The sequence below is a fragment of the Citrus clementina genome, unplaced genomic scaffold (assembly GCF_000493195.1).
Source record: "Citrus clementina cultivar Clemenules unplaced genomic scaffold, Citrus_clementina_v1.0 scaffold_5, whole genome shotgun sequence".
Lineage (NCBI taxonomy): Eukaryota > Viridiplantae > Streptophyta > Magnoliopsida > Sapindales > Rutaceae > Citrus > Citrus x clementina.
In genome coordinates this window covers 37,413,920-37,484,266 of record NW_006262201.1, presented here as the reverse complement: position 1 = coordinate 37,484,266, position 70,347 = coordinate 37,413,920, and the positions used below count along the sequence as shown (strand labels likewise).

The window sequence follows — 70,347 nt, the reverse complement described above, 5'->3', positions numbered from 1 at the left end:
TTTATCAATGGAGATCGCTCGAAAAGAAATTACTTAATGGTCAAAAGACTATCTTTGAGTGGGACCACGATATTATGAATTTATAATGCCCCACTTCACACGGAATGTAATAAGTAAAATGGATTTATACACCAACAAAGTGTTGGCTCCACTAGTAATGGAGTCCCCTTAAGTGATTTGACTGGGTTTGTTTCCCAGTTTAAGTCGCAGGGAAGTCGCCTTTGTTGAGAGAACCTCTCTCGGTTCGAGCGAGGACTTCTACTCTGGATTGTGTTACGAGCTTAAAGGTGCCTCCCACAGTTGGGGCCCTCCCCCAAAATACCTCGTGGTCAAACAAAAAAAAATAAAAAATAGTGAAATGCAAAAGGGATTTTGAGGCAAAAAACAGAAAGAAAGAAAAAAATAATGCATGGTATCCCAAATACACAACTTTAATTGAAATTTAAGATCTTTCACCCTCACTCTCTCTGAATATCTCAATCTGAATGCTTCTTTTCATTAAGTCACCCCCCATGAACATGATTGTCACGAGCATAAAAATTTTCACGCGTGATAGAAGAAAAAAAAAAATGAGAGTTCCACGAGTCGAACAAAATCTTTTCTTTTATATCGTAAGGTCCCCACAAAGATCGTCGAATCAAAGTCACATGAACTTAAAGACCTTGCGTTTTCGCATATTTAGTAAGCAATTATAATGTGAAGCAACTGTACACATACACACATATAAATACGCGCGCGCGCCCACACACACACACATATATATATATGTGTGTGTATTGGCATGAGAAAATAATATTTCAAGTGGGTTTATATAAATTATATTACTTTCGAAAATAAAAATAAAAAATAAAAATCAAGGGTTATTTGTTTTTTATCTACCTGAATTTTAATTATTTTTAGATATTTAAAATTTTTACTTTGTTTATTTTTTGTAAGTTGTGTCTGACTGCAAAATATTTAGTTTTGGTATGAATAGAAAAAGTTAAATATTCTTACTTTCATCTCAACGACAAAACATCTGAATAGAACTTCAATGTTCTCTCTGATTAATATCTCTAGTAAGTACATGTGTTTCCAACTATATAAATTATTCTTTTATTATTTTTTATTTATCCATTTTATTTGTTCTTTATGTATTTAACTATAAACTTGTTTTTAATTGTGAATGAGAATCTTAAATATTATTTAATACAGTAATTTTCATCCAAATGATTAGAATTCTTAGTTGGTTTATGCAATTAACAAGAAAAAATATCATATAATATACTAAAAATAACATTATAAGTATCATATATTAATATTAAAAAAATACATTTGTTATATATATATATATATATATATATATATATATATTATTTTTCATGCTTTGTTAAGGTGCACATTATCAAATTCTTTTAACTAATCAAATAATTTATTTATAACTTGTCATATATTTAACAAATAAATATGAATATTGTTAATATTTGTGGGGTTATATATGTCAAGATATCATATTGCAGATGTTTTCTTCTAAAAATCAAACAACTTAACATCTACATTCAGATATTGTAAAAAGAAAAATAAATGTGTTGTTTGGATATATGCATTCAAACCTATTCAAACTTTAGTCAAATTCAAACCCACTTAAATTTCAAATAGAAAAAATAAACATTACCTAAATTCCTCCCACATAAATACTAAGATTACCTCGTGTATTACCTCAAAAAACTTTATTAACTAAATTAACAAGCACATAAAAATTTCACTGAAAGTAGTTGTGAAAAAAAATTGTATCTTAAATGATGTATTATGACCGAATAACTATCATTTATTAATTATTATTTTTAAGACTGGTATTTTTATCATCATAAATCTACTTATACATACAATTAAAAATCTATTGAAAATTATATAGGGGCATAGCTTAGATTTCTATCCGACTCATAATTAAGGGACGTATCTATCCTCAACTCACAAATAATTTATAATTAGGAGTATTTATAGCTACATAATAACAGAGACCGGAACCCACTTTCTCAACTTTTATTGAGAGGGTGGATTATCACTAGGCTCTATCATTTGTATTGATTTATTTTTAAACTTTATCATTTCATTATGGTAAACATTAATGCTTGATATCAATATATCATTTGTATTGATTTATTTTTAAACTTTATCATTTCACTATGGTAAATATTAATGCTTGATGTCGTATAATTTGGGAAACTTGTATGTGCGTAGCATGACATTTTGAATTTAATTAAGTGCTCGTAACATCTTAACAAATGGCTTTATCGTGGATTTGTTAATATCACAGCTATAAGCAACACTCATGCAAAACGCTGTAAAATTGGCCCCTTGGGGCACTTCACAATGGGTTACGCAAGTAAGCCCAAATTAAATATTCAATAGAGTGGAGCTTTTAACACCCCTCTAAAATTCTTTTAACACCACTTTTGAATTTTTTTTTTCCTTAATTTCACCATTTAGTTTATAAAACAGTAGTTATATATTAGAATCAACCATCTTACCATAAAAATTTTACTTTAAAAAGAATATTTCTTTCTAACATTTTATTTATAAAATGCACAAAAATCTTAAATTATTTTTTTCCTGTTATTTAGTTTCTATCTTCAAAATCTTAAATTCTTGTAAGTTTCATAAAAATAAATATTTTTGTAATTGAAATTTAATATATGTGTGTCTGTGTGTGTATTAAAAGAATGAAATTTGTTTGCCTTAGTTATTTAAGTAATTTCAATTGAAGAGAGGTTTTATAAAATCTTAAGGGGTTGGTGTAAAAGGCCTACTCTATTTAATAAAATTGAGATTCTTCAATCCATTTCACTTTTTGAGTACACACCTTCTCAAATCCCGAACAGTGAATCCACACTTTCTCAAGTCCTTTACCCATGAAAGGGCTTTTGTTTGTGTTAGTCCTCCTTGGGCCTGAAATGGCCCTAAAGAATCTGTCGAAGCCCAATAAAGAGAAGTGGCGGCTAAGAAAGCGAGTATATAAAGAATTACTACTCACGAGAGTAGGGACAAAAAACTCGACCTAATCCAACGACAAACTCGATTGTCAGAAAAAGAGAGAGGTAGGTAAGAGCGGGAGATCCTCTGTCTACGTCAACGGCTTCATATCTCGTCCTATTGGCCACTCTACTGTCTAAATCGCAACCGGATAGATAAGCTTCTACTCTCTTAAAACTTCAAAGGTAGGATTTTCCTGTCCATTTTCCTGCGTGTTCTCAGCAACCAAACAGATTTTTATTTACATCTTCGTCATTTTTTTTTTCAATTTTGGCACGAATCTGATCGTGAATTCATACAGAGTTGAAAGTGAATTAATGGCTTCGTCGGTATTTCACGCGCCTTGTGGCGCTCCTTCGATCAAGCAATTGGAATGTCAGAAGTACGTCGGATTAAGACCATCGGTGACGTTAAGGTTCAATTGCGTCAAAACGAAAACCGTAACGGCACGTCGTTTGGTTGTTACAGCAAGCAAATCGCACGATGGAGCGTCGAAGAAGCTTGGAATCAGTGACGCTGAGTGTGAGGCGGCTGTTGTGGCGGGAAATATTCCAGAAGCGCCTCCCGTGCCACCAAAGCCTGCCGCGCCAGCTGGAACTCCTGTAGTTCCTTCTCTTGTGAGTGAGCCTCTATTCTCTATTCTATCTCGTAATCGTGTAATTAATTATGCGTTTAATTTGTCAAGTGAGTTCTTCAATTGTCATGACATCACTAAGCTTCAAATTTTTTTTTTTTTTGGGTCAATGATAAAGTTGATAAAGTATGCACGATTTAGTATACTTAATTTTGGTTCGCTTATGTTAAATTACCATGCATTGCTTTTGTGTAAGCTTCTGTAACTAATAATGTTGTTTTATGTCAGCCACTTAGTCGGCGGCCTCGCCGTAATAGGAAGTCCCCCGCAATGAGAGCATCCTTCCAGGAAACAAATCTTTCACCGGCAAATTTTGTATATCCACTTTTTATTCATGAAGGTTGCTTCTGTCATGAATATTTCTTCTGTAGCTATAAATTCAAATTGTGAGCAGCAGCACACGCACGTGAGTTGTTAATAGGATAAATCAACTGAAAATTTTGCAGGAGAGGAGGACACGCCTATTGGGGCCATGCCCGGTTGTTATAGACTTGGTTGGAGACATGGACTTGTTCAAGAGGTGATTCAGCTGTCACTATTCTGCCTATCATTTTCAACAAAGAGAATTTGGATTTACATTCACTGCCTAAGGCAGTAATGATTAAGCACTCTACTGTCTTTAAAATTTATATGTTGTTTCTTTGCTAGACGAGGAACTTTTAGAGTTTACGTTTCCCGTTGCTTGCAAAAAATTGTTTAGCAGACTGTATAGGAGCATCTTTTCTGTTTTACTCTTGCAATGTTCATGTGCAGAATGCTAATAGAATTGCTTAATTGCATTTGACAAAGCATTGTTTGCTGCAGGTGGCGAAAGCACGGGATGTTGGTGTGAATAGTGTTGTGCTCTTCCCCAAAGTTCCAGATGCTTTGAAGGTTTATATTCTCTTTCTACATTTCTCTTCTTTAAACCAGGGCTTCTATAATATAATTGGTTTTTTGCATTTCAGTCTCCCACAGGAGATGAAGCATACAATGATAATGGTCTGGTGCCTCGTACAATACGGCTGCTCAAGGATAGATACCCTGATCTTGTAAGTCAAAATTATTTACTTGTAAGTCAAAATCATTTATGCTTCTGGAAGTAGTTATGTTTCTGATTAGGATTCTCTATGTATGGAATTGTGGCAATTTTTTTGACTAATATTTCTTTCTTTAGGTAATTTACACTGATGTTGCTTTAGATCCATATTCCTCTGATGGGCATGATGGTATTGTCAGAGAAGACGGTAAGTCTGTATCCTTATTGTTGCTACTATGTTTGAAAATAGAAATGCGGAAGCAGCGGAAGTATCTCCTTTGAAATGTTTTTCTTTTCAACTCTTTATTGGGCTAAAGAAATCAGCTTTAAGCATGTGCATGTGCACACACGTGTGTGGGAAAGAGAACCTTTGCCCATGTTTCTCGGCTACTTTTATTGGTCAAATTATGAAGTTTTCATGATTGCAGACACACAGTAACTCATTGCCGTATTTCTGCAATGTACTGCAGGAGTCATTATGAATGATGAAACAGTGCATCAATTATGTAAACAAGCTGTGTCCCAGGTAATTTCTGTTGATTTTCCACCATTAAAATTTATGGCATCTCTATTTAGTTTCTAAAAATATCTGTGATCTCCGGAGGCTTCAGAAGAGTTATTGCCTTTTTAAGTGTTGATGCAGTCATTTGTTCAGACCATATTGTTGTACAGTCTGATTTTCCACCATTAAAATTTATGGCATCTCTATTTAGTTTCTAAAAACATCTGTGATCTCCGGAGGCTTCAGAAGAGTTATTGCCTTTTTAAGTGTTGATGCAGTCATTTGTTCAGACCATATTGAGGAATACTTCACACAACTTAATGTTTGTTGTTATTTACATGTAATGAAAAGGTGTTTTGATTGGTTCTAGTTGGCTATTTCTCTTCTCACCAGCTGCCCAATATTAACCTTGTAGGATGTTTCTAGTATTCACTGCCATATTTTTGTTTCTGACTTACCTGACTAGTGCTTGACTGTATTGGCGTTGTTACTTCTATAAATAGGCCCGTGCTGGAGCAGATGTTGTGAGTCCCAGCGATATGATGGATGGTCGTGTAGGAGCAATTCGAGCAGCTCTTGATGCTGAAGGTTTTCAGCATGTTTCTATCATGTCCTATACAGCCAAGTAATTTTACCATATGATTTTTCTTTTACCTCATAATGTTCTGCTTCCTGTTACATATTGCAATGTTAATGGATATTTCCTTTTCAGTGGACCACATGCACAGACTCTGATTGTATGTTGTTCATAATTTCTCATTGTGTCATGGTCACTTGATTGTATGTTGTAATTGTAGCACATAGCACCTGATTTGGTGTAGAGAGCATAATTTGGTTGAGTCTGTCATTAATCAGAAGTGCATTTATAACAATATTGTTTCATTGGGTACACGAACTGCACTCTGTGTTCGTCTGTTTTTTATGGTTATATTTGGCCATCTTGGTGCAATACAAATACAAGTATGCAATCTTTTGTCACTAATCTAATGCGCCAATTTCTATTGTCATGCAAACAGATATGCAAGTTCATTTTATGGTCCATTTCGGGAAGCACTAGATTCAAATCCACGTTTTGGAGATAAAAAGACGTATGTGATTAGAGTTATTGAATTATATGGTAAATTTGTTATTCGGCATTTCTGGCGCTTACTTTTGCATATTATTTTGGCTTCATAACCAAAAGTTATCAGATGAATCCAGCAAATTACAGAGAGGCTCTAGTTGAAGCCCAAGCAGACGAATCAGAAGGAGCTGACATCCTTTTGGTTAGTATTGCTGTTTTTGTTTCTGATTGAATTATTTTCATGTCTGAACCTCCTTTCATGCTGAAGTTTTCTGTCCTTGGTTCACAGGTGAAACCGGGTCTTCCTTATTTGGATGTCATTAGGCTTCTCAGGGATAAATATCCTCTGCCGATTGCTGCATATCAGGTGCTCTTTTATCTGGCCTGAGCTTACTTGGTTTCAGTATTGTTTTATCTTAGAATTTATCCATACCATCTTTATGTTGAGAACTGGCATACCGTTGGATAAAAATGACAGTTATTGGAGTATTTTCTGGACAACAATCCAACGTTACTTTTTCCAGCTGCTAACTGAACAAAAATATATTGTTTTACTTCAATTTCCTCCCACCTCTCTCTGACTTTGCTATCTTCACGGTACCAGGTATCTGGTGAATACTCAATGATCAAGGCTGGTGGTGCTCTCAAAATGATTGATGAGCAGAGGGTGATGATGGAGTCCTTGATGTGCCTTCGACGGGCTGGTGCTGATATCATCCTCACATATTTTGCTCTACAAGCTGCTAGATGTTTATGTGGTGAGAAGAGGTGAGAACTGTCAGAGTAATAAGGCGTTGTTAGTTTTGATAAAGCTCTAGAAGCCCTATCCTTTTTAGTACTTAACACTGAAAAATGAATTTGAAATTTTGAAGGAAATTTTCAAAATTTGTTTGCAGTGTGCTCGCTGAATAGATGAAATAAATAATGTGCTTAAATTTATGTTTGCGTCAAGGCAGAATTTCTATTTTTCTTCCTTAGACAGGAGTTGATGAATATGATGAAATATCATGTTTCCTAGACATTAAATGTACGAGTTTCCCATGTGCATGTGAGAGAGGAGAGATTAAACCGAGATGCCATTCAACTATCTGCAATGGGCAAATGAAAGTGATACAGGTAGTAATGTCGAAACAAAATTGTATCAAGCAAGATGAATTTGGAGTCTGGCCATCATTCTGTTAAGTTTAGTAGCTAGATTAGGCATTCTCACAAATAAGATTCTTAAGTTGTAGTTGCTTCAGTCATTTCGGGTGGTCTATGTTTTACCAAATTGAAAATCTCATCGCTGCCTTCTGTCTACAGAACCAGTTCTTTTCTAGTATTTACAATAAAATAGTGAGAGCACACCCTCTGCCTTGATTTTGTGTTCAGGACTTTTTCTCCAGAATCTTATGGACAGAATAATTCCCCTTAATATAATTAAATAAAAGCAAGCTACAAACATGTAGAACATTTAGTAGGTTTACAACTTAAAACTAATGGTACCAGTAGAGGATCCTCTACTTCATCATTTACACTCTTGCCCCTTGCATGTCCTCCCCTAAACCCCGAGTACACCAAAAAACTAGGGTCTTTAACCTGTCTGCGGTAGATTATGCCCTTTAACTGCCAAGTGCACCAAAAATAAGGGAGCACAAGTTAGTATAATTCTTGCTCTTTGATTAAATACTTCCTGCTCTATTGGCTTAAGCTACAGCCAATTGTTCCAGCCTTGTCCATACTCATTTAGAAATCTTTCTGCAATAGTTGCATGAACTGCAGCACCTACAGGTAGAACATCTTCATCTATCATAAAATAGGGTGAATGTCCTGTATGTATTGAACCCAAGGTCTCGTTTTTTATTCCGATGTAGTAGAAGGCTGCAGGAACCACCTCTGAGTAAAAAGAGAAGTCCTCTGCCCCCATCATTGGTGGAACCACCCTATAATTCATAGGACCTAACAAATCAATGGCCACTTTCTTCACATGCTCATACATGTCTTCATCATTCACGGTGGGGGGATAGACTGTATTACCCTTGTCGAAGAAATCCACTGTTGCCGAGCACCTAAAAACCCTAGCCTGCTCGACAATAACCTGTTTCAGATTGTCCTAGTTGTGTTAGCTCATATTGTTCAAGGTATTGCGAATGGGTTCATTTAAAAAAAAAGAAAGAAAAAAAGAACCTCCTCTATTCTTTGTAGTAGTTGGTAGAAACTAGTGTTAGAGAAAGCTCTTAAGGTACCACCAATGACCACAGCATCGGGTATCATGTCGAGATGATCTCCGCCGTTGAAATAGGTCACAGACACAACCTGTATGTTGAGACATTAACAATAGCAGTTAAGAATGTCAATGAAGTCCAAAAGAGGGATTGAGAGCAAAATGGGTTGTAATTATCCACAAAGAAAGACTCACCTGAGAGTCCAAAGGATTTGCTTCTCTTGAGACAAGGCCTTGTAAGCTAATCACAGCTGCTGAGGCTGCCAAAACAGGGTCAACTGAGCGGTGTGGGTTCGCGGCACCACCCTTTTTTCCGCTAATTACAGCATGGAAAAAGCCACAGCCGGCTAGCAAAGGACCTGGCCTGGAACCAATGACACCGGTAGGATGCTCGTGGGACACGTGAACGGCGAATATTGCCTCGACATCTTCTAGAGCCCCATCAGCCATCATCCTTTTTGCACCATTGCCAGCTTCCTCCGCTGGCTGGAATATCAAGATTACAGTTCCCTGTCATAACAAAATGTTAACTTGTTAAAAAATAAGTCTTTTATTTTGATTGGCACTTGAAAAAGTTTTTGAGTTCTCTTTTCATTAGATTCTTGAAGTTGGATGTCTGTTTTCATCTCATTTTATAACTGGTTAAAAGGTATATGTAATAAGATTCTAAGTTGCTTAAGAAAAGCTTAAGCTGATTAAACTTTATTTTCTCATTGGGCAAGTTATAGATTTCCAACTCACTGAAGAGCGATTGATCCATACACAAAACGATATCTTATGATAAAAGAACTTAAACAAAGCCGGGGCATTTACGGAAAGGAGGGAGAGAGAAGTGATGCAATCAATGAAAAGAACTTCAAATTTTCTATAGAATTAAAATAATATATGTTTGAAATAATAACGGTTAGGTAGACCAAGCATGCGTGCAACTATATTTTAAAATAAATCCAGATAAGCATATTTATTTTTAAATAGAAACCCAAAAAAAAGGTTAATGCTACAGCAGCTAACTTAAACAAATACGTGGCAGAATATAAAAAAAAAATTAAAAAAAAAAAAGAAACACTATACATCTGAACCTAACAAATTTTCATTAAAGAAACCTGTTTTAATTTGATGAAGAAAATTTCCAACCTGTTAGCTAGCTCCCTATCCAATTTTTAATCATAGCCATTAAATAAAAATAAACTAATAAATCTGCTCAAGTAAGATCATTAGACCACAGCACCTCTACCTAAGTTCCCCCAAGTGTTTATTGCCTTTTCTATTTAAAGTATTATCCTGGCTCCACTTTTTTTTTTTTTAATCAGTTTTACTTTCTGAATTGAAGACGTTATCAAACATGCATTCATCTTTATTTCAAAAAATGAATCTAGCATAAGTTAATGCATGCTAGTCCACAAGACAGACCATGTGTGAGCAGTGTGGCTGCTGGTTCATTCATGTTGATAAGGAGAAGGCCATTTTGTGGGATACATTAAGCTAATATCAAAGATTTGTTAAAAAAATAGTACAAAGCGTAACAGCATATATTGAAAGTGCCTTGCAAAGCCAAAGCAAAGTAGATTGTAGTTTTACAAGCACATGCACAGAAAGCCCATGACCCATCAGACGCCTAACATTTTTAATGTCACACACAAATCAACAATGTATCTTTTAAGCCTATCCCTGTAATTTTTTTTTTAAATAGTTAATGTGACACCCCATTGAAACAAAATAACATGGTTGACTTCTGTACCAAAAGGAAATGAACAGACAAAAATTGCAAAAGCAAAAGCAAAAGCAAAGAACATCTTTGCCTCTTATACAAGTGATTAAGTTCAAGGAAGAGATAACATGATAGCACGTTAGCAGTTATACCACCTTACATTATCCATGACTATTGGGTATGAGTGTTCCAAATTCTCGTGTTTCTTTTTTTTCAAAGTCTTGTTCAAAGTAAATAAAAGGACGGTGGACTGATATGCGCAAAAAAGGGTTGAAAAATATTAGGTTTTTAACTTTTTTTTTTAAAAAAAAATTAATACCCCCCATCATCAATGCGATTATAGCTTGCCCATTAGGGAAGGCAATTGACAAAGACAAGACGTGTCGGTAGCAAAGCAAAAGGCCTGTTATGTGAAGGCCACATGCGGCTAAAAATGAAAATTAATTATGAGGCCCATTATTATTTCCCCCACGGACATTTTGAGAAGCAATTTCTGCCCATACAAATTACAGTTCTTGAACAAAAAGCAAAGCCACCGTCCTACACACACACACACATTATTCTTCTTCAATTGCCTATAACAGTTACGTTAATGCCACCACCCTAGTTTCATTTCATAAAGTGCAATAATTCATCTCCAAATTGGACATCCATGCAGAGAGAAAACCAATGTGCAAAAAGCTTCTGAAGTACTAAACAAAAATGATGTTAAAAAAAAAAAAAACCATCAATTCAAACAAAGAAGGGCATTTATCTTCTTCTTTTTTTAATAATTTTTTTTTTCTTTTCAAACCTTTAAAAGATGTTCGCGGCTCTTCAAGATCTTGGCCGCACCGATGAGCATGGCAACGTGCGCATCGTGTCCACAGGCATGCATTTTGCCAGCCACTTTGCTTTTGTATTCCCACTCGACGGCTTCCTGTTACATCATTCCCACATTCAACACAATCAGTGGCATGCCAACTAATATTTGTATATTTGTTCATAAGAAGCTTAAAATCAAGGAATATTCTGCTGAGACAATTCTGACTTCAGGTGCTTTTTTTTGCCCCTCTGTCTTGATTCACATGATTTTTAAGTACAAGTATAAGTACATTTTGAGATCTGATCTACTCTGACGGATAAATTATGGATATCCATAAGATAACGTAAATGAATACAAACAATTAGTAAAACGACAAGTTTTATGAAAATAAGAGGTTGTTGTTTCAGTAACAAAAAAGGATCAAAAAATATTATGAATAATTTTATTTATAAATAAATGAAAAGTTTTTATTTTTATTTTTGTTAATTCGGGGAAGTAGTTGAAAATACAAATTCACAATAAATGGAACTAAAATAACAGGAAGCAGATACAAAATAATAATAATGAAAATAACATGACGTGAATTAAGGTTTTGGGAAAAAAAAAAAAAAAGAGAAGAAGGAGAAGAGAAATTATTTCAACAATTTCTCAAAAATTAAAAATATTCACATTTCCAAATTTGAGGCGTTCCCAAATCAATTTCCACCCACCAGTATATCCAATTACATGCATGCATGATGCAAGCTCATACATATATGTATATGACACATGCATGAATAAACTAATATGTTCTTCGGGAACTAAACATAAAACTAATTATTTTTTTTTAAAAAAAAAACCTGAATCGGAAGTGCATCCATGTCAGCTCTGAGGGCAACAAACGGCGGTCCGCCTGTCCCGACCCATGCCCGGATACCTGTTTTGGCCAACGGGTATTTGTATCCAATCTCCATCCGATCCAACTCGGCCCTCAAGAGCCTGCTGGTTTCAAATTCTTGAAAAGCAAGCTCCGGATTCTGATGAATCGTTCTCCTCACACTCCTCAGCCAATCCACCGTCTCCGGCCGCCGCGCCAGCTCCATCACCTCCTTCGAGCACGCCCTGCTCCACACTCCGCAGCTCGAAAACGACTTCCGTGACGTCGACGATCGGTTCTTGACGCTGCCGCCGTCGGGTTTCAAAGCCGGCGTTGTTGCTGCTGTTGTTGATGAGCCCAACGAGTTTATGTCAAAGAAAGCGTAGTCGTTGTTCGCCGGCGTTAAGGATTCAACTTGCAGGAGAATAATAATAATTAAATTGAAGCTCAAGATTTTAAACGCCACAGAGAGTTTTTGAAGCTTCATGTTTGCAGAGAAAGTGATGAGAGTGAAAAAAAACAAATGGAGAAGGAACACACCCAGAGAGAGAGAGAAATAATAAGATTTAAGAAGATGGGGGAATTTTGAGCACGTGGTGATAAAGGGAGTAGGCGGAAATAGTCACGTGGACGAATATGTATGCAGGAGGACTAATCAAAAGCGAAAAAGAAGTTGTCCTTGTAGTAGTAGTAGTAGTAGTAGTTCAGCAGGGCGTCGAATCGCATCAGTTAGTGTGGGGCCCACCACTTTCAGTAGCCGTTTTTAATAAGACAGATTGACACTCTGATTTTGTTTAATTCATTTCTTTTTATTTCTTTCTTTTTTATTATATTAATTAAACAAAATCAATAAAGATAACTGGCATTATTATTATTATTATTTCTTTTAACGAATTACGTGGACCGAGGTGATAATAAGGCAAGAGAGGAGGGAAATTTATATAATGTTTTTTTATATATTATATGTGTAATTAAATTTAATATAATTATTATTTATATAATAATTTTTAAAATAAATATATATATATTATAATATTATTTACATAGGGTAAAAGTTTGTTTAGTCCATATATTATGAGTTTAGTGTCCATTTAGTTCTTATATTTTTAAAAACACCTCAAAATATCCCTGCTACTAAATATTGACACTCATGCCATTATTTTTTTATTATTTTTAACTTATTTTTATAATATTACACTTTTACAATAATATTTCTTTTTTGGATATTAATAAAAAATTAAATTATCAAATTAAACTCAAAAATAAAATAAAAACAAAAAAGGTATATATTAATTTTTGTGGAAGCTCACGTATGTCTAAAAAATTAATATCGTAAAAAATTACATTATTAATTTTTTTAGAAAAATTAATATCTTAAAAAATTACATTATTAATTTTTTTAGAAAAATTAATATTTTAACTCAAGAGTGTGTTCCACAAAAATTAATATATATATATTTTATTTTATTTTATTTTTTGGTGTTAAACTGGTAATTTATTTTTTTTCTTTTTAATAATGTCTAAAAAAATTATTATAATAGGGTAATATTATAAAAATAAGTTAAAAGGAACAAAAGATAATGGTAAAAGTGTAAATAATTTAATGGTAGGGATAGTTTGAAGTATTTTTAAAAATATAAAGACTAAACGGATACTGACTTTAAAATATAAGGACTAAACAAACTTTTATCCTATTTACATATTATATAAATAATATAATATTCTAAATTTTTTTCGAGACAAAGCCATCGTTAATAATTGATGTGATGACGATCATAGAGCACTGAGAATTTGAAGCGTGCAAGATTAAGCAATCAGCTTTTATCGTCTGGGTGTATATAAAAGGTTGGCAATTGTGGTTTTTTTTTTTTTTTTTTTGTTGGAGAGAAAGGAAATCAAGAGATTGCATGCATTAACTTATATATATTTCTATAAATTAATATTATTTTTAATGTAGAGACAGAATCGTGATTGTCGGATTTAGACTTATGCAATTCGCTTTTATTAAATATATTATTTAGAGGATTATTTCAACATGGTTGGGATGTGTCACAGTTAAGGTCTAGCTCAGGAAATTTTTTATTATTAAAAAAATTTGAATCCACAACAAACATCCGACCCTCAAATTCTAACCTTAATAATAAGGTAAGAAATTGCTCACCAGTAAGTTAAAAGTTGATTGGACATATTAATTGTTTTTATAAATTTTTTTAATGACATTTTCAGACCATGAAGGCGCATATGCTTTTTTTTTTTTTTTTTTTTTTGTACATGTTTTATGGATCTAACTTTGTCTTAAAAAAATGAGGATTTCACCCATTTTAGAAAATGAAGTGGATGACATCATTAATTGCGATTGTTTTGGATTAAGAGAAAGCAAAGGGAAAACTAATTCCATGCAGAAAATGAAAAAAAAAGAAATGATAGAGAAACAATTAACAAAATTTCTACAACAAAATGTGAATTATGTGATGTGAGATTTGAACGACCAGTGGACCAGTATGTTTGGAAGTGCAGGGCCAGAGCCACGGGGACCTCACAATCGAAATGCAACTCAGTTTCTAAAAATATAAAATTTCTTTAATTAAAAAAAAATAGAAATTTTCTTTTTGTAACTATTGAAAGCTCTTCTACGATTTTGTAAATAATCACTTAACCTTCCCAAAATTCTAAAATTAGATGCAGATTTCTTCTGAAAATTCATAAAATTTTGTTCATTTCTTTTTTTTTTTTGCATGACAGCTAACTTGATCACCTTCTTTTTCTTCAATTTTTCCAGCTTTGGATAAAACTTTATCCATCAACGATATTACTTTTCAACAATTCAATGCCAGAGATTTATGGCCGCATAAACTGCGTCAGAATAAAAATGTACAAATTCTGCAACTTTCTTTTCAGTATTTTCGCCGTGTTGTTCTGGGCATTTTGACAAATTGACTCACGTTTTTCAAACTTTAATTTTCCATCGGAATCGTGACCTTCAATGCTTTTGACTCGCATCCCACTTTGAATGGGAACGAGAAAAGTACATCGCAGCCCAATAAATAGTTGAATTAATCCTAATTTTGGTCTTTTATTCCCAATTTAATGATCAGTCATACACTTTTCTCTCCCTCTTTTTTTTTTTTATTTTTTTGGTATTGTTAGGTCCTAAAAGTGGGTCTAAATTTACTGCTGAACTAACCTTTTAAAAATATAAATTTGATAGTTATTCGATGGTAATATAAAACTAATTAAATATTAACTATATATTCCTATCTACACATATGTAGGCAGAAGATTATGAAGAGTTGAGCATATATCAATTCAGATATTAGATCCAAACTACTAATAACTAAATCCTAACTTGAGCCTAATTATTGTAGCATTCATCTATTAAATACTGTAATATTAGTTTTATCAATTATAAAACTTGTTATCTATTAGATTCAATAACATAAATAGTTGGAACTCAATTATTGAGGTTCCTAACATTATTATTCTTTTCTATGCTGCGTGACAATCATTTCATTCTTTTATAGTCTAGCTGCAATACAATATTAAAGCTCTATTTGATATAACTTTTCAAATAGAGTTTATTCAAATAGAGATTTTACTAATACAATATTTATTAGTCGAGCTTTTACTAAAAAAAAATTAGTTGCTTGATTGTCAGTTAAAACTTTTATTAAATATTATAGAATTAATTTAACAAAAAAGTTTTGAAAGTTACATTATGAAAGAGATGAAATAAGAATACGAAATAAATAATAGGCATTTTAGAAAATCTCTTCGATCTCTACTCCTAAATTTGAGCTTTCGTAGAGACAAAATAGCTTATTAATTTCTTAAAAACTTTATTGAAAATAAAATCAAACAATAACAAAAATTTTGAAAATAGTTTTTGTAATTAAATAAGTATTTATATCCATTAGATAAGCGATATTACCATGTTTGAATTAAATAAACATTTACATTTTACAATGTATAAATTGTTTTAGCCATTTAGCGCAGATGTCTGCATTTAAAAGAAAAAAATTATATGGACTATGAAATGTGAAAGGCCAAAAATCGTCAACTTTGAGATTTATTAAATTATGATACATATTGAAATAAAATAATTTATTATATGGACTATTAATTTATGGCTGTATTAACAAGACTAGAAACAAATCTTATGAACAATATATAGTACAAAATTTTAATAATAAAATATTAACGGCCAAATGAGTTCGCCTGTTTTTAGCATAAATGATTTTTTTTAATTATGTGGGGGCATGCATGGTCATAATACAGCAGAAATATTGTTAGACATGTTCAGTTTGGATATTTTTAGTTTTTAGATGAATGAGAACAAAAAAATAGTAAGTGGGCAACAAAAATTTGCAGACTCCAAAAAATTTAAAAACGAAACAAAACAAAGGCCACCGCTACCATTATTTTATGCATGTGAAGCGTTTTTCTTTATTTATTTATTTATTTGTCTTCAAAGGACAAGTTTAAATGGGCATCTTAAATAAAATAAATGTTTTTTGAATTGTTTATTTGAGAAGCAGAGTTATTTTTCTTATTTTTTATTATTTTTTTTTTTTTGGCAATGCCAAAGCAAAACTGTGTGCTGTATGGAAATATTCTTTGTTATTTACTTCAACTTTCTTGCATTATGTTTAGAAGATGCCAAGATTTTGGCTTTGGATTATACCTTTGTTATGGATTGTTTGTTGAGTCAAGCCAGAGGACTGTCTATTTTTGTCATCTATTCCTTTAAATGGTTATATAATTTATCAAGAAATGAGATCCCATGTTTGCTTAAATTAAAGACGTGTGATAATCACTTTATATATAGGTTAGGCTGTTTAGCCATTATTGGAAGTTAAGCCTAAAGCTTAAGTAATTACCCAAAAAACTCAAAAATGGGATAACCCAAAAGCTTAAGTTATCAGTGTTTATTTCCACAAGTAGTAGCAAAAGCAGAAAAATCATGAGAAAGTTACTTGACTTCACGTTTTTATAATATTGTTGTTAGATTTAAACAAATCACGAAAAGCTATAATTTTTCCTAATTAAGCTAATGCACTGGTATGGTGAAACAAACTCATTCCAACTTTATTCCTTTTTTATTTAATCTCAATTATTTTAAGAGAAAAATTTATTAAAAAGAAGCCCAAAGATGCATTACATCTCATCCTTTCAAAAAAGATATCATGGGGGAATGATTATATCATCATCAAAGAATTAAAAAACTAATTCAAAGTAGTAGCAACTTTTTTTTTGTCAAAATAGTTTTGATATTATCCACTTGGAGGATGTTTGTCAAAATGGGTGGAACTTTACGTCTCATATCAAATCATGTTTGTTTATCTCTTGTCGTGCGATTGATAAACTTCTAGGTCAAGATTTGTGATTTATTTCAATCTTACCATTTAGATCATTTAATTTATAATTATTGTTTTTGGATCAAACAGTAATTCCATCTAGTAAACACATAAGTAACAGCATGGTATTAGCTCAAACAGCAGTAGAAAAATAAAAAAAATGAAACATATTTTATTTATTGATATTAAATTACCCTATATAATATTAGTTCTCTCCACTTAATTAATAAGTATCATGACCGCCATTAATCTCTTGATCAGATTTATTCAACTCCTTTACTTCATAATTTTAAAGTGAATGATTCGAGTTTTTCTTAATAGTTATGGAACTTTAAGAAAAATGGTTCGAAGTCTTCTTAATAACCGTGAGGTTTATTATTAAGCTATACTTCAATGAGCTTCAGTTGCATTGGACTTTGATATATTAAGTTGATTGTACATTTAAGAGGTCTTTGATTTTGAATTGTAGATGGTATAAAAATAAAAAAAAAATGAATACAATGAACTCTCATCTATTTTAATTAAAATCTACTATTTCCCATGAAAAATTAACTCCCGTACTAAGAAATTAAAACACTTTTGCATAATCGAATGAGTAATTATCTACCACACATGCGTGCTATCATCATCTTTTAACTGTTCACAAAGAAAATGTAGCAAGCAACCCCAAAGCAATTATTGATGTGTTTGAGTCTCATTATTTGTGGATAAACATAGGTTTTAATGTCAATTCAATTTTGAGTTTTCCGCTACCTCAAGTCATGTTATATGAATTCAGCTTCTTTAAATTTGGCTTATCAACTTTTTTCTGATTGATTTGAGTCCATTTCTTTGCCGTCAATTTGTAGCTTAATTAAAGCAATTAATTGGGGTTGTTATAACTAATAATAGCGTCCGTTAAGGCGTCAACCTTATTATGATAATTTCATCGACCGTTATAAATGCAAGAAGAGTCGAGCTACGTACAGATCCATTTGGTAGTACATACTATTAATTTTTTTTTTTATAGAAAATTTACAAAAAAAAAAAAAAAACTTGGTCAATCCGTAAAAAAATATCGTAACTTAAAATTTTCTCACTTTTTGTAGTAAGAAATAAAGTATTTGGGACGAAAACATCCTTGAATATGATGACATGCTAACTGTGGTGGTATACATGAGCGATCGATTATGTAGTGGATGCTTGCCATCATTCTTGGGGTATTATCGTCCAAAACGATTATTTGAAGAAAATGAAGCCGCATACGATATTCTTATTAGTGTTTAGTTTTATCTTTTAAGGTTCCGTGTACCTTTAGAGAGCATCATTTTGAAAAACCAACATGAATCACTCGATTGATTTTATGCCTTGTACAGCAACATTATAATAAAGTAACATACGTTTAATTTGTAACCAACACAATGGCCCCAATAGATATTGAAGTTTACAATAATGAATTTTGTCAATAACTTTCATATTCACCATATAATTTCCAACAAATTCGAAAAAGTAATAGAGAATAGAGATTGCTTTTGAGGACCAGCGTTACCGAAAAAGACAAATAGTTTGCCGAGATGAATGTGAAATGAAGAATCAAAGGAGCAATTGATAGTGAGTTTTCGACTCGACTTAGAATAGCCAAATAACAATAACGACAAGTTGATGAAGAAGGTCATTATCAAAGATTATAAACCACTTGAAAAAGAAAAAAAAAGAAAAAGAGCAGTGAATTGTGTGATATTTAGCGTTTGAAACCAAGACTTTTAAATACTAGTACCAATACGATAAAGTCGGCATATGATATGATAGATACATCACCTAGGTTTGTAAGAAAAACATTTAAGTATTATTATTATTATTATTATTTTATATACATATAGACACACACACACAATTTAATAAGGAGATTCTTTATTCTAAAAGTTAAAATGTACTAAAATATAAACAGACGTGCATTTTATTATATATATGTGTGTACTGAAATTGACTGATTATAACGGCAATATTGGATAGCCATAAATAAAATTTTCAATTCATTTAATTAATATAAAATGCTTATGTATTGATCGCTTAATGTGAGCAATACTTATTAAAAAGATTTAAATTTTGTTATGCACTAACTATTCCATGCTCAGCTAAAGCTACAAATGACTTTTTATGAGGTGAATTGATAAAGATTTAACCAACTAATTTTTTTATTTTTTATATATGATTATGTTTAGAATATAAGGAGATGAACATTTTCTTTTCTATAGTCTATAGCTTTTGAGTTTTTAAAGTGTTAACCATTCCATTATCTGGCTAATGTTAGAATTTTAACTGAATGGGAGTAACCGAGCAAGTGGTAACAAAAATTCCTTATTAAAAGTAAAATAAAATAAAATAAACTAAATTGTAGGAGAATGTATCAATCTTTTTTATTTATTTTGAAAAAAAAAATTGTAATAAAAATTCCTTATCAATCTTTTTGTAGGAGAATGTATCAATCTTACATCAAAAGATATCTTGAAAAAGAGCATGATTGATACTTTTTTAAATCGTTTTTTTTTTAATGAAAAACAATTTAATAAAATTACTCATTTCTTTTTTTTAAAAAAAGAAAAAACAAAGTCTATCTGTTTCAAAAAAAATAAAATTTAAAAGCAGTGGAAATCCTATAATTGATGGTGGCAGCACTACGGTTGGGCCTTTTCTTTCTTTTTCCTCCTAAAGAGGAAAATGACTCATCAATACTCAATAATCAGCGAAGGGGTATCTCTTTCTTGGACAAAACTACGTTACAGACTCTGTATGTAACAGCTCAATGGAAATTAGTCTTGTATCAGCTAAGTTCCAACAACTTTTCCTCTCTCCTGCAACGCGTGGATGCTCCTCATTTGCTGCGTTACATACAGAATCTGTAACGTAGCAAGGTCCCTCTTTCTTTATTCCAATCTCCAAACAACAAAGTACTGTTGACCGGGTCAGAACCCTAATAAAAAATTGCTTTTAAATTGCAACGAGAATCGTTTTGAATTTTACCAAAATTGCCGAACATGCTTAACATTATTGGCCACGTTTCATTGACACTTAGCGCCCCTAAATTATTACCAATACAGTGAGGTCCTAAGACTACACAAGTAGCGATTGCTTAAAGCCTTTGAAAATGACACTGCTCAAATACCATACGTTTCTCCAGTACAAAGACAGGAACTCAAAATTGGGGGATTATGAAAAATACTTCACCTTTCTCTTGTACGAGCCCCCATGGCCTGTTATGGAAAATAAACTCTAGTATAGTTCTATTTAGTATTTAGGTGCTGTAGAAGTTATAATTGTTGTGGAATAAAAATTATAATTATAAAATAAAAATTGATAGTTTTCAATAAGTATAATTTTAAAATAATAATTTAAAAAATTAATAAAAATATAATAAAATTTTCATCGTCGCAGTGTATAATTAAATCAATTTAACTTTTAAATTACACTAACTAACATTTACTAAATACTTTAATATTATATCTTTTAAAAATACATCTATTCAAACTCAATCCTATACAAGACTTTTTGTCTCCTCCCGTAAATCACTAACAAAAAAGTCTTCTAATAAAATAGCACATTCTTAATAATAACTATTTTGTGCGTTTGTTTAATGGATAAAACTGTGGTGCAACTGTGGTACCGTGCCACAATTACACCCAATCGTTGTATTTTTACTTATTTAAGTGGACCCTACTCATTTAAGTGGATTCAACGGCTGATGCCACTGTTGCACTGTAGTCTTACCCTTGTTTAATATACTGCATTATATAATATTATTAGTTGTAGTATATTATAATATATCACTGCTAAGTGTTTGACATTATTGTCATGTTGTGTTACCTATTAGAAAATGCCCATCAACTAGGCGTAGGGGCAAGGCTGCGTTGGTGCTGAAATGTTCACTGATTTTGTATTGAATACTGCTTCTGAGTGGCGTCGAATCAGCTTCCCGTTTGCAGAGGAGTAAATTCTTTTCACCGCCAGTGAGTTTTTCAATCAGACTCAAGACGAGAAGACCGGAAATTAAAGAGGGGAAGGAAGAAGTCCTGCAATCTCTAGAAGAAACAGCCATTAGTCAATATTCAGTTTGAGTGGAGTGGAGACATCGTCGGTCATCTGTCTATCAGTCGTGAGTCAATTTCCAAATTTCAAAAACGTGTAAATTCTTTTTTGCTTTGAACGATAACAGTACACCTCGATTTGCGTTCAACTGTTGATATTAAAGACGAGCAGTTGTATTATGTCGTGGAGAAAGTGACAGGACGCAAATCAAAAGCCAGAGCTTCGTCAACGTGGAAATTTCATCCACTCCTGTTTTTTCACTTCCTGATCTGATCCATTCCTGTTCTTGATTTTTTTGTGTGTTTGAAATATGTTTACGGAAAAGCCGTTGTTACTGTTTAGCCCGTGTTGTACTGGCCTTTCAAATAATGTCCATCTGATCTGATCCACACCTCACGCAATTGAGTATTGGCGGAGGATTCATGTCATTTATGATCCGATTAATATCTTAGTTCCTTTTTTTTTTTTCTTTCTAGATGTATTGACTCGTGTCGTGACGTGTATTAAATGTATGGTTAAAATTTATTTTTTAATTAATTATTTTCCCCCGGCCGGCCTCTTAAACGATGTCGTTTTTCTCTGTTGAATTTTCTATCCCGCTAATTTCCCGGTGGTGCCAAAGATGATGAAATTAAAGTTAAAAAAAAAAAAAAAATTCAGTCTCGAAGGCCATTAACGGTTGATTTCTTCATGTTCTATTTGCACAAGGGTCAAATTTTTGGTTTTTTTCAGTAATGAAATAATATTTTTCCAGGTTTATATACGGTGATTTCTTCCTTGTACGCTTCTGATACAAGCTTTCTATTAATTTTCTGAGCTCATTGCTAAGTCAAATCACAAGACCTTATTCCTAGTGATTCATTCTTCTTTTTCTTTTTTCGTTAGTTGTGGCCTAGAATATAGATGAGTTGAATTTAAGCCTTTGATCTGGGACCGCACCATGAGCCTAATCCAATTGGAGAAGTAGAGGAGAAGAACGAAGAAATATGCAGGGAAACGCCATTAGTTATAGGTGTTTGTTTAATAGAGCTTATCTAGTAATTATTAGTATTTATTTAATCTCATAACCTCTTATTAAATTTTTTATTGTGGTTTGTTTGTTTTGTTAGTAGAATTTTTAAAGATTGAATAAATTATTTTAACTCTACTTGCAAAAATTTATGTTTTGGACTTTTGGAAATACGGTTGGAAAGTTTTCTTAAAATATTAAAATATCTAAAATATTATTTGTTTATTTCACGATCTTATTTCATTCATTTATTAACATAATTTTAAATAACTTGCCTATTAAAGTAATTTTATAATTTTTAATAAAAATTCTCATTAACAACCAAATAACTAAATCTTTTGGGTAAAATTCTATTATAAAATTTTTACCAATAAAAGCTCTATTTAAATAGGTTGCCAAACCAAACCTAAAAAAGTATTGTTTAAGAGGTTGAGAAGAGAGTGAAAAAATAATTTATGAAAGAGTAAATTCGGACTACACATTTTATGAAGTATCACGTGTCAACAAGTTTGAAAAAGTTCATATATAGATCAAATTATAAGAGTATATGAATTTTTTAAAGAAGTGATCAATATATACTTTTAATTGGTTTGAGTTTCCACTTAGATACTATATTATTTAGGGTAATTATCCATCGACCACCTATTTTTTCGTACTTTTTAAAAAATACATAATTCTTGGTTTTTTTTACTAAATTCCACTTAAAATTATATTATTTTGCATCTGTCCACTTCCGTTTGCAAACTGTTAAGAGAACTAACAGAATATTATATAAATGACCTTTTTACCCCCAAATGTAAAAGAGAAACTTTTCACCGACCACATTTTTTTTTGCTGAACTCCACTTGAAGTTATATTATTTTATACCTATCTACTTATGTCGTCAAACAACGTTGTTGTGAAATGACAATTTTACCCTTATGATGTCAACAAAATTCTAATAGTGTTATAACGGAAGTGGATCAGTGAAAAAAATGTTAACTTCAGGTGGAGAGTTGCAAAAAAAAAAAAAAGATTTGTGTATTTTTAAAAAAACTAAAAAAAAGTGGTCGGTGGATAATTATCCTATTATTTATTAACTATTTTCTTATTAAAAATCATGAAAAAGTAGACATTTCCTCGATTAATCTAGTGGGTGGAGTTAATTTAATGACAATGAAAATAAAAATTTAAGTTGTGTCATAAGAGACCGAATGTAAAACAATTCATACTCATACTAATGAGGTTCAAACCTAAAAATTAAATCTTCGAAAAGCCGCTCTTTATCATGAAAGTTAAATATTAACCTCATGATTGTAGTGTATAGAAGTTAAGTTATAATGAATTATGCTTGGAAATGAATCAAATAGGACAAATTAAAAAAAAAAAAAAAAGGACGCAAAATAGTACCACTCTAAATCGGAGTGAATTGGATTTGTGCCAAAATTTGTACAGTTTTGGGCTTTTCTTGAAGCGATCCAACTCAAGACCCAAGTTCAGTGGTACAAGCGTTTCAATCTAGGTTTCATTTTTCATTTTCACCAACGCAAATTTAAGTTCGATTCGATTCAGACAATCTGTAAATATCATAATCAATCTGATATCCCGTTACATTTAATATAAAAGGATATATATATATATATATATATATATATAACCACCACCCGTTTAATTCATTCGATCGATCATGAAATCGTTCTATTAAATATATAATAGACTTATATTTTTAAATTTTTTTGTTATATTTCCTAAAAAAATTTCTTATATATATATTTTCTAACTAACTTGAAAAATGGGAAATAAAATCTTCGGTGTCATGCGTGATACTCCAGCAGTTTGCCAAGTATCGGCACAAAATATGATTTTGATCGTCAACGCAAATCATGAGTGCACAATTAATAATAATTACTGCATTAATAGGTTTTGATTTTATTTTTGAGTGATGATAGATATTTTTTCAATTTGTTTATAAGATTTAAGTAAATTAGTTATATTATTTCATCAACTAATTTATATATATCACATCATTTGAAATAATTTTTTTAAGATAAAAATTTAGGATTGTAGCACTACTCTTTATTTTTTTCATTTAGCAATATAATAAATAATTTAATAATGATTACTGACTTAGCAACATTCTACAAAAAAAAAAAAAATTATTGATTGTGTTTGTTTGGGATTATGATCCTCTCTTTTCATATTTTGTGTTCATAATCTAGTGGCATATGTAATTTTATAAATTTTAAGATAGTATTAAAAATATAAATTTTAATAATGAATATATAATTAAATACAATGCTCAAATTTTAACCACTTATTTTATTTATATGCCACATATCTCTAGATAATAAAGTAAAAAGAGGCAATGAGAGAAGAAAGAATAAGGAGATGATTTTAATAATTTTTTATATCTTTTTTATTTTCTTAAAACAAAATAAAATAACATGTTTGTTGCATGGCAATCCCTAAGTTACGTTTAATGTAACATACAATATGAAAAATCTTATCTGTTCAAAGTTCTAAAATCTAATCCAATGGTTAGTGTTTAATTTGTCCAAAAGCTGTAAAGGACGGAAACCGGCTGAATTGGTGTGCCCATTTGACAATCTTCTCTTCCTCTCCAGTCTCCACTAACATTTTCTTGCTCCTTTATTGCCTTCTGCAGCATCTTTTCCTGCTTTTTAACACAAAAAAATTTCAAATCCGACAAGAACTCATTGTTCATTACAAATCACCAAGAATTAGACTTTTCTTGCTCGTTTTCTTCGAAGCACTCTTTCGATAACATAAAAAACAACCCTTTCTCTGAGGTGGAGACATCGGAGAAGAAGGTGAATCCATCCATGAACTCGAAGAACTCAACGACGAAGAAAATGAGTTGGATTTCGACTTCAACTTCGATTTCGAGGAAACAACGACAATAGGAACAGAAGCAAAAACAGACCCACACCTGGAATTTTCTTTAAAATCGATTTTTTAATCTGGGTTCTATTTGGACTCAAAGAAATTGGCAAAGGAGGAGAGGAATCACAACTAGAAACTGATTTTGCAGTCTCCAAGCCGAGTTTCCCATATGGGTTTTATTTGGAATAAAAAAAACTCTTAACTTTGAAGTTGGATTTGAATGATGATGATGAAGAGATTGTGTGTGTTTTTCGGTGTGACGATGATGATTATCATTGATGTGGGTTTTGGGTTTGGCAGTAGCTGGAAAAGATTTGAGCCTGCAAAATTGGGATTCTAACTTAATGAGAACTGGGAAGGATTGAGTCGTCGGAGAAACCAGAAAAGTTGACGGCAGAGACAACCGCCTGTAGAAGGGTGTTGCCTGTGTTGACTTTTTTTGATGACCGACTTCCAACCGCTTAAATCAGTTTTATTTTATTATTGTTATGTTTATCTGGCATATAATTATTGGTCAACTAATCATGTCATCAGCTGTATGTTACGTTTAACGTAACTTAGAGGGATCCTGCTTGCATTGTGTATAACTTTAATGGGATTCTAAGTTTGAATTGTAAGAGGAGGAGGAACTACTTCAATGGCTGTGGTTGAGACACGAGAATAATGGCGCGAGCGGTGGACGTAAACTTAATTAAAGCAAGCTCCGGCATGCATTAAATGGCATGCATCAAAATCTTAAGATGAAAGTCAACCAGTGCAGTGTTTCAATTAACGGTGTACGTAGTGGTAACAGATTCCCGCCCCATCATAGATAGATAGATAGATAAAGACATATTTACATCTAAATTTAAATTATTTGTGATATTTATTCCTTCAAATTTGGAAACGCCCCTTTAAACTAACATAAGTTGATGTGTTCTTTTAATTTCTATATCGCTCTTTATCAATTTAAGTTAGTTTACAAACTGTAAATATACATGTCCTTAATTAATTAAGTTAATTGTCTAATTTATGTTTTTTTGTTAATAATTTTAACATAAATACAAGTTATTTGTATATTGAATTTTCTTACAAGGTTTTATTCTATAACAAAAATAATTTTCATTTTAGTCCATTTTCATCGCACTATAGATCATTTATTAATTTTATACATAAGACAATGCATCCTCTCATTGGTAATACATAAAATAAGTTTTATCTAACCTTCAACTATCATATTAACCAACTGGTTTGCGTTTTTTAATTTCTACGCCAAGAAAATATGAAAACAAACAAAATAAAAAGATAAAAATATATAAATTAGGTAATTAACTCAAGTTATTAAGTACAATATTGTTATAAGTTATAACACAAAAAACATTTCATTTTCACTGTTTGGTTATAAGGTGAATACAAAACACCTTCTTCAAACGGCAGCGTTTCAGCTTCATAATGGCTTAAATGAAGACACGTGAGTGGCACGACTGTTGTGATGCTCTAAACGACACCAGGCTCTAGTGTTTTGGCTTCATCTGAGTTGAGCAACTCACACGAGCTAGAATGCGATTGTATAAGTGAAGCCAAGTTCATTATAACGGCTTATTGCACACGTGTCAGATAACTGTACATTCTGGGCTGTTAAATTTGTTATGAAGGCCGGTATTTGAGCTGAAAGTTTGGGGGGAAGCTGTTAGAAACAAGAGAGAGAGAGAGATTATGAGAGAAGTTGTAGTGAGGAAGAAAAATCTTGTTCACTGATGCATTGTTCTTGTAATCGCTGTAAAAATCATCTTGAATCATTCAATAAAAGCTTGCTCGATGGATTCACCAGTGGATGTAAGCCATTCAAAGGTTGAACCACGTTAATCTACTGTGTGTTTTGTTTTACTTGCTCACTGTTTTTGTTCATAATTCTTTGAATAGATCAATGCAGGGTTCATTGAGTTCATCTGATCTATTTGATCTGGTATATGCAACTTGATTGATCTTGATAAAGGTTCTTGGGGGAGAGGCTGGTTTTGTTGAGTGACTAATACAAATCAACCTCTACATTTACTGACGTTTATGGTTCGTAAAATAACTTAAATTGATTAGGGACACACAATATAGACTTTTTATTATAAACTAACATAATATATCAACTTTTGCCAATGTAAAGAAATTTAAGTGTGATGTTTTAAAATTTAAAGGAGATAAGTGTCATTCGAGTTTAGGGGCAAATATTTCAGACTAACATTATGAAAGGAATCTGTAGTTTTCTAGTATACGTAATTATTGGATTCTTCAATTTTTATTTCTCGAACAATAGGGGCATTAGGGTACGTTTGGTGGCATTATAAAGTTGGAGGATTGGATTAATTTTTTGTTTCTTTTAAATTAGTCCAATCCATTATTTGATGCTGTAAAGATAAGTGAAGATTACTTATTTTGGATCACACCATTTAATTCTGATTCTGAGTCACATTTCTAATTTTCTATGAAGAAAAATGAAGAATTTTTATTCGATGGGATGGTAAGAATAACTAGGATAAACTTTTTTTTAATGTAAAAATAATCATACAGTAACTACAGCACAAAATATTTATAAATATTATTATATAAAATTATCATATTGATATTTAAATACTATTTGGTTTAATTTTTTATTTTACCTAGCTAATATTATAAATGCTAGAGTTTAATAATAATAATAATAATAATAATAATAATAATAATAATAATAATAATAATATATTTCATTTTCTTCTAAATTAATTTAGTACAATAATATAATATACCAAACACAAAATAATATTAATTATAATTCAATCCAATCTTATTTTTACCAATTTTACATATAATTTAATTTAATCCAATCACATCTCACCCTTCCGAAGCGAGCCATAAGGCTAGCCAATGCGGCAGTGCTGAAATCAGCGATCAAGCTCAATTTTATAGGCACCATTTTCACTTCGTCAGGTGAGGGCTCCTCTAACCTTCGGAGATCGCAAGTAGGCTTCCCACCAACAATCCCGACACCCCGGTCGAGCTCGTGATGGTTCGCCTCTTGGCCGGGCATGGCGTCTTCAATTGGTTGGTTTGAACCGAAGATAATGGACTGGTTGAAATGCTGTACAGTGCGGGACCCACTCGCAAGTACCTTGTCAAGGATGCAGATGGAGGATCAGTTGCCCCCTCTGTTCTTGTTGCATCGTGATAATGTTTTCATGGAGAGCTGGTACGTCACTTTTTGGAAAAAAAAATTTATAAAAAGAGGGTTCTAAAGGAGAAGAGCTAGAGGGACACCAAACAGGGGTGTGACACCCTATATATATCCGAATACAAAATAGAATTTAATCCTAAAGAGATAGAATAAAAAAAATGCACTCCAACAGGCAAACACAAAACATGTGTAGCAAGGAAATCAACTGCCAAATTTACTTCGCGGTAGATGTGATCAATTCGAATACTTCAATCCCTCCTCATGAGCTCCTTAATCATCTAAATTACAGTCGAAAGGTCATTGACATTAGCATTATTCTCCTTTATAAGCTGCACCACACTATAGTTATCTATTCCAACTTGGATACGCCTATAGCCAAGATCTCATGCCATTCTTAATCCATGCAAAACACCCCAGAGTTCAGTCTTTATAGCCGAACACACTCCAAGATTTGTGCTGAAACCATGAATTAACTTTTTGGCAAAATTTAATTAGCTATTTTGTCTCTAAATTTTGGATTTTGTCATATGGCAAATTGGGATGACAAAAAAGACCGCATGAAGGTCTGAACAAGGATTTAGAAAAAAAAGTCCAAATCAGGCCTAAGCTCTCTATTTTCTTAAAAAAATAAATTTATAAATTAGAATAATAAATTTTGATTTGAAAGATCATTAAAAAAAAGTTTGAATCCCTAATTTATATATCAATAATGAATCAAAATACTTAAAATTATAATAATAAACTCTCTTTTAAATATTAATTACTTAAGAAAATTCGTGAATTAGAGAATCTAGTACAAAAAAAATACATATATAAACTTTTATTTACTTCATTTTGTTTATTTATTTTTTATTCTTGAAATATTTATTTTTTAATTCATTATTGATCGTAACAACTTTATTATTGTTAATTCATTTTAAGTTTATAATAATTTTAAAAAATTTTAAAAAAGTAAAAGCTCAAATCCAGCCCAAAGCCCAACTCTTATATTTTTATTCTAATGGGCTTGGGCCTGGGCTTGAAAAAGCTCAACCCAAGTCCTTAAATTGCCAACCCTAATGCCAAGCCTACTTTTTTTTTTTTTTTTGGCATGACTAATTTCAGCAAAATGTTTAGTGTCGAGGTTTTGGGAATTTTTTCCGTAAAAATATTTTTTCTTCCATTAATTTTTACGGTTTCAATTACATATGTAATTATTTAGTAAAACAACACATGTAATTGCAAGATTGAATTACAATTGCTGTAAATTTCAGTTGGCTAATTTTTATCCCGCCTTGCAAGAAAAAATATTGGATCAAAATATATGGATGTCCAATCTTTGATTGTACTTTTCTAATTAATAGTATAGTAGAATTCCTTCCCAACAGAGATGGCCTAAATGATTGTTAGGAGTTGTGTCAGAAATATTTGCATACGCACGAAAGTGATTTTGGGGATTGGTGAATCAAAAAGTTTCAAGGGTAAATGTTTGTGAAAAATGGGGTGCTTGAAAGTTGAAACATTTCCTCATCGAGTAATCAGTTCAGTGGTAGTAAAACATGCACTATTAGGCTTACGTTTTGGATCATTGTACTCCGGTAGCATTTATGGAATGACAGCATTTGATTACCATACCAAGGAAGTGATCAAAGGCATTCGTCGAGCCACGCTGCTTCGATCGTGGAGAAGGTTCTTGATGCCTACCAAGGATTTGAAGGACTGAAATTGTTGGTTCATGTGGGTGGTGGAATACTGGAATTGTTGTTTCTCTTGGTTTCATCACTTCTATGGATCCTCATGTCAAGGCCATTAATTTGACCTTCCTCGTGTTTTAGCTAATTCACCTTCATATCCAGGTACTCCATGGCTTCTTTTATTTGCTTACTAGATGAGAATAAACAAAAAACTTCAGTAATGCATTGAATTGTCGATGGAATTCATTGTCATCAATGATACTATGATTGACTGAGGACTCGTTGTAATGTCATCAAAATTAATCCTGAGGACTAGTTGCAATTTTCGTGAAGGTAGGCCTCAAATTTTAGTGTTAACTCCAGTTGGATGAAAATGTCTCGTTGTTTAGTTGGTGTGTCATTTTGTTCTGTGATCAACTCGGGAAAAAAAAAGATTATTTCACAACATGGGTTTAGATTTCATTACTTTTCCTTAACTGCTCGGTCATCGACGGCGCGACGTGCTACTAGGTTATGATAAGATGAGGATGAGCTAAGTGCTGGCCGCGGTGCGTATAATTTTGAAAGGATATGTGAGATTGTGAGAGAGTGACTTAGGATTTAATTTGTGAATTGTAAGTTTGTGGGATTGTAGGCTTTAGACTGTGATTAAGTATAAATTATATTAAAGTCTTTAAATTAACTAATATTTATATTGTTTGTTTAAATATTTTAATATTTGTTGTTTACACCCATTTTTAATATTTTATAATTTATGTTTTATTATTTATTCACTAATAATTTTAGAAAAATAAAATAAAAATTAAAAATTAAATGGGAAAATGTGGAGGAATTGGGATTACATCTCATCCTTATTCTTGTCCTTTTTCGGAATAAAAAATTAGGTAAAAAAATATTTCCACACCTTTCCTATTTAAGAAATTGAGTATAAAATCATCCTTAATCCCTCCTTAAATAGAAAAAATCCCGAAGAGCCACTGCCACGCGTGGATTTTTGTCATCTTTAATCCCACAAAAGAGCAAACTCTTGAACTTCTTAATAAAAGTGTCATTGTCTTTAAGATCATGTTATGCATGATTTTGCTCTTATATGTGTATGTATATGTTATTACTTTTTGTAGCTGATATAGCTAAAGCAAAAAGCTACTTCGTTTATGCTAAGATTGAGTCCAATGTTGTAATTCTGCTTTGTTGCATGAAACAAAATCTCACTTCCAATGCTTTTGCCTCTAGGAGAATAATAAGATTTTGATTTGAGGGGTAAAATGAAAAAAAAATATATTATAAATTTAAGTAGGTCATATCATGAAATTTGTAAAATTGAAGATGCCAACATGGGACGCGATGGATAAATTATAAAATTTAGTAGGGTTAAATTTTGTAAAACAATGAGGCCAAAAGTAAAATTCACATAAAATAAGTAAATTTCAGACCACGTCAGCTAAAGAGAACGTGTCAATCTAGTAACCATAATATAGAAAAAAAAAGAAAAAAGCCCATTGTAGGGTCCACAATAAATTAATAAAAATGAAAGCCTTCCGATTATTTCGGTTTCCTTGTATTTCCTTCGAAGAATAACCGCCTCTTCGCGACCATGGCTTCAGGTACTATTATTTCCACCAAATTTACAATTTCTGCCATTGGAAACATCAATTGACCGTCGAATTCAAATCTTGATCTTTCAGATTTCGCCATGACAATTCCTGCTGAGCTGGAATCTTCTCTGCGGTTAAAGACCGTACACCACTTCGTCACGCAACGGCCTTGGCTCGGTAGAGTTAATTATTACAGCTAGCGTACTTTGTTATCTTTAATTCTCTTCGTTAATTAAAATTATCAAATTCTATTTGGCTTTGTTTGGTAGCAGGGGAATTAGATTAGTGGAATTGGACCTCTTTCTCTCTAATTCATTTCCCGAATTCAATGCTGCGAAACGCTGCCTTTGTTCTTATAATTATTTTTTTATTCGTGTGATTCACTGTCAGATCTTTATGGAATTAATGTGAGGCCTGTAGCACCGTTTGGAAGCGTGAGTAGAAAACCGTATGTTGATACGGCGCTTATACACCGTTGCTTGCCGGATGAGCTGCTTTTCGAGGTATTACTGTTACATGTTATACAAGTTTATTGAAATTTAGTTATGGAATTATTTTTTCAAAGAGATAAAATGAGCTATTTTGATTGAATTTATTTTGATATGTAGTTGTAGCAGAATTTTTTTTTTTTTTTTAGTTTCATTGATGAGAAGTTGTATGCTCGGATGAATAGAAACCGAGGCTGAAGTATCTGTTCCATATATTTGATTTGTAGTGTCCGAAACTGAATATTTTTGGCATTGTAATGCAAATTGAGTGCTTTTGGCATCCCCCTTAGTGCTTTCAAACCGTGAAAAGCTCTTTTGGAGATATGTAGAAGCACTTGGAGAGCTTTTTGAAGAAGCATATGATAGGTGCTTTTCTAGCAGACACATCACACATTTTGGACGAGGAAAGAATATCTGGTGAAGCGCTTGATAGGTGTTTTCTGATGGAGTTCTGATGGAGTTCTTAAAGTGATTTTACCGAAAACTCATTTACTCAAAAGGAATTTTCATAGAAGTCCTTCCATGCTTAATCTGACTTGCTTCTTTTACTCCTATTATGTTTTCTTTATTTGATGGCTAGGGTGAAATTTTTTTGGTTATCTTAAGTTAATATATAACAATAATATATTCATGTGCAGGTCTTTGCGCGAATGAGTCCATATGACTTAGGAAAGGCATCTTGTGTCTGTCGGAAATGGAAGTACACAATTCGTAACCCTGTGTTTTGGCGTAATGCATGCTTAAAGGCTTGGCAGGTAAGCTTGGAATTGATTATGAATGTATTTTCTAGTTTATGATATGTAAATCATTCAAGCTTGAAACTGGGGTATCCTTTGTGAAGCTATCCGGAGTGGTGGAAAATTATAAGATTTTACAGTCAAGGTACGAGGGTTCTTGGAGGAAAATGTGGCTTTTAAGACCTAGGATCCGCATTGATGGTAAGATGTGCTGCAGTTTTTTGTTTTAGTTTTGATAAAAATGTAAGACTAAAGTCCAGCAGCTTGATTTTTATTTAATTAAGGTTACTACTTTCCACCTGATATATCCTGAAACTAATGCAGATTTCAATCCTCAGGTCTTTATGTGAGTAGGAACACCTATATCCGAGCCGGAGTTGCTGAGTGGAAGATTACCAACCCTGTCCACATAGTATGTTTTTCTATTCTGTATTGATAAACATGTACTTCTCTCCAAAAACAATTTGAATTACTTTCACTGTAAAGTGTGGTCTCTTTGGTATATTTTTCTAAGCATTACAAAACTAAGTTTAGAAAGGCATAATACATGAAAGGTTTAATCTCAAGGGGGAAGCAAAATCTATCCAAGTTTTTGTTTAATAGCATTCTATTCTATATTGAACTGTTCATTTAAGATCAAAGCCCAATTTGGCTTCTTGCAATTTTCGTTAACGTTATTTGTTGGGTAGGTTATGTAAATAGTAATGTGCTACTGTATGAATGTCAAAACAATGAACTATAAAACACATGAGATGTGCAGGTAATATGTCATAACTAAATGTGAAATGTTTGTGAAGGAATGGCCGTAAAAGATTTGCAGGGATAATGGCCTCAGATAGTTCTCTGATTAAAGTGGTGCTAGAAGAAATTAAATTATTGAGAGAAAAGAGTAAATTTCTGTGCATTATTTACTTTTTTGTCAATGCCTTTTCAGGTCTGCTACTACCGATACATGAGATTTTTCCCTTCTGGCAGATTTATTTACAAGGTTATTATCTTAAGCCAGTATCACTCTGAATTGTCGAAATAATCCTGTGTTTCTCCACTGACTGCTGTCTTTTTGTTTCTTTATTGCAATTGTCAGAATTCTTCTCAAAAGATCAAAGATGTGGCAAAAATCATGAACTTTCGTGCAGCTAAAGCAGACTGTGTATTTACCGGCCATTATACATTGTCAGAGGACAAGGTTAGGCCATTGTTTTTTGCCATATTATTACCCAGAAATTCTGCTTGCTGAGTTTGAAATACATAATTTTTCCAAATCATATCGCCGTTGCTCAATATGTATCGTGAAAGTTCTTGTGGGATCTTGTTGCAGGTGGAAGCTGCTGTTCTGTACCCTGGTTTGCGTCCAACTGTGCTAAGAATCCGCTTAAGGTACAATTACTGTTTCTTTAGGGCATTAGTTCTGAAGTTTGATAACAAAAACTTGGCCAACTCATTCATTTCTTCGTTTTTTCTTTATTATTGTTCTTACTGTTTCTTTCTTTTGGTGTGGGGGGAAGATGTGCACCCATTTATTTTCAAATGTGATTATCTGATGACATTTTCCTAAGTTAACTTCCTTTAATATTCACATGAATATAATGCATGAACTTAAAAGGGTATAAAAACTAAAAAGTCCTTAAAATTTCAGGCTCAGTCCACCTAAAAGGAAAAAAAGGTTATGCTGTTTTAGGAAGCCTGTTGTTACAGAACCAGAAGAATATATGTATTTTTGCATGCTGTAAAATTGTGGGTATTTTATATTGTGCCCAATTTAGAAGCTTCTTTAGTTACTCACTTCACTGACCTCCATTTTCTCATAGATTACGGGGTACAACAGCTGGGGCTAACAACCGGATGGATTTGCTATCGCTTGTTACCAGTGGTATGAATGATAATGAGCTCAATGGCCGTGATGAGGACATTCTTGGAGTGGTTGAAGGGTGGCAGGATGATGAAACTCACAACCCTGATGTGCCTGCTGTCTCACACAAGAGGGGTCTAACACCTTTTGTCTTTGTACCATTTGAAGAGGTATGTGACTTATTTTACTTTGGATCATTTGGTAATATTTTTTCTGGAGTTAACAAAAAGTTGCTGCTGCTGCTTTTTGTTAAGCATTAATTTGCAAATATTCAATCATAATTTGTTTTCTTAAGGGCAGTTGTATGCCCAGGCTTTTAATTCACCTTCAGTGTGGGTGTGAGCCTCAAGGCATGAAAAGTCTGTGCTTAAATTTACATTTTACATGTCAAGTATGTGTGCACAGTCGGTCACGAATTACTATAAGACATGAGTTGGGTCAGGGTGGTGGTTCAGTGTGTGAAAGGGGTTGATATCTTGATGTGATTTGGGTGGGATTCCTGCATGGAAGGGAAATTTGTTGAAGTCCTGGGTTGAGAAATGAGACCAACGGTCCAACACGCTACACCTGAGATTTTGCAACTAAGTCAAGAATTATAAGCATATTTGAACCATAACGAAGTCAGTGAATAGCTGTTCCTCTGAGATTTTCTGCTTGATAGGGAAAAGTGTAAATTAACTATAGTATAAATCAGACTACCATTTATCGAACTTTCATCATTAATGTTGGTCCCTTGTTTCTTTTTTATATAGGTTGAAACATCAGTTTTGAACCTACCCGTGGAAAAGATGGATTATTATGTACCTGGCTGATACTTGAAGCATCGGAGTATTGCATTGCTGTAAATATTAAATGTATCCACCCAGCAGCTGGAATTATTGTATCACTGTATCATATTTTACCAATGTGAGCCCAAAAAAAAAAAAAAATGCAGTTGTTCAAGAAGCTTTTTGACTTTGAAACTCCTGTAATGGAACATGACCGATCTGTGAGTGTAGTTGTGCTCTATCTTGTTTGCCTTGCTGCTGGCGATACTTTTGCTATGGAATATATTGTATTTAATCCATTTTATGTATAAGTTCGTTCAATGGTCACTACTCACTACTTGCCGAGATTACCATGATTAAGGGAATGCCGCGCAAGGAAAACAGAAGCCGTGAATTCGTATTTAAACGTGCCAATCAATGACCCCCAAAAAGACCAGTGGCCCTTTTCTTTCAAATCCAATCCAAAATTTGTAACACATGCATTTTTAAAAAAGATTATATCTGATCTGCATAAGATCAAAGGAATTTGGTAATTATTCACATATGGACGATAAGGTATATATGACTTCAAAAGCTTAGCGTAAGCCTGCCATGGAAGGCAAAACAAGCCAAATTGGGTGTGGCAAAAGTTTGAGAGCAAATGGCAACCCAACATAAATTATGATATCACAGGGATGTGCACTTTTTTAAATACAGTGAGTGCATATTATTTGCAATAGGCAAAGGAAAATGGCTATTCTGTATCTGCAATAATTATAGGCCTCAATAGTGTGAGCCTGAGAGATAAGAGAACAGAACCTTCACTTGGATCACAAACAATTACACAGGCACCTGAAAAGTTAAAGATGGCGACATTTATATGCTAGATCTGGGATCTTCTGAGTATATGATAGAATTCCAGGTTGGATTCCGAGGAAGATAAGTGTCCTGTAAAAATAAAATAATAATAATTAAAAAAAAAAAGGAAAAAGAAAGCGAACAGACATTAGCTCAACCGAGCAGTGGGTGCAGTGATGAAGCTTGATTTTCAAAGTAATGATTCATAGTAATGAAACAATTCAGCTTATGAAATAATAATAATGATGATGATGATGACATGCAGTGTTCTGTTACCCAAATGATTATGTAAGTTCATTCTACTTCCAGGCAATTAAAGCACACAAATATGCAGGCAACTCAAAATGTGAAGGATTTTGAGGCTTAATACTAGACACAAATCACTACCCCAAGATCATCAACTTGCATGAGCAGATACACTCAAGGTAAACCTAGCTGCTTAATCCACTAAAGCATAATAGGAGAAGAAAAATTCAGGCAACCATATTACTTGGATACACATGGGACTTACACAATGGTGGCTTCCAACGAGTAAAATACAATGACATATGGAAAATTTATAACATGACAATTCAGGACATGTTCATCAAGCTCGGCTTAGAACATCCAAAAAACCATTTATGGGCATGCACTCTCTTTAAAGAAGAGGAAAGCAAAATTTTGAGAAAGTAAGAATCAAATTTATGATATCCAGCTTCAATGTCTGTCCTAAAGTTTCCGTTCTAATTGATGATAAGTAGGTATAAGAACCACTCCACTTTATAAGTCGAAAAATTCACCATTCATTCTATATTCAGGATTTGCACAATCAGTCCACCAATCATACCAGCAAAGTCATAATACTAAAATGATTTGGGAACTGAAAAGATTGGTGTAAAATGCTATCAAAAGCATTTTATTCCTTTCTAAATACAAACATTTGTTTATTGTGGAGCAAATTCCTTGAAATAATTCAAACCTTGTTGCATAGTTAATAAAAATGAACCTGAGTAACAGAGCTATTCAACACAATGGATACAGAGCCCCAAATTTCAAACAAGAATCAAGCCTAAAGAGAGTTGTATAATTCATCCTCTAAGAATCAGAACGATCAAAGAAATGGTAAACGAAAAAGTAGAAATATAAAATTCAATCAGACCACAATCAATTTTAAACAAAAATTCATTCGTAATCAAGTAACCCCACCAACAAATTAAAAAAAAAAAAAACCATGAAGAAAAGGAAGAAATGAAAAGAGACCCGGGAAGGAAAAGAGAGAAAAGAAGAAGCTTACAGAGACGTAAGAGCAAGTGGGGATGATGGACATGGAGTGAGATTTGGCATGATTGAAGGCAGCACGACAGAGATGAGAAGCCAAGCCTAAGCCTCTTTTTGAACTTGGCACGTATGTGTGAACCAAGTCCATCACTTTTCCATTTTCTCTTACCACATATTCAACGTAAGCTTCTTTGTCTTCCGTTTCGAACCTCCGCTTGCTCTCGTTCCACACGATCTTTGGTATCTCCTTCTCTGATTTCGTTGCCATCTCCCCTCTCATCTCCTTTCACTCGCGCGTTGCTTGAAATTTATAAGCGATTTTTATTTTTTTACAATTTATTACATTTAGGTCCTTAAATTTTTATTTTTTCATGAAATATGATAACCTTTTGTCATTTACGTTAAAAGGGTCCCTGAAGTGACGTCATGTGATTGCTTTGATCCATGGAGCCACGGAGGTGATTGCGAACTGTTATGTATAATGTTTTCTTTTTGTTTTGTTTTTAAGTGATAATATGAATGCAAATGTAAGATTGTGATACTGTATTCGGAATTTATAACTGCACAATATGTAGCATATGTGAAGTTTATGTCCTTGTGTCGTAGATTTAAGAATTAACAATCATCGTTACCAGAATGGCGGAGAAAGCTTAATACAACTGGCACTTATTTAAAAAGGCTACACAGTACCGACCGGGATCATTTACATCAAAGCTCCAAGTGCAACAAATACTCAAATCATTAGTGAGTTTGAGGCGCTTTCAATTTTCAACAACACAGCGACTCTTAACATTCCTCACATGCAAAAGGTCGATGGTCCATGTATCATTATTAACAAAATCAGTACTTCATTGGAATGGATATTCCTTTTGACTCTGTAGCTACTCAAGTTGCATCATATCTCTTCATACTGACTGAACAATTGCCCTTTTGAACAAAAGAATGTGAGGTAAATGCATTTTATGGACATTACTGATGTCAGAGAAGCTGCAATCTGAGCAGCTGATCTGCTCTTTTTCAATACAAACCTGTGGGTCTATGCTTAATGCTTCACTGTGTAGTGCGTAGACATCATTTGAAATGTATATTCTGCTTTCACTAATCCAAAGGAAAACCAAGCCTGTGACAACAGAGTATAATTCCATAATACTTAAAGGAATCCATCATGTACACGAGTTTATCAACTAAACTAAACAAATCCAAAAAAAATCAACTCATACAGCTTCAATTTTAATCAGACTGGATAAACGTTACAAGATAACTGTTTTGACCTTTTCTTTTATTCTGCCCGAGATTGGCCTGCTCGAGATGAGAGGATGATTCCCACGATGAGACCATAAAGAGCGAGAGCTTCGGCAAAGATGAGAATAAGAATCATTCCCACAAACAACTTAGGCTGCTGTGCGTTAGCCCTGAAAATAATACCAAGAGAGGATTTTTAGAGCAAATACGCGTCAGTATGTTAAAAACAATCAACTTAATACAAATCATACAGCATACAGCTGAAAACACCAATCCAACTGCTCTACTGCTATTGAATCACAACCAAGGAGGGGCTGGTATTTGAAAACAAACATAAACCAACGTTTCACCCTAACAAGAAAAAGATAAATCACACAAAATTACATGCAGTCAAGCAATGGATGAATAGCCAAGCCAAATGAAAAAAGAAAGAAATTTCCAAGCATGTCCACCTAGGTTAGTCCCACCCAAGGGCTCAAAAAGAGAAAATTTGAAAAAAATAATAATTTGTAGCACTTTTTAAAGTGAAAATGCTATCTCATAATTCTGCATCTCGTTACATGGAAAGAATTATCCAAACATAACATCGACGTTTAGCAACTACCCCAGCAATCTAAAAACAACCTTTGGGAATTAAATCCCTTTGAAAGCAATTCATCTCTTCTTATCCAAGTTTAAATCAGGCATATCCACATAGTTTCTCAATAAGAAATTACTTTTCCATGCAGAAAGAATGGTGTAGAAGAGGGAGCTGGGGGTATCTTACTCTTCCTGCTTCATTCAAAATTCAAAAGCTATACTACTATGATAGCATGAGTTGCACACTGACACATGCATGGATGATTCAGAAATTGGTCATACTAACAGTGGTTGCTTTCTAGCTAACAAAAATGGAAGAAAATGAGGTCCTGAATTCAATGACAAAATGAAACATGGCTCTTATTTGTAGAGAAGTAAAAGCATGAAGTGTTTCAAATAAACAGACAAAAGTCCACCCTTTTTGTTAAACACACAATGCTTAAAGCCCCCTCAAAACCATAGATGCATAATGATAATTCAACAACAATACAGGATAAATAAATCATTAAGTAACATGATTGAATTCATATTTCTATAATCTCATGACCTGACCATGCCATCAACAATTTAAAACAAAAAAAAAAAAAGTACCAGCACAAGGACTACTTCTTACCTAACTCCCGCATCACCAACAATTCCAATAGCCATCCCAGCAGAGAGTCCAGCAAGACCACAAGCAAGCCCCGAAGACAAATGTGCATACCCATCAAACAAATAATAAGACTTAGCTTTAGGGTTGATCCCAGTACTAATAATAACAGCAATAATCAACCCATAAATACCCAAAACTCCAGCCATAACCACTGGAACAATCGATTTCATAACAAGCTCCGGCCTCATGACACCCATTGAAGCCACTCCAACCCCACTCTTTGCTGTCCCATAGGCAGCACCCATACCTACAATAAGAAAATGCAGCCTTTTGTTACAACAATAAACTCTTCTACATGATTTTCAGATAATTTTTTTTTCCAATTATAGACAAGCATACGAGTGCACAAGTTTAATTTTCCCGCCTTTACAAATCCAAAAATAAAATAAAACAAAGGATTTTCAAAAGTAATTGCATATTTATGCAAAAAAAAAAAATTAAATACAATCAAAAAGTCAAAATCTATCGAATATTAGATTTCAATGAGATAATTGTACGAGCAACTGAGAGTCAAATTAGGTCTGCAATGAATAAAGTCTCGTGAAGCCTGATATGATATTTAGCTATTTCTGTTGATTTTCTCGGGACGAGGATATGACAAGGGGACAAGAAAACGAAGAGTAGGAGAAATTACAGGAGAAGACGAGAGCGGCCGCTGCTCCAAGGAAGCCGAAGAAGGGAGCAGTTTCGTCGCCGGAGAAAGTCGATGACATGGCGATGATGATTTTGCCTGTTTGCTACGAAGATCTGAGTAGTCGTAATCGCAAGTTTTAAGTAATTCCCGGATAGCACAGAATTCTGCTCCCGATTAGCTTTGATTACTTTGTCTCTCGTGAGAGATGTGGAAATGCGCGAAGATGAGATCGATCGGGGTCTCGGAGCTAGAGGTGGCAAAAATACCCGCCCGGTCCGGACCCGGACCGTACCCGGGTGTTGCGGGCCGGGTAATACCCGGCCCGGGTATGAAGCCGGGTCGGTCTTGGGCATCACTTCATAAACCCGGAACCCGGATTTTATTAAAAAAATTATAAAATATATATTATTTTAAATATTTTATATTTATTTGACTTATTTATTATACATATATAAAGTTTTAAACACTTAAAGTTTATATTTTCATGTCAAATTTTATTGAAATAAATTTAAAAATTATAAAATTATCAAAAAATAAAAAATATATACACATAAAATATTAAAAAATATAAAATCCGGGTACCCGGATTAAAACCCGGCCCGGACCCGGACCCGGACCGGTTGCATCCGGGCAGGGTCCGGTCATGGCAATACCCGGACCCGGCCCGGGGTTTTGCCATCTCTACTCGGAGCTGGCTACAAATTAATGATTGATGGTTGATATAATTTAAGAGGATCATGATCGCGATCGCGATCACGGGGCGTTTGTAGTCATGTGTTTTTACGGTAATACCCTCATCTTTAATGAGTTTGAGTCACGGGTAGGGATGGTAAAAATGGATAATTTTTAAAAACCTCCGGTTTGGGCTTGTTGCAAGTAGATGGCGAAAATTTATTTATTTGTAAAAAATCTCCTACTATCAGTTAACTTTAACATTGACCGTTAGTTAACTGTGCAAAGATAATATTACCCTTAATAACAGTTTGTAAACGAAAATAATTAAAAAAAAAATTAAAATTGTTGGGGCGAAAAGCACAAACCCTATTTTTTGATAATTTTATCCTTGTCAATTCTAAAGATTTATAATATTATAGGTAAAGATTATAACTATTTCATTTTCAAGTTTTTAATTTTATCTTTTTTGTAGGAACTTTAAGAAAATATCAATAATTTAAAGAGAATTTTTCAAATTTTTAATTTTATCTTTCTTGTAGGAACTTTAAGAAAATATCAATAATTTAAAGAGGGTAAAATAGCCAATAATTTTAATTTTTTTTTAGTTATTTCCATCTACAAACTGTTGTTAAGGGTAATATTGTCTTTGCACAGTCAACTAACGGTCAATGTTAAAGTTAACTGACAGTAGGGGGTTTTTTACAAATAAATAAATTATCGCCATCTACTTGCAACAAGTCCAAACCTCAGGGAAGGTTTTTAAAAATTACCCTGGCAAAAATCCCTACGAGACGGTATCTCAGGGATTTTTTTCATTTAGAGAGGGTATGAGGATAATTTCATACCTAATTTTTTATTCGGGGAGGAAATTGGAATGAGGTACAATCTCCATCCCCTATCAATTTTCCCATTTTAATTTTTTTTAATTTTTTAAAATTATTAATAAATAAATTATAAAATTATAAGTATTGGTAAAAATAAAAAATATCAAAATATTTATATTATTAAATTTTTACGCCTAATTAACTAATTAAAGTCTTAAATTTTTATTTAGGACATTAAAAAGACCGGACATATTCTATTAGCCCAAAACTTTTATTTTAATTTTAATATTCATTAAATATTTTAAACTTAAATCTATTTTTTATTTATTTTTAGATGTTATAATTGTCTATAGCAAATCACAATTTTAATATCTAATCTAATCTAATATTTGCTCTTGATTTGCTTCTACTTAACTATTATGTTGTAAAGGGAATAGTCCACATTTATAAAGTGCCCACGCCACCATTAAAAAGTTAATTTTGAATCTAAATTTAATTTTATTTGTAACAATTTTGTATTAGGCTATTAATTTGTTCATGATAGTTTGTATCCCTTGCATGCTGCGTTACTTACTAATTTAATGTATGTGACTTTTGTAATGGATATTAATATAATATATATTTCGAACTTTACTTCTATTTAAATTTTTTTATTTTAATATGATTAATTCAAAATCAAAAACAAAAAAAATATATTAGTTATTCGGAGATCGGGGACTATCGGAGATCTTTTGTTATTATTCGAGGAGAAAATGAAGATTCTCTTAAATAATTTTAACGATGATGGAGAGAGGACGAAGACATACGTAAAATATCATGAATAAATACAAAAAAATTGATCCCCTGCTCTCCCCATTGCCATCCCTAATCACGAGTCGTGCGGTGGCTCACCAGGCAAAACTGTAAAGGCCCAGGCAATTCATCTGAGTTCTGACGTGGTATAATGGCTTGTGTTGACTGGACATAGTACTCGGCTTTTTCTTTTTCGAAGTTCGTGTGTGAAACTGAGGCCCAGCATCAGTACACGTACTTTTTCTTGAAGGAATATTCTCTTTTAAATTTTACTAGCTTAATTTTTGCCTAATTTGGTATTCAATTTAATAATATTACAACAAAAAGTTTGTGAATGGAACTCAATCGATTTCAACAGTTATATGCAGATAATGTGTTTGCCACTAGCTCTTTTCTTTGTCTACTCTTTTACTTGGTGGTTTTTCAGTAATCATGAGGCCATTTCTAATTCTCATGAAACTTCTTAATGTATTGGAGGACAAATACAAAAAAAAAAAAAAAAAAAACCAAAGAAAATGAAGCAAAATTAATATTTAAAGCCATCAAAATTAATACAGAAAACAACCTCATTATAACAATGATAGATTAAATTGAAGTTAGTTATCATACAAAAGAACCAAAAATAAATAAATAAATAAATTAATAATGAACTGAACAAGCCAAAATTATTGAATTTTGTGTTGAATTGCTAAGATTTATTGCAAGGTAATTTTGTAAGCAATTAGATCCTTTCTTATTATAAAGGTATGATGGTCAAGTTAAAACTTATGTTGAATCAACGTCAACAATTAAAAATAGTCCATAGATCTAAGTGACAATCCAAGTTTTGAAATATGAATGATTTAATTTATTTATTGTAAAAACTAAAAACTTGTTTGAGTTATTGACAAATAATTAATACACTTCTATAAATGATCCTAAGGGATTTATAATTATACAAAATATGAGGGTCAAAATATTACTACCTTAAGAATTTATTTTTGTAAAAATACTCTTAGTGTAGTACAACCTACCATCTAGATCTAAAACAAGTTGAATTTATAATAAATCACTTATAAGTTTATATTATCACCTAGTAGTGGGGTGTTTCTCTATTTATCATCTTTAATATAATATTATCAAGACTTATTATAGCTATATTGGTAACTTTTTAGTATGGTTAGAATCTGTTTGTAAAGTATTACTCCAGCAATTTTTTAATTTCTTTTTTTTTCCCAAATTAAGCCTTTCCAACGTGTTGAATACTTTTTAATGACATTTATGTACCAATTTGACCCAAGTTTATGTCTTTATTTAATATTTGTAATGGTAGATGAGATCAACGAACTTGGGAACATTTTAATCTGAAAATCAAATCAAATCACATCGAAATATGATTATTTATAAGATGTCGGTTGTGTTTTTGTGGCAATCATGCAGCAGCAGAAATATAAAAAGGTACCAAAATTAATATGTAATGGATAAATGAAAGTGTAAGTGGGAATTTACATCACCAAGATAATTAACTTTCATAAATCTAAGCGAAGTGTCATTATCTCTGCCCTTTTCTTAATCATTCTCTATTGCCTATGCTTCGCTTGGCTAAATTAATCTCTTGATCTAGGACTTAATATAAGCTTGTAACCATATTTATTTTAATTTAATAATTTGAAATCAACTTAGCGGCTGCCTACATAAAATATCAACGAAATATTGGTCGATCAACAATTGGAGAAATAACATACAGACCCCTGAGTTTTAATGATTTCTTAAGGAAGAACATCATTTTACTGTTCATGTCGAACTTCAAATAGATATTCTAGTATTCTACTAACAGGGCTTTTAACAAAACGGGTGTTGGTTTTTTGATTATCAATTATAAACTTTTAGCGGTAACTATATAATTATTTATAGGTTTTTGAAAATAAAATTTATTAAATTTAAACAAAGTTCATCTAAAAAATCTAACTCGTTAAAAAATATTAAACAAACTATATTGTAAATTATAAACTTCTATATTTGTGGGTGCTACTTTGACTAAGCTGTTTTAGTTAAGGTAGTACAATATCTTGGGTTGAACCCATTGACATTAGTGAGAAGGAAGTTGGACTGCTATTGCCTAAATAATAATGAAAAAATCAATATTTATTCTTTTTACAACAAATAAATTTTTAAATTATTCATAAGCTACATATCTTTGACAATTGGTTTCATTGTAAAAATGTCATGCTAAAAAGAGGGTAAGCAGTAAGTTACGTACTACCATAATGCCATATCGAAATTCAATATCGAAAGATCAATTAAAACTAACTAGAAAATATAATCTCACGCCTTCAACAATTTATTAAACAGTTAAATGAAATAATTAGTCATTTAAGATTTTACGATAAGAGAATTATTTACTTTGATAAAGTAAAAGATAAGTAAAGATATTAAAAAATATATATTTTAATATTATATGATAAAATATGTTGCATTAGAATATATATATTTTTTCTCTTAACTTATCATTTACTTTGATAAAATAAAAGATGATATTGTAAAGTTACTCATTGGGATATTTTTTTAAATTTTACCTTTATATCAATTGATCAACAAAAAGTTAAAGCCTTTATTACCATTATTATTATTATTTTTAACGCATCCTTCATCAGACTTTGCGTTCGTGTCCCTAAAGTGAGCCTTTTTTAACTTTGTATGAAAAGTTGCGTCAAGTATCTTCAACAGCAAGTACCCTTTCTTCTATAAAAAAAAACAGCAAGTGCCCTTTCTGTCTGGACTGAGACAATCTGCAAGGCAACTAAACGAAAACAATGGCCGATTCTCGCGTAGAAACGATCTCACGATTAGCTCAATGGAGAATCGATAACTTCGGGCCTTGCTCTTACAAAAAATCCGACCCATTTAAGATCGGTATCTGGAACTGGTAACTTGTTCATTCAGCTTACCAATTTTATTATATCATATAACAGAATCTTTAAATTTGGATTAACTTTTATTAGCATGCATACAGTTTGAAGTTGTTTACTGGGTATATTGGATTATTGAATGTTTGGGTTTTGATCAGGCACTTATCCGTCGAGAAGAATCGGTATCTGTACGTACGTTTGTTTCCGGAGCCGTCTCGTTTGTCGAAAGAACAGCCGCCGTTTGCAAGATTCATTATTCGTGTCTCCAATGGCGGCGTCAATCGGAGACTTTATATCTCTCAAGGTTTCAAATTCTCATTCTCTGGCTTTAATGTTAATTCAAATGTGTATGTTGTTATAGTGTATTTACATAACTGACTGACTTGTGACAGCGCATGTTAGTTTGTATTTAATGATTTGAAAAAGAAATCAACTTATTATGAGAATACATAACTTGACCAGGTATTTATGTTTTCTTTTTTTAATCTTTTTTGTAACAATAAATTATGTGTTGGGAACCACAACATTTGGCTAACTGTTTGTTTTCTTGATTTTTCGTAGCCATCAAAACAGATGGTGATGAGGCATAGGGTGGTATAGTATGGCCATGAATATTGAGCCTGGAATGTTAATGTTACTGCTAATTTAAGAAATAAATGGAAGTAAAGCATGTCCTTCAGGAACAAATTGAGTTCAATTCAATATAGGCTCACCCTCTTGATTGTTGGTGGATGTCCTTATCTAGTTTTATGAAAAGATCATAGTAAATTTTCTTTTCTCCTAGATTAGGTCACTTGTGTATTGAACCTATTTTAATCTTCTAAAAACTACTGAAAGATAGCAAGTTTATGCTGTTTCCTCTTAAATTTTACTTTAATAGACAGTTCTCAAATTTTTTGTAATCATAGAATAGGTTTCATGTGGTTTCCCACCACACAAGTTCCTTTTTCTCCATGTTTACTTCATCTGAATTAGGTGATGCAGATAGTTGGCACTTACTGCAGTTCAAGCTGTGGAAACTGTGAAATGATCATCCGTGCTATTGATCCAAATATATTCATAATGATGTAATAAGCGATTTACTTTTGTTCTATTGGACCTAAGCTGATGAGTGTACAATCTGACACGATGTCAGCACTTATTTTATTAACCACTTGTCATTTTTTTTCCCGAAAGGCTTATTATTATTTTTTAATTTTATCCTGCTCACTTCCATAGTTAACAAGGGTGTATTTGTGATGTATATTGTGTCTTCAAACTATTAGTAATAGATAATTATAACATTGTACACTTCATCCTGCAGTTAATGAGCGATTGCTTCGGACGTGTGAAGACTTTGTCTGGTATGTCGATTGCACCATTCATGGCCGCTTCATTGTTGATGTTGAGTTTCTGGAGCTGAAGATCTACCCCCTGAATGTGAGTTCTTTCAGAACCACTCTAGATGAAGTGATGTTGGTGTGCTCTAGTAATTTGTGTATTTGATGCAACATGGGACATAAGTAATGCTGTTTGCTCTTTTTCAGTGTCATGTGTCTCTAAACCTTTGATTTGAACACCCTTAAGGGATCCATAAATTGTTCTTTTGCTGTTAAAACTTAGGGTGGTGATGCCAGTTCTGTATGGCCCAGTGATGGAATGATGCAGTCTGTTTCAGCCCAAAGCACACTTCGATGCCTCGCTCGCATGCTTGATGAGGGCATCCTTGCAGATACTGTTATCCATACTGCTGACGGCACTCTAAAAGCTCACAAGGCAGTTCTCTCTGCAAGTTCTCCAGTTTTCCAGAGCATGTTCCATCATGACCTCAAGGAAAAAGAGTCTTCAACAATCTACATAGAAGACATGTCAGTCGAATCTTGCATGGCCCTTCTTAGTTACTTGTACGGAACCATAAAACAAGAAGATTTCTGGAAACACAGGCTGGCTTTGCTGGGGGCAGCAAACAAGTACGACATTGCAGACTTAAAAGATGCTTGTGAGGAAAGCCTTTTGGAAGATATCAATTCGGGGAATGTCCTTGAGAGGCTGCAAGAGGCCTGGCTATATCAGTTGAGCAAGTTGAAGAAAGGATGCTTGACGTACTTGTTTGATTTTGGCAAGATATATGATGTTAGAGATGAAATCAATAACTTCTTCAGGCAAGCAGACCGAGAACTGATGCTGGAGATGTTTCAGGAGGTTCTCACGGTCTGGAAACCGGTATAATTTTCCGATCGAGATCCCCTAATTCAGATTTGCTTGCTGTTGAAATAGTTTTTGTATAGTAGTTAGATCTTTTGTCATATACAAATATCTACATGTAATGAATCTGTTACTAAATTAGATGGTGTGATTATCATTGTGTTGCACATGATGTAAAAACTTTGCCGTATGTTTTGAGAAGTGTGTGGTTGAAGCTGATGGGAGGTTTCCTCTGTGAAATTTAATGCAGAAATTAGGAGACCAAAATGGATTTGTTGTTCTGATGGAAACTTAGCTATATTAAGTACCTGCTTCAAGATTAATTGAAAGTGTCACCCTATAAGCATTAGCTGGATCCCACAGTTATCATAAATTACCCATTTAACCGCATAAAGCCTAATCAAGTCAGTGTAAAATCATATAAATAGTGAATGGTCTACACTCTACACTATCGAAGTTGTTTGTTTCCGACTTTGTTAATCCATTGCGTAGCGAGACAACTAAAAATTAACTATATAAACTTTTGAAATCAAGAATTAATGATACTTCAACGCATGGGATTGAAAATATTAAGGTATCATTTGTAAACATACTAATGAATAATTTTAACATTTAGCTTCTTAGAGCTAATCTTAAAAATATTTTGTATAATGAAAGCTCGAGAGCTCAAAGTTATTTTTCTGTAACCTGGGAAAATAAAGTATTCGGGAAAAGACAAGCAAAACATGTTTAAAAGCTGAAAAATAATTTCCATGCTTTTTAAATGCTTTGTTTTTTAAAACTTTTTTTTTTTTAAAATAACTTTATTTGTTTACATTTCTTAAATAGTATGTTTATTATTATTATTATTTTACATTTTTTTTAATCCACTATGAAAACTTTGAATATTATATATGGATGCGTAACATTAAATAAGTCGTTCAATTAAGTCCTTTCTTTGAGTGCATCTAGAGGTCCTCCGAGCAATGAGGTACCAGTGTTTGCTAGGCCCCGAGTTCCTCCAGCTACCAATGCCCCACAACCACCTGTTGGACCACCACCAACAATGGCGTCAGATCGGGGCCCTCCTCAGGCACCGAGCATGCGTTCTGTTATGGAAAGTTCAACTCTTAGTGCTCTAGAAGGTGCTCCCCTGCAGCAGATGTCACCATTTTCTGCTGCTGCTCAAGGCATAACACCAACCCCCGGTTTGGTCTATGGACTACAGTCATGGCCAATGCAGCCCCAGCCGGTAATCACATACAGTTGAAAATATCATTTTCTTTTATCTATTGGCTTCTAGTTAAAATGGCACATCATTAATAATATTTCTTCTAACTTACATATAGAATTTGGTTTTGGACACCGTTTACTGTTTTAGGTGACTCCACCTCATTCAGTTCCTGGTTCAGCGCAATCCCCGGGAACTTTCGGAGTGCCTCCACCTCCACCAAGTCAATCAATGACTACCATATCCCCTGGTATGGACCAACCAAACGGTGATCCTCGCCGAATGCCGAGGCCTGAACCAAGCTCCTCTGTTAATCATATATGAAACAAATCATGTTAACCAAGCTAATCCTCCGCCGGTATATTGTCTCCTCTCACTTAAGTCTTAAGTAAAGGGAGGTTTATTTTGCGTCTTGTTTATATGTTCTGAATATTTGTCTGCCGTTAGCTATTCCTTTTTTCAAGTGGTTTATTTGCTTTGAACTACATTTTGCCCTTTGTGCTTTTGTTATGGTCTGCTACAAGTGACTTCATTGTGATGGACAGAGGGAACTGCAGTCCGCGCTACATGAGGTGCACAATCGGTCAGGTAGAGATCAACTTCATAACTTGCATGGGCTACAGTTTTTTTTTTTGTTTTTTGGTGTGTGTGTTCTAATGTTTTTCACCAAACACTGATCTGTATATCATTGAACAACTAAAAGAGATCAATTTTTATTGAACATCAGTAAATAATGTTTTAAAATTTTTCTGTTTGATACAACAGGTCCCACTTATTAATGATTTCAATATAGATCTTTAGCAATATTGTATTTTGTAAACCTTTTGTTTGTTACAAGTAAGTACTTTGGCAAGTCATGTTTTATCAGCAAAAGCTGGGATAAGTTTTCTGCTGTGTAAACCATAACTTACATCTTTTATGTGCTGCAGCAGTATGACAATCCTTTATCGAAGAAGTTTAATGATGTTGTGAATGAGATGCGGCGTGAAAGATGTTCCTACCTCCGGTACTTTTTATTGGTTTTGGTTTTGTTTTTGTTACGTTTTTGATTTTTCAGAGAAAGTTTTGATATCTCTGCATTTTCAATCTTTTCACTTTCTTGCAGCCCGAGGTCGTGTCAGGAAGGAGATCTTTCAGGTCAGCGCAAATTTTGATATTTTAATCTGTTGCTCCGTAGTAACTGGATAAAGACAGAGAGAAATGCAGTGTTAATACTTGTTCTCTGAAGCGGTAAAGGAGCTTTAGTTGGTCAGGGTGAGACTGATGCTTGCTCTGCAAGCTAGGGCGTGATGATAGAGATTGCTAGTCAGCGGCTTGTTGTCATTATAAACTTCTTAATGCTGCGTCTCGTTTGTTTATCATGTTTCTCTGTCCTGTTGTCTTAGTTAAATTGGATTGATATCGAATGGAAATGAATTTATGCTACAAGTTTTTGGTCGTTTAGATAGATTTTTTTTTTCGGTTTCTAGGAATGTTTTCTTCAAAGATGATAGAAGACAAAAATCCGAATGGCCCCTCCTATTTTGAATTTCTTGTACAGATCCATCGAGAGATTCAAAAGAAACCGTCACTATAGTCGAGTTCTAAGCATCGCGAATGTCGCAGTACTCTCTAGTTTACAGCATTGTTGACGGACCCAAGAATATAGATAGATAGGGGGGTCAGTGGGGGCATTCTGAGTAGAAAGAACAACTTTATTTTGAAGAGGAGATTAATGGTTTTTACCCAAAAAGAAATAATTTTATTATTCATTGAGAACGGATTTGGAAGTAGTTGACATCTTGATTGATGCAGGTACTTATTGCTCTTTACTTCTGATGTTACCATAACCAAATTGTATATATTACTATATTGTTGTTCAATTAATTGGAATTCTCGTTTGGTTGCTTTGACATTGCACAGTTAATTTGGAGGTTATAAAAAAGATAATAACCATGAAAGAAGTTTCTACCTCTACGATTATGGGGATCCTTTTCATGTTGATTATTTTTTGTGAAATATTGTAAGTTTAGTAATTGTTTTCTCAAGATCTAAAATCCCTTTTCTTACCCTCCAATGGGCAGCTAAATAAATTTAGTAGCAAATATAAACTAAAGAAAACCCAGAACCCTCTGGAGTCTACTCCAGCTACTGCGAAAACCCCCACCGCCTCCTCTTCTTATTTGGATATCTGCCTGCCAAGCCAAGTAAATAATTAGTTGAACCCCTAACAAATAATAAATAGCAAGGTATACGAAATAAATAAATAAATAGAAAGTTAGAGGGGAAAAAAAGAAAGAAAATGTTCTTCTTCTTCGTGGGAGGAGTGAACCAACAGGTGAGTCGGGTGCTGAAATCAGGTGCGGGCAGATGCATAAACTGCGGATCAACAGCCGATCTCGTTGAGTACGAAAAGGTGTTGAAAGCGTTCTTCGTTCCGGTGTGGAAATGGCCAGCGAAAGAACCGGCTCTGTTTTGTAATAATTGCAATCTCCTTTTTCCTTCCTCTCTGCCTCCGCCTCCGCCGCCGCCGCTCGTTTCGGATGTTTCCAAGTGCCGTTTTTGTGACCGCCTTGTTGAGCCTGACTTCAGCTTCTGCCCCTACTGTGGTTCTGCTCTGTAAATAACAAACACTCTGGTTTTATTTTGTTATGAAGCTCATCATTTTTTCTTTTCTTTTTCTGGGTACCGCTGCTGTTATGGGGTCTGGGGTTTCTGTAATAAATTCAGTTGATGATTATCCGTTTTATTATTAGTAAACTGCTGCTTTTTCGTATCAGCGACTCAATGAAATGTACATTCTTTTTCTTTCTATTTTTCCTTTTTGGTGTAGTTAATCAATTATGTAAAAACTTTTTTTCACATCAAAATTGAAAATGATAAAATATTTAAATATTTAAAGAGTTCATAGAACTGACAGTTATTCTGTTTTTGAAAAAAATATTTAAGTGATTGCAAATTTCCGAATTTCATTGTACATAGTGATGCTAGCATAAAAAAAGAGATCACTCATCCCATCGAACGCAGGGTGAATATCAAAAGGAGAAAAAAGAAAAAAAAATGACTGTACACAAACAATAATAAATGTACAGTTTCACTAATTATACAAAAACCATTTTTTCTTGCGGAGACTGTTTCTGTTCTCTGCCTCTGATAAATTCACAGTTTCCGGGGCGTCTCCTGCTCCTGGGTTTCCCTCCGAGAGCGCTAAAACCAGACTGCACAATTTCGCTATTCACCGGCTAATGGCAAATGGTAAATGATTATTTGCGAGTCTGCCTGCAAATGCAGTTGAGATTTGAGACTCAGGTGATTTGGTTTTCAGAGGGTATGGAGAGAGAGTCAATTTATTCGTTGAATTGGGGGAATTTACATTGGTTCCATAAAGGGTAATTGCTTAGCTCCTCTCTCCAAAGCGTCTCTCCATAACCTATACCTCACCCCTAGTTTGTCGTAACCTACAGGCAAGTTCCAGACATTTGCCCCGTTGTTCATTCGTTCTTGCTGGCCAAGAACAAGTCGTAGATCCTCGTTCAACACCTGTGTTGATCAAGCTTCAAGAGGTTAGGCGAGGATTTCCATGATAGAAATCACAGATGCCGTACAATGAATAACCACACATGCATTTGTTATGGACATCCAACTGATTGCAAAAGGAAAAGCTACTACTACAACTTTATACCTGTTCTGCAAAGTGCCTCCATAGGTATTGCATGAATGGGACATGTTTGAGCACAGAAGCAAAATCCAGGGACATTCTGTATAGCAACCTGGTTTTCTTTCTTGATGAAGGTAAGCACACATGAAGCTGGTGAAGATGTGTTGCGCACTGCCTGGTATTCTGTCCTTCCAGTTTTCCAGGCTTTGAGATGCCAATGGTTGATAGCACCATACATGGTGGTCGAAATTCCATATCTATTGGATAAGGGTCCCAGTATCCTTGTAGGCCAGATGCAGGTGTCAAAAATTTCACCAAGCTGAGGATTCATTCCACGCATAACATACAAAAACAAAGTCATTTCTTCTTCTTTCACCATTTGAGAGTAAGGACAGATTCTCAAATCCCTAGGTATCTTATTTTTTAGTTTTTATTGTTATTTCTTTAAACTTCTTCTTAAGCACTCTTAACCCTTTCTTTTTCACATGCTATATGATCTCTACCTCTCAAATGTTCAGGAAACAATAAAAAGAATATGCAGTTAATTCATGCAAACTGATGAGATTTCTCCCATTTCACTCTTTTTTGTGACTGATTAGTCTTTCTTTAGAAAATTGAAACTGATTATAAAAACAGATTATCCACCCCCCCCCCCCAAAAAAAGATCTTTTAAATTTTCAACAATTCATAAGCTACAGTGATTATCATTAATTTAACAAACCTGGGAACGCTCCATCCCTTGGCGAACGTGGAAGTGTGAGTAAATGGAGCATGTGCAAGATCCAAAAGGTTATCTAGAAGTAGTCCATGTTCAATTGGAAGTTCCATGACAATCTGCCAGTAAAGAATGCAGGGACATTAGAAGCTCTTTGTTAAATCAGTCAACGATGATTTATAAGCTTTCTGCATTTAGAATTATCTGAACTACAATCAATGCCTTTATATGATACCTCGGCATGGATTTCAAATCCTGAAGGAGGAAGTAAACAAGGAATGGTGGCTGTTGGAGGCTCATCACCAGGCCAAATCCATATCATTCCTTCCTGTTCAAAACATGGTAATGATTTTATCTTAACGTTACGTAATTGCGTAGATGGCATTTTCTCGCATTTCCCATCTGTTGAGTATTCCCACCCTGATGTTTATCAGCAACAAATTTTTAAGATATTAGTATATTATAAGACCTGTTTAAGATATATACTATACATTTGAAAAGTTGAGTGGATAATTCTCACTGACCATGATATGGGCATTGGATGCGACCCTCATTTACTGAACCAAGGTGAAGAGGGCATGCTCTATGTGCACACGTATTCTGGACACATCCAGGTATCCCATCTTTTCCACGAAAAATAACCCATGGTTCCTCAAAGCAATCAAATGGAACCTGAAAGAGGTGGTAAGGCACTTGCAAGAAACATCCAGTAACTGGACAATAAACTTTTAGTTAATTAAGAAGCAAAATTTTGAAAGACTTACCATGGTATCATCCTTCAGATCAGTGGAAAAAGCAACTGGGAACCAAAAGTTCTTTAAACGGGTATTGTAAGGCTGCACTGGACCAGAGACATTCAAGCTTTTCCGAGGCAACTTTCCTTTTACAATATCAAGAGATTGCTTGGAAGTACTAGGAGAAGCGCATGTTTGATCAGTTCCTGAGGTGTGTCTATCTTGCAACAGCCTATCATTAACCAATGCTTCCATGTAAGCTAGTTTATCTAAAGCAGTTGCAACCCTTGCTTCAGATATATGAACCTGTTGTTGTTCACGGGAAAATTGGTTATAAGATCAGTTGCAAACACATGATTAATGGGACGATCATTAGGTTTATTTGGTTTCTCATCAATAGATGTATTCTGTGATAGATTAATGAAAATGAAAATATTCCACCCCAATCACAGGGCCTATAATATATAAAGCATTTAAATTTTTAGTTTCCAAACCTGTCGATGGGCTTGAGCTAGGTCTTCTTGCAACTCTGCAAGCTCTTTCTTCATGGTGCCGATGGACTTGTAATCACGTGCTAAAGGATTTAAAACTTCCACAACCTACACCAATACCTATAAATGTGAGAATTATCCAAATGAAGCAATAAAAATCTTAAATCCTTTTATTCTAGTTCTAAGATAAAATCAAATCAGATCATCTCTTTTAACTCATTTATAGACATTTTGTTTTGGCATCTTTTGTTTTTCTGAATGATTTAGGATTCAGGGACAAAATTCCACAACATTAAGCATAAGCATAAACATAAATGCTTGTATAGCTATATGATTTCAATTAGTTATTCTTAATAATTGAAGAGTCCAGAAATTACTGAGACCTTTTCATGGAGGAGCATAATTGTGAGCACATCTTGTCGAGCCCTCCAATCACAGTACTGAATATCATATCTAGCCACCTCAAGGGCTTGATTCACGTCCAAGAACTTTCCTTTACATTGTGGGACTTTAGACCTCGGATCCTCCACATCGAAGAGCATACTCCATGCGCTCTTTTTATCTACCAACCCTCCTTCCTCCCCAAATAGAGCAAACACCCTAAATCCTCCTCGAACACTCTGAAAACCACTCACCAATTAGTATCCTGATTAAACATTACCACAGATAAATTTTCCCTTATCACAGTGGAACATAACCTAACAACTGCTCTTATCTCCTTGGGATAAATGAATATATAAGTCGTTTCCAAGAAAAAAAAAAAAGCCACTTTAGTAAACAGATAAAATTTAAGAAGAGAAACAATTAGATTTTCAAGCTGCTCAACCAATAAGAGGCATCCAAATTTAAAGATTTAAAAAAAATATTCCTCTTGTTAGTAGGGAGCAGGATCAGAATAACAGCACAGGATTTAATTACAAATGTATCATATGTTCTATCATTATTTTGTTGCTATGGAACCAATTACTGAGTTTAATTTCGCTCCATGTTAAGTAAACGCCTAGATGAATTCAGCTAAAAATCAAATCAAACACGCATTATAAAAAGATCAGTTTAGCAACTGCCCACGTAAACTTAACAAAGAAACATTTATAAATACATGAATAATGAGCTTTCAGGCTTCAGCAGCACAAACATACGCTAAATATTAAACTAAAGCATTAACTAACTAAACTGAATTTCCCACCAAATTTAGAAACTACCCAGACAAAATAAATCATTTAAAAGTTCCAATAAATAAAAAATAAAACCTTTTTCGCATTAATCTTCGCTGGTCTGTACAGTGAGATTGGAAGTGACAGAGCTGCAGCAGTAGCAATGGCGGTCATGGCGTTTGAGCAGCACGCGCTGTAAAGAGAGAAGAAGAAGAAGAAGAAAGAAAGAAACGCAAGCAAATTTAGTGTGACATTTAATTTTTGTGATTTTGTTGATAAGAGGTTGCCGTTCCCCGCGATCTCAGTTCGCCTGCCATGGGGTGCCACGTGTACAAGCGTGGACACTTCGGTTGCACGCGTGGCGTCTTGGGCAACCACATGCTCTCTTGGTCTGAGTGAGAGTATCTAGGAAACTTGTGGGGCCCTTCATATCTTGATTCATTTGCCAGCTCGGACGTTGAGATATCTTTCTCTATCTTTAGTATCTGCTTTGTGGATTTGTTTGTCGCGTTTTGTTTTTTTATTTTTCAACATGTTTTTGATGAAAAAAAATTCTTATCCGCCCGCTTTCCTCCTGTCACGCTATTGGATGAAAATTTGATTTAGGGATGGCAACGGAACAGGTTGGATTTATTCTACTCTAAATTTAAATTTATAATAAAAATTAGATTTGTATTTGTTTTAGATCTATCATGAATTTATATTTTTTACTTTATATTTAGATCTAAAAATATATATATCTATATTTGCTCCAAATCTGAAAAAAAAAATTAAAGTCCAAATCTGCTCTAGATCCGTAATGAATTCTAAAACTCAGTAATAAAAAAGTAATAATTTTTTAGAATGAAAATTGAATGTTAAAATTTACTAATAACAAATAAATTATATAATTTTTCTAAAAAATATAATAAATATTGTAGTTTATACTTTTACACCAAACACAACAAATAAGAAATATAATAAAATATCATTCAAAAGTAATTGAAGGAGTAAGATCAATCTAATATTATATTGTTTGCTTCATCATTCTAATATTCACGACACACCTACCATCATTCTTACAATATTAGATAATGACATATAAACTAAATATGATTTATATTCAGTCCTTTATTATTTTTATTATAACCATATTTGACTAAATATATGAATAATTATATTCCTTAAAAATTATTAGGCCAATATAATAAAATAAATTGTCAGGTTGTATTACTTGGCTTGCAATTTGAATATTGCATGTACATGCTTTAGGGTTGGCTGACTTTTAAATTTAAAAAACTAACATTTAAGTTTTAAAAGTTTAAATGCACAATAAATACCACTAATATGCTATGAATAAAATTCATTATCATTATAATTTCATAATTGTTAAGAAACGTTTAAAAAAAATAAAATTAAAAGATGAGTGGATATGGATATGGATTTAGATATTAAGATAGATCCATACATACTCCAGATCCGTCTTAGATCCGCACATTAATATCCAAATCCGATTCAAATTAATTTTAAACCGATCCAAATCCAATCCGATTGGATTTGGATCACGTGGATCTTGAATCAGATCCAATCCATTGCCATCCCTAATTTGATTATGATTGATGGCTTGATTTTGGAGTAAACTTATGTGCTGTCTCAAATTGGGAATATGCTTAGATTTGTCTATGGGTACTTTGCGCAACACTTGTTTTTGAAAAACATGTGGTCTATATGTTAATACATTAGTAAAATATCTTTGTCTATTAGTACTTATAATTTCTTTTACTAATTTTTTCAAATAGAAAACTAAAATGCATAAAAAGGAAAATTGTCCTCAAGATGAAAAAATATTGAGAAATATATATTGATGGTTCTTAGGGTCAATTTAGTAATGTTGTAATTATTAAAATAATAATTATTAACTGTGCTGTAAAAAAAATAGTTAAATATTTAATAAAATTTATTTTTAAAAGCATTGTAAATTCTAAAAATAGTCATATGTATCTAGTAAATCTTACTGTTAAATTATTTTAAAAATAATGATGACCGAAATGAACATAATGTTATTTCAAAGTTATTTACATATTTATAAATATGTATAAATAATATCTTTTATTTTGAATATAGAATAATTAACAACTAATATAAAAATATTTTTTAGAGAATGACTGCTACACCCTCAACATTTAGTAAGAAGCTACAAAACTTTCTAATATTTTGAAAAAGATATTTAGACCCCCATTTATTAACGGAATATGTTTCTTCAACTTATTAAAATGTTAATATTGTAATTTCGTACTAATAACAAGTGAATTTATCCAAAAAAACCCCTCATCCCCTTTTGAAATATCCTAAACAAAACCTTTCTTTCTTTCCAGACATCATAGACGCTTAACACACATCGAACCCACCGCACGTTACCACTGCTCATGCCAAACAACCCAACTTACACACCCAAGATCTAAGTGCAAACCACACTGAGTTCCATTTGCACAGTGGCAGCATAATGGACAACTTCTCCAAGGAAAATTGACGGACAACAAAATTTTCAATCGTTTGTTTACGTGGATGCATGGTGAATAATAAAATAAAAATACATGCAGAGTTCTACTCATATGAGACTATATAACCAAAATCTTCAACCTATCTTTCACCCCCTCTTCAAAACATGCCAAGCTTAGATTGAATGGTCATTGCAAGTTGTTAAAAAAATAAAATAAAATAAGTAAAATAAAAACAAAAATGGTAGTTATCTTACTAATTACCACGACGATCTAGCTCAGGCAACTCTTGAATATTGAGTTTTGTATTGTAAATATAATAATACCAAAAGATATGTAAAAGCTCAAAGCACCGTTGAATTCCATCCTAATAAATTTCATTAAGCCAAGATCATTAAACTTTAGTTTAACGAGACAATGAATAACTGAACAAAAACACTAAATTAGTATTACCTGAACAAACTGCATGGCCTCATCAACAAGCCTATCACTGTGAACCAACATTAGAAAAATAATGTTGCAGTTGTGAAATATTAACCCAATCTTTAGATGAATGCCAATGATAGAGAATGCCAGGTGCACGACTTCTATTATAAACTTCAAGCATATCAAAAGGAAGTTTTTAAATTGGTACTAAGTTTGGATTACCTCGATCAACATAAGATAAATCATAACTGAGTCGAGAGGTAGAAGATCAAAGGTCATTAAGTTTGGATTATCCCAATCAACATGAGATAAATCATAATCGCGCCAAGAGGTAGAAGATCAAAGGTGATAAACAGAGACGGGATAAAAGGTGAAGCTTTAGTTTTTCTATGGAAAATCATATTAAGAGGATTTGTAACAAAGTCGACTCTACTAGTAGTTAAATTAGTTGATTGCCTAGAGCTTTGCATTTAGAAAGATTTCAATCTATAGAAAAATTATATTACTTAAATAAATAATATAAAAATTTAAATATTTTATTTACTTAAGACTCTAGAAATCCTATAACTAAAATTTTACCTATAATAAAAGTGAATAATAACATGTATACCTAATGAGTACTAACACGTATACAAATCAAACATTTAATGAGCACTAACATGTATAATGAATAAAACATTTAACGAGCACTAACACGTATACTGAATAAAATATTTAAGTTAGAAGCATAAAAATTATTGTTAGAATTATAAAATTTCACCTAAATAGATAATATAACAACTAGTCATCATTGTGCTATTATTTAAAATAATTTATTTTTTTAATATTGTCATTCCTACTCTTTACCAAATTTAATTAATTTTTTATTGATGTACCAAATAAAGGACCGTTGAAATACATCCCAATAAATTTCATTAAGTCAAGATCATTAAACCCTAGTTTAACGAGGCAGTGAATAATAGAACATAGACACTGAATTAGTATTACCTCAATAAACTCTGTCGCCTTATCAACAAACCTATCCCCGTGAGCCGACATCAGAAAGATAATGCTGAGGTTTCGAAACATCAATCCAACCTTCAGATGAATGCCACTGATGGAGAAAGTCAGGTGCACGACTTCTACTATAAACTTCACGAATACCAAAAAGAGTTTTTGGAACGGGTGCTCGGTTTGGATTACATCGCTCAACGTGAGATGAATCAAACCCGATTGTGGATGAGGGGCAAAATGGTCTGAGAATATTAAACCCATATCTCCCTGAACAATTAGCGTATTCTTAGCTTTATCCATTGACGACTTTGCATTCAATGTGATGTGAAGTATGTTCGGAAATCGGTGACAAGTGATATGCAAATCACGTGACAAAAAACTATTGATGTGCAAGAAGATTTGGTACGGATGATTCTCTTCTTAGGACTTGTGCAACCTGATTTCCAATTGGGATGACTACGTAGCAATTTGATGCATCAAAAAATCAAAACTAACTTCATCTTACAAGTCTTCCAGGGCTTGGTTGCGTTATATCATTTGAATTATTTTTAAAAATAATTTATCATAAATTAATATTATATAATTACTTTAAATATTTGTATAATACACTTATTGTTTTATTTATAATTTTCATACATTAAACCCTAAAGCGTTTATTTCCAACTTCTTAATTAATATTTAAATGAAAAACAAGAAAATCAATTTTGAGAAAAATTTTGGCTATAAAATTGCGTGATACTTTTTATTTTTAAAAATAAAATAAAACAAAAGTACTCCAAAGGAAACTTTAAAAAAAAAAAAATTGAGTTTTGACCCTTTCACCTCATTGTCTTCTTCTTCTTCTTCTCTCAAGAGTATTTACGGAATTTTAATAATTATTGCATTGTCACTGAAAATCATTTTAGGTGCAAAATTTAATATTGAACATTATATTCTTATTGCAAGTTTTTGGGTACAAATTCAATATTTGAACATAAATAAACAAAAAACCAATAATTAAAATTATTTTAAATAGTTTATTTACAACTTGACTTAAGTATATTGTTGTAAGTATATGTTAAATCTTTTATGATTAACGTGTTGAATAGCTTTATTGGTGTCTTAAGCAAATAAAGTTAAGTAACTTAAATAATTTAAATGAGGATATTTTTAGAATTTTAAAAAATTTACACAATAAAACCTAATTTTTTATAATTAGTGTACGAGTGTGTTGAGTAATAGAGTGTTCAAAGTAATATTTAGAGTGCAAGTAGCCCCCATAAAATATTAATTAAGAGATTTTACGTGCCTAAACTGAATTTTAAATAATTGAATCAAAAACTCACACCATTTTTATTCCCACAACTTTCTTCCACTACAACTTATAAAATTTTCTATTAATACGAAAATATAAAGTTCTCGTCATCATAAATGCACAATAAAATAAATAATTATATTTAGACGGAAAATAGTAATTGCACGTGAAATTAACAATTTGGCTTCAAAGTTTTAGCCGTAAAATTACTTTACACTTGACAATTAACTTCTTGTACTTCGAGTAGCTATTTTGAGGTAAAAGGAATTTTTATTAAATTATTAATGATAATACATGTTTTTTTCATACAGGGTCAATTTAAAAGTATTGCTGAATAGCTAAATTAAACGGTGCCTAAAACTATTCGGACAGAATCGTTTAGATTGGACTCGCAACATTAAAAATTTCTAAAAAGAATGTCGGTTTTAGTGACAAGTTTACAAATTAATAACCCAAAACGGCTTGCGGGTGACAAAAGCAAAAGCATTAACGCTCGCCCTCTATTGTTTCTCATTAACTGTCAACTCCCACCTAACGAAGCCAAGCAGCAGAAGAAACTTCCTTTAAGGCTTAAGCTCCATCGGTGATTGATTAATTAAAAAAAATAATGCACATTTCATTCAGTCACTGATACAAAAGCAGTACTTTATTAATAGTGAAATAGATAATCATAAACTGAATTTACAAAATCCACGACTGGCTAAGCAGTACCCAAAAAAAAAAAAAAAGGATAATAATGATATGACAAAATAAAATTAGAGTCTTGTTCTACGGAGCAGAGCAGAGATGATCCAGTTCAGTTAATTACTTGTGTATTGAAAAAAGAATACCAGGACGCGGTGGGTATTGGCTAGTGCCAGAGTCAAGACTCAAGGGGCCTGTTCGATTGTTTTCATTGTTGTTTGATTGGATTAAAAAAAAATTATAAAACAAATAATACAATTTCTCTTTTATAGTTATAAAATTGAGAAGATATTTAACTGGTTCTCAAAGAATTGAAAATTGAATTCTAAAATAAATTACAAAACAAAATCCACACGGTCTTTCTTCTCTCTCCTAAAACCTTATCTCTTTATTTATTGGGTCCCTTTTTGATGCTGTTATTTTTTTACAGCATTAATAGTGTGAGAAATATATACCGTTAGATCTAATCAACAGTACATATTATTTTTATTAATAAAATAGTTTAATTATTTTAAATTTATGTTAACATGTTAAATAGGTAACTTTAAATTTAAAATTAAAAAGAAATAGAGATATAGTAAAATACAATCTCTCTCTTTTATCTCTCAAATTCATGTATTTACAATTGGATTTTTTAAGAATATCTTTGTTTTCTAATAATTAGATGAAAGAGATTTGATAAGTTGTTCTCAACAAATATTGCGATAAGTTGTTCTTGAATTGATTTTATCATTTTGGTCGTATTTTCAAACTGGATTTTTTAAAATAATGTAATAGTCGTATCTTTATTGTATTGTCAGTTTATTGCCGTGAGTATTTGTAGCCATGGTCTAAGGTCTGTCCTACTCTACTTAAAATCGTTCTTTAATATGCCTAGAGGCACCATGCGGCTTAGAGGCTCGTGTGGTTCACATAAATTGCCAGCCATATAGAAGAAAGTCAAAGGGGAGAGCAACCATGAGGCAAGGTGCACCTAGGAAGATACCGAATCTGACTAAGGTGTGAGGCTTTGCAAACTCTTTCATGATGTTTTCTTTTTTATATCTTTGGGCAATGAAAAATTAGTTGGTTGGCCATGTTGCAATTTTGCTTTAGTCTGGATTTTTTTTTTCGAGTTTCATGATGTATAAATAAACAAAATATTTAGAGTTCTATTTTTATGCCAGCTGCAAATCCCTTTAATTTTTTAGCTTTCTAACTTTTTAATTTAGGAAAGATTTTATTGTTGGCTTATTGTTATATATATATTTATAGATTTGATCCTTGATGAGATACTGTTTATTGTTTGCAAAGACGAGTTTGAATTGTGTTTTGCTGATAGGAACTTATTACCAACAGTCAAAGTGGCTAACAAGTTGTATTTGTCAAAACAAAACCGTCTGGATCATGTGGTTGGCTCAATTCCTAGAATTTTCAGTGACCACCCTTATAATTTCAAATATTCTCACAATTTCACTTGAATAACATATTTTGTTTAATTCCACAAAATTCATGGGAACGTTTAAATACATTTTAAAGTTTATTTTACTATGTACCATACGCCATTCATTATTGGCTTTTCGTAATTTTATTAAGTTGTTGTTTCAGGCCAAACATGAAAGGGTTTCAACATTTAATTAATTTAAAAATTCAATGTGAAACTCAAAATTGCTAAAATATTACTTAAATCATATCCTTAATGTTATAAGATAATATAGTCTATATTGTTAGATTATTTTATTCTAATGTGTGGCCATGGAATAGCCTTTGATTTCTCATGGTATTTTTTATTGATTTACTAGCTTATAAAACCATACATAAATATTGAAAACTGGACTACTATATGAAATATCATGTGATATATGTATCAAATGCCCATAAAGGATGGTTTACTTCATCAGTCTACGAATTAGCTTTTATTAATATTTATATTTCACATATCAATTCATAATACATGAGGGTAAATACGATTTTAATTTCCCACCTATCAATAAATAGAGATAAATAGAAGTACTGAATATGTGTGCGTATTACTTCATATGTTTGAATAACTATAAGGAAAATCACCTCTACTAACTTTTTTCCATACTATTTTTATTACATTTTACCAGTTGTCTTTTATAATACTATTTTGTAAAAGAAAACTAAAATTGACTACTCGAAAATGTCTTTATATTTTTTATTGCATTTTACATTAAAGTTGTAGTACATTATAAACGCTAAGTTTAATTTTTAATAACATAACACCTTAATAAAATCAACATCTTAAGTGCGATCTATGATATAGAATGATATAGTACTTCAAATAGGCTACAAAATTAATAGGAAAAAGACCACCTACGCCTCTAAATTTTATTTAAATGGTCATACAAAACTCCTTAAATTAACAAATATAATACATAAAATAAGATAAAATTTTATAAAATATTTTCAATATTAAAATTTTTATTTTTAACGTTATTATTTTTCACATTCTTTTATTATTAGTTTGTCATATTCTTTTTACTAATATCAAAATCTATTTGACATACTAATAAAGTTAAATAATTATACCTAACATTGACAATAATTTATAAAATTTAAAATATCTTATTTAATTATGTCCATATTAATATCAATTTTAAAATCAATTTTTGGATTAATAGATTTTAGTTAATTCGTCAGGATAGACTAATAATAAATTTTTATTGTACATGTTATTTTATCAATTATACTTATTGTAACACTTTATTTGTATAATATGATATTTATTTATTATTTTTATCATATTACTGTATTTATATTTATTTAGATTGTTTTAATCAAAAGGTATAATAGTCATTTATGAAATTAAGAGGGTCTATGTGACCATTTATAAAACTAAAGAGATCTGTATGATTATTTAAGCAAATCTTAGGGGTGTGGGTGGTTTTTTTCCTAAATTAATATTGATCTAAAATTAAAAAATTAATATTGGCCTGTAACCTGTAAGTTACCTACCATATTAATTAATTAATTAATTATCTAATTATCCATTATATTAAATGAATGATTCATATTAAAACACTTATATTTAAGGATCCACACTAGTCCCACTATCAATGCTGCAAAAATATATATAGCATCATAAAGAAATCCTTATTTCAATCTAAAGTCACAACTCTCTCTCTCTCCCTGGCCGTTGCTCTCATTTTTTCAACAACAATTCACCATCCCAGCTCTCTCGTTGCCGCCGCTGCTCTGTCTCTTTTGGTTACTTTTTTCCTGCTAGTAAGTTGACACCAAATCGGACCTTACTTGCATAAAAAAGATTTTTAAAACTCGAGGGAGGACTTATGGTTGATGAATTCAACAATTTTTTTTATCTTTTTTTATTTCCTATAAAATCTTATGCGCCTTTTTCTTTCTTTAGTTTATATTTACTAAATTTGTTTGGCTGCTTTAAAAAAAAAATTGGATTTTACCGACCACATAATTTTTTTTTTGAAGAAATTAACTGCTAAATTTATGAGCTAAGTGGTTGATTATCATGTCAATGTGTAGCATTGATTTATTCTATTACTCAACATTTGATAATATTACAGATATACAGAACATTAAAATGCCGTTTGTCCCCTCTAAACAAACTCCTTTTCTAAATTAACCCAAATAAAATATGTAAAAAGTATATACAATTTTATAACACACTGCTTATTCCTAAAAAAACTCTAATTAATTATTTTAAAAGATATCGTTCAGCCCCAATACTAGGCTAGTAGCGGTGCGATTATATATATATCTCTCGTTAGCCACATTAATCGGCCACCGCACCAGAAGCCGCAACCACCGTTGATCCAGTTCGCGAGGCAGCCACTGCCTGTTAAAAGCTACAGAGCATGGAAGAATTCTAAATGCTGAGAAGAATTTTCACTGTTATTAAAATGAGAATAACTTTGGCTATTAAGTAGCCTTACATAACGAACCAAGCAACAAAACAGGAACCCATGTTTAACGACTTTTAAAGACATGGAAGACTAAAATCAACAAATAACGTCACCCTTAACAATGAAAATTTTATTTTGACTAAGTAGTAACAAAATCAACTCAGCATTGCCAACAACACTCCCAAAATCAACTGTTGCACTTCGAGTGGTGCTAATTGATGTATGATGACATCGACTATTGGATATAAATTAAGGTGTTCAATAATAGCTACCATAACTTGTGATTAGTAGTTTTGTTCGATATATAATGAACAATGAACTATCCTGAGTTTTAAAATGTGTATAAAATAAAAATAATTTTTTTTAAAAAAAAAAAGGCCAAAAAGATATTATTCCGGTCTGTATCTGGAAACAAAAATAGATAGGTCAAGGGTACTTTAGAAATAAAAATTTAACTATATTTGAGGATAAGTGGCTGTTATAAAATTGAATTTCTTATTTTAACATTTTAATGGGTTAATTGAGAAAAATGGTTCTAAGAGTTGTTCAAAGAGGTACTAATAGTTTCTTTCAAAATAGAAATGTACTAATTTGTTCAAGAGTAGAGATATTCGAACCCAAAAATTTCCTCATGACACCAACCATCAAAATTTTTACCTTGAGAGTTTACTCAGTAAACCCTTCGCTGTCCCAGAAGCAACCCTAACTGCAAGTTCATTGCTTTACTCTTTAAACCCACAAACCAGCAACCGGTCCTCATCTTTTACTTCTTTTTTTTTTTTAATTTTTAATTTAAAATTCATATCCTTTAATGCCGTTTTTGACGATGTATTCCAATTATGAATGAAATTTCTAATTTCGATCCCTAACTAGTAACCATTCTTCTTATACAGAAAATTATCAACTACGTTGTATAAAAGACAAACTAATAATTTATCCCACGACAATTAAGACCACCTTGTTATTGCTAACATCATTATAATCTTTTTCCTCTTGACCACTCCCAATTTCTCAATTACCAAAGCATACTATTCATATGTAATAAGATCCTTATAATTGAATAAAAACCTAGTACAGAAAAAAGTTTTGATTCCTGAACCTATTCCGCACGTTTTTATTGAAAGGAACACCCAAGATATAAACATAATCCTTTCAAAAATTTACCATGAGAAAGTCACTTTGCCTATGCTTTTATATTGTTATCAGACAAACAAATCACTGAAAGCTAAATTTTTTTTTTTTTTTTTAGGTATTGTAATGTTATAGTGAAAGAAATCATCCTATCTGTATTCCTTTGTTATCTAATCCCAACCATTATAAGAGAAAATTTATTAAAATGAAGCCCCAAGACATAAATCTAATCCTTTCAAGAAGTTATCATGGTAAATGATTATATACCATCACCATCATCAAGACCAACAAAAAAAAATTAATCAAATGCATTAACAACTTTTTATTTTTCCAAAAAAAATTAAAAATCAGGGAGCTGCACAACAAATATCATGCCGTTTGTATACTAGCAAGGGTCAAGATTAGAGTTTTAAAAAAATTGAGACGAATAAGAAATAACACAATGTCACTGCCAGATGCCACCAGACCAAAACCGGTGGAGAAAATATGGAGAGTATTTGGGGAGATTTTATAAGAAATTTTAAATATCCATTAATCAATACGTATAAAATGAAAAACACAAACATATACAAATAGGGATGGCAATGGGAAGGGGAGGGGACCAATCTCCCCGTACCCATCCCCAATATTTTGCGTATGTCTCTGCCCCCTTCCCATCCCCGTCAGAATTGCTTGAAAGAATCTACATCCCCTCCCCGAGTAATAACAGAGGATCCTCGAGAGTCCCCGATCCCCGAATAACTAATACATATATTTTTTTTTATTTTGAGTTAATTATATTAAAATAAAAAATTCAAACAAAAGTAAAGTTCGAAATATATTTTACATTAACATTGATCCATTATAAAAATCACATGCAAAATACAAATTATCAAAATAATTATCTTTGTCAATCTTCATAATCCTACAATAAAAAGAAAAAGAATTTACTTTTATATCGACAATAAATAAATGAAATAAATGTAGATACTTAATTAATATTTTGAATTAAAATAAATTAAAATAAAAATAAAATTTTTGGACTAATAGAATTTACCCGACTTTTTTAATGTCCTAAATAAAAATTTAAGACTTTAATTAGTTAATTAGGCCTAAAAATTTAATAATATAAATATTTTGATATTTGTTACTTTTACCAATATTTATAATTTTATAATATAATTCAAAATTTATTATTTATTTACTAGCAATTTTAAAAAATAAAAATAAAATTAAAAATTAAAATGGGGAAACGGGGAGGGGATGGAGATTCCACCTCATCCCCGCCCTTTCCCTGAATAAGAAACTGGGTAAAAAAATCTTCCCGTCCCTTTCCCGAAAAAGAAATTGGGTATAGAATTATCCACGTACCCTCCCCGAATGAGAAAAATCCCCGAGAGTACCCGTCCCCGTGGGGATTTTTGGCATCCCCATATACAAACACATAAACACATATAAAAATAAATATATAAGTTGTTTAACCAAGACAAAAAAATAATAATAATAACTTATCATGTGGTTTAGAAATATTATCAAATCCCCACCTCCCACCTAATTTTTACACATGTAACCAAACACAAACAGCTTTTCGAAGGCGGAAAAAAAGAAAAAAAAAGGCCAAACAAAAACAGAGTTTTAGTCGACAGCTAGAATTCTCCAACTATACCTCCGAGGAAGGTAGCTCCCAAAAATCAACAAAGGGCTGCTCCTTGTGAAACAAAATAAAAGAGAGAAGGTCAATAGAACATTCACCCACTAACAGATTTACCTTTCTAAGACATCCTACTTTTAACAGAATTTAGGCGAGCTTTTTGGCTGGTTGGCACCCAGAGAGCCAAGAGAGTAGGAGGTGCATAGGTTAGACACCCAATGAAATCCAAACTAATCAAACATACAACGAAAAATTCCAGAGACATGAGTTGAATGATTTCAACTAAGTCCATTGACCTCCGACACTCGTCATTGAAGCTTGTCATTTGACAAATGCTGCTGCAAGTGTGAAACATTGAAACTGCTTTCAAATGAAATCCTTTCAAGGAAAGAAAGCATTGCATCACTGCTGCTATACTCTTAACCATAACCATTACCCCCTCATTTGGTCGATAAACCTTTACTTTAACTGGATCATGATAGCAATCAACAAGCTGCCAAAGAAAAGACTAGCACCACGCTAAGACCATAAAAACACGAGCAGCAAAATCCCACACTCTTATTGCCATTTCTGTTCACCTGCGTAAAAAGTAGGAAGAACTAAGAAGAAAGAAGAAAAATGTCAAAAAATTAGAAAATAACAAAGAATTATTATTGAAAACAAGAAAAAAAAGCCCAAAATAATAATAATTGGGGTTTTACCTTTTCTTTCAGTTCAGTCTATTCTTTTTTCTCTCTCTGTGTCCGTGTTTGACTGTTTTTCTACATGAAAAATAATTGAATCAGTAAATTTTATAATCTAACAAATGAATTTGGACAAGTTGTGCCACAAAGCTACATGCAACTTCTTGTGTGTGTTTGCAAGACAATGTGGCCAAATTATTTATGAAAGTGATCTTGTAGACCGATGTGAGAATCAGATGCAGGATTCAATTCTTACTGTCAGTAATTTGCAAAGAGGAAAAAATTGTTCAAAGCACAATTTAAGGCAATTACAATAAAATGTTTTGTATTCACTCAACACATTTCACAGGCATTTAATAATAAAACAAAAAAACAAGAACAAAAACACCCGAGCTTTTCAATTCTTTCAATATCTTCAGATCCAAACAACAAACAAAACCCAAACAGACACACCATATCACTAAAACCCTGGTGCTAGAAATCCCATCATTAGTAATCAACGAACACCACCTTTTGGCGACTAAAAAAAAAAAAAAAACCTACCATGAAATTTGAGCATCTAACTCAATATGAGGAAGACCCAACGGATATAAAAGATTAAAATCTGAAATCGTGGAAAAAAGACTGAACTGACTTTGGTCGACGTGGCCAGCAGCGACGGACGGACACCGGCGGCGGCGAATCGAGACGTGCAAAGTAGGGGCTCTAACGAATCGAAGTCGTGAGTGAGATTTGGAGAAAAAATGAGGCGGCCGACAAATTATGCAATTTTACGTTTTATGGTTTGGCGGTTTATACTTGATAATCACGTATATGGTACTCGGATACGGGTAGGCACGGGGTGGGTTGGCACTCAACCCACCCAACCCCCAAAGAGTATGGGTTGTAAAAAATCAACCCAACGCAACCCACATAACTTCGGGTTGGATTTAGTTGGGTTGAGTGCCAACACTTAACTTGTTTTCATAAAATGAAAATGGCACTCAGATTTCATTATCAATAAGGCCATGAATTTCTGAAAAGAATTTCGGATTCAATGTTTCAGGTCGGGTCAAAAGTTTACAAATTAATAACCCAAAACGGCTTGCGGGTGACAAAAGCAAAAGCATAGACGCTCGCCCTTTATTGTTCCCCATTAACTGTCAACTCCCGTCTAACGAAACCAAGCGAAAGAAGAAGCTTCCTTTAAGCTCCATCGGTGATTGTTATCTCTCACTCTCTCTCAAGTCAGATTCAATGGCAAG

General features: G+C 32.6%; 9 protein-coding genes and 1 long non-coding RNA gene across 11 annotated transcripts in view; 5 read left to right on the top strand and 5 right to left on the bottom strand.

The window, feature by feature from the left end:
• Window positions 1-3,041: 3,041 nt before the first annotated feature.
• On the top strand, window positions 3,042-7,205 carry LOC18040277 (delta-aminolevulinic acid dehydratase, chloroplastic). Its single transcript, XM_006434148.2, has 13 exons — window positions 3,042-3,197; window positions 3,314-3,629; window positions 3,875-3,986; window positions 4,093-4,166; window positions 4,451-4,519; window positions 4,594-4,677; window positions 4,803-4,872; window positions 5,135-5,190; window positions 5,670-5,791; window positions 6,183-6,254; window positions 6,350-6,431; window positions 6,519-6,596; window positions 6,834-7,205. Exons 2-13 carry the CDS (start codon window positions 3,330-3,332, stop codon window positions 6,999-7,001), a joined length of 1,287 nt encoding a protein of 428 aa, XP_006434211.1. The 5' UTR covers window positions 3,042-3,197; window positions 3,314-3,329; the 3' UTR covers window positions 7,002-7,205.
• Window positions 7,206-7,449: 244 nt separating this feature from the next.
• LOC18040276 (IAA-amino acid hydrolase ILR1-like 6) lies at window positions 7,450-12,357 on the bottom strand. The gene is made up of 5 exons (XM_006434146.2): window positions 11,785-12,357; window positions 10,934-11,059; window positions 8,628-8,942; window positions 8,396-8,524; window positions 7,450-8,306 (listed from the first exon to the last, which is right to left on the bottom strand). The coding sequence occupies exons 1-5, from the start codon at window positions 12,286-12,288 to the stop codon at window positions 7,920-7,922; spliced, it is 1,461 nt and encodes a 486-aa protein (XP_006434209.1). The 5' UTR covers window positions 12,289-12,357; the 3' UTR covers window positions 7,450-7,919.
• Window positions 12,358-31,513: 19,156 nt separating this feature from the next.
• On the top strand, window positions 31,514-35,733 carry LOC18041770 (F-box protein 7). The gene is made up of 11 exons (XM_006434145.2): window positions 31,514-31,567; window positions 31,649-31,735; window positions 31,949-32,061; window positions 32,685-32,801; window positions 32,888-32,984; window positions 33,122-33,195; window positions 33,718-33,771; window positions 33,868-33,969; window positions 34,102-34,160; window positions 34,592-34,802; window positions 35,385-35,733. The coding sequence occupies exons 1-11, from the start codon at window positions 31,558-31,560 to the stop codon at window positions 35,442-35,444; spliced, it is 984 nt and encodes a 327-aa protein (XP_006434208.1). The 5' UTR covers window positions 31,514-31,557; the 3' UTR covers window positions 35,445-35,733.
• Window positions 35,734-36,032: 299 nt separating this feature from the next.
• LOC18041769 (acetyltransferase At1g77540) lies at window positions 36,033-37,765 on the bottom strand. Its single transcript, XM_006434144.2, has 2 exons — window positions 37,510-37,765; window positions 36,033-36,326 (listed from the first exon to the last, which is right to left on the bottom strand). Exons 1-2 carry the CDS (start codon window positions 37,759-37,761, stop codon window positions 36,255-36,257), a joined length of 324 nt encoding a protein of 107 aa, XP_006434207.2. The 5' UTR covers window positions 37,762-37,765; the 3' UTR covers window positions 36,033-36,254.
• Window positions 37,766-38,065: 300 nt separating this feature from the next.
• LOC18041768 (V-type proton ATPase 16 kDa proteolipid subunit) lies at window positions 38,066-40,843 on the bottom strand. Of its 2 annotated transcripts, XM_006434143.2 has the most exons (4): window positions 40,601-40,843; window positions 39,928-40,213; window positions 38,765-38,905; window positions 38,066-38,613 (listed from the first exon to the last, which is right to left on the bottom strand). In XM_006434143.2, exons 1-3 carry the CDS (start codon window positions 40,677-40,679, stop codon window positions 38,773-38,775), a joined length of 498 nt encoding a protein of 165 aa, XP_006434206.1. In that variant the 5' UTR covers window positions 40,680-40,843; the 3' UTR covers window positions 38,066-38,613; window positions 38,765-38,772. The 2 variants fall into 2 exon arrangements, with proteins under 2 accessions (XP_006434206.1, XP_006434205.1); XM_006434142.2 differs by lacking the exon at window positions 38,066-38,613 and having other exon boundaries at window positions 38,615-38,905.
• A 4,731-nt stretch (window positions 40,844-45,574) lies between these two features.
• Window positions 45,575-48,216, top strand: LOC18040578 (BTB/POZ domain-containing protein At1g21780). The gene is made up of 4 exons (XM_006434141.2): window positions 45,575-45,796; window positions 45,938-46,083; window positions 47,083-47,198; window positions 47,382-48,216. The coding sequence occupies exons 1-4, from the start codon at window positions 45,684-45,686 to the stop codon at window positions 47,985-47,987; spliced, it is 981 nt and encodes a 326-aa protein (XP_006434204.1). The 5' UTR covers window positions 45,575-45,683; the 3' UTR covers window positions 47,988-48,216.
• A 2,967-nt stretch (window positions 48,217-51,183) lies between these two features.
• Window positions 51,184-51,966, top strand: LOC18040576. Its single transcript, XM_006434139.2, has one exon. It carries the CDS (start codon window positions 51,455-51,457, stop codon window positions 51,773-51,775), a length of 321 nt encoding a protein of 106 aa, XP_006434202.1. The 5' UTR covers window positions 51,184-51,454; the 3' UTR covers window positions 51,776-51,966.
• Window positions 51,967-52,101: 135 nt separating this feature from the next.
• Window positions 52,102-56,150, bottom strand: LOC18042726 (chlorophyllide a oxygenase, chloroplastic). Its single transcript, XM_006434138.2, has 9 exons — window positions 56,001-56,150; window positions 55,134-55,370; window positions 54,754-54,858; window positions 54,290-54,565; window positions 54,050-54,197; window positions 53,761-53,945; window positions 53,532-53,644; window positions 52,835-53,129; window positions 52,102-52,692 (listed from the first exon to the last, which is right to left on the bottom strand). Exons 1-9 carry the CDS (start codon window positions 56,076-56,078, stop codon window positions 52,522-52,524), a joined length of 1,608 nt encoding a protein of 535 aa, XP_006434201.1. The 5' UTR covers window positions 56,079-56,150; the 3' UTR covers window positions 52,102-52,521.
• Window positions 56,151-68,641: 12,491 nt separating this feature from the next.
• On the bottom strand, window positions 68,642-70,054 carry LOC18042727. The gene is made up of 3 exons (XR_002905449.1): window positions 69,647-70,054; window positions 69,122-69,181; window positions 68,642-69,019 (listed from the first exon to the last, which is right to left on the bottom strand). It is a non-coding gene; the product is annotated as an uncharacterized LOC18042727 (long non-coding RNA).
• Window positions 70,055-70,106: 52 nt separating this feature from the next.
• LOC18042571 (TLC domain-containing protein 2) overlaps window positions 70,107-70,347 on the top strand; it is a 2,190-nt gene continuing 1,949 nt past the window's right edge. The window contains exon 1 of the mRNA XM_024184333.1: window positions 70,107-70,347. This exon is cut by the window's right edge and continues 245 nt beyond it. Within this exon, the coding sequence (XP_024040101.1) occupies window positions 70,340-70,347 (8 nt within the window). The 5' untranslated portion in view covers window positions 70,107-70,339.

Bases quoted from the DNA above. Each gene is read 5' to 3' on its own strand.
- LOC18040277 (XM_006434148.2), top strand. From the start codon at position 3,330: ATGGCTTCGTCGGTATTTCACGCGCCTTGTGGCGCTCCTTCGATCAAG. The intron at 6,255-6,349 runs GTATGTGATTAG...CATAACCAAAAG, and splicing joins CGTTTTGGAGATAAAAAGAC to TTATCAGATGAATCCAGCAA. The intron at 6,432-6,518 runs GTTAGTATTGCT...CTTGGTTCACAG, and splicing joins AAGGAGCTGACATCCTTTTG to GTGAAACCGGGTCTTCCTTA.
- LOC18040276 (XM_006434146.2), bottom strand. From the start codon at position 12,288: ATGAAGCTTCAAAAACTCTCTGTGGCGTTTAAAATCTTGAGCTTCAAT. The intron at 11,060-11,784 runs GTTTTTTTTTTA...ATGATGTAACAG, and splicing joins TGGATGCACTTCCGATTCAG to GAAGCCGTCGAGTGGGAATA. The intron at 8,525-8,627 runs GTGAGTCTTTCT...CTCAACATACAG, and splicing joins CAAATCCTTTGGACTCTCAG to GTTGTGTCTGTGACCTATTT.
- LOC18041770 (XM_006434145.2), top strand. The intron at 31,736-31,948 runs GTAGAGTTAATT...ATTCACTGTCAG, and splicing joins CACGCAACGGCCTTGGCTCG to ATCTTTATGGAATTAATGTG. The intron at 33,970-34,101 runs GTTAGGCCATTG...ATCTTGTTGCAG, and splicing joins ATACATTGTCAGAGGACAAG to GTGGAAGCTGCTGTTCTGTA.
- LOC18041769 (XM_006434144.2), bottom strand. From the start codon at position 37,761: ATGGCAACGAAATCAGAGAAGGAGATACCAAAGATCGTGTGGAACGAG. The intron at 36,327-37,509 runs GTAAGCTTCTTC...TTATTTTTACAG, and splicing joins CCACTTGCTCTTACGTCTCT to GACACTTATCTTCCTCGGAA.
- LOC18041768 (XM_006434143.2), bottom strand. From the start codon at position 40,679: ATGTCATCGACTTTCTCCGGCGACGAAACTGCTCCCTTCTTCGGCTTC. The intron at 40,214-40,600 runs GTAATTTCTCCT...TTCTTATTGTAG, and splicing joins GGCCGCTCTCGTCTTCTCCT to GTATGGGTGCTGCCTATGGG. The intron at 38,906-39,927 runs GTAAGAAGTAGT...TATTATTTTCAG, and splicing joins GTTGGTGATGCGGGAGTTAG to GGCTAACGCACAGCAGCCTA.
- LOC18040578 (XM_006434141.2), top strand. From the start codon at position 45,684: ATGGCCGATTCTCGCGTAGAAACGATCTCACGATTAGCTCAATGGAGA. The intron at 45,797-45,937 runs GTAACTTGTTCA...GGTTTTGATCAG, and splicing joins AAGATCGGTATCTGGAACTG to GCACTTATCCGTCGAGAAGA. The intron at 46,084-47,082 runs GTTTCAAATTCT...TTCATCCTGCAG, and splicing joins GAGACTTTATATCTCTCAAG to TTAATGAGCGATTGCTTCGG.
- LOC18040576 (XM_006434139.2), top strand. From the start codon at position 51,455: ATGTTCTTCTTCTTCGTGGGAGGAGTGAACCAACAGGTGAGTCGGGTG.
- LOC18042726 (XM_006434138.2), bottom strand. From the start codon at position 56,078: ATGACCGCCATTGCTACTGCTGCAGCTCTGTCACTTCCAATCTCACTG. The intron at 54,859-55,133 runs GTCTCAGTAATT...GTATTGGTGTAG, and splicing joins TTATGCTCCTCCATGAAAAG to GTTGTGGAAGTTTTAAATCC. The intron at 52,693-52,834 runs GTATAAAGTTGT...TGATCAACACAG, and splicing joins GGAGGCACTTTGCAGAACAG to GTGTTGAACGAGGATCTACG.